Here is a 72,089-nt window from a genome sequence, read left to right as displayed (position 1 = left end):
TACACAATCACAGTTGCACGGTGGACTTGGGTCAAAGGTTAAAGAACCCCATTTCCTGTCCAGACAGACGAGGGCTAAACCCCTCCTCTCACTTCCATTCCATTTCTTTCTTCCTCACCCCCCCACCCCCCTTTCTTGATATTCATTGTGCTGCAGAAAAATTAGATTTTTTTGTTTTGAATGTGATTGATGCTGTGTTTGTGATGGCAGCCTCGGCTTAGTTGCCTTAGCTCATCTTAGTGATTATTAACCAAGCAGCCTTTTTCTCACAGGAGCTCTTAACTGCAGACCAAAGGCTGATTTAATAATGTGATGCAGTAAGCTAATCTCTGAAAAGTGACCATGTTTTTTTTCAGACTACTCTCTAGAGCTTCATTAAGAGGGTATGATCTTATGTTACACAGATTTGAAAAGGATTTGGCGAAAGGTTGTTGTTAGTCACTATTGAAACCAGCTCTTCAAAAATAATTTTGTGCTCTGTATTAAATCAGCAGTCTACACAGAAGAAAAAAAAACACTTAAAGGAGGCTTTTTGAGGGCTTTTCAGAGCACATGTGGCCAAATATATCTAGATATGCTTTTATGCATTTGCACTACTTGAGGTATACGTAATTTATCCTCTGCTGTTTAACCAGCCTCACAACTGGACAAATCCCTTGCAAAATGAGACAAACCCAGCACGCCTTATATGTTTTTCAAGTATCCAGAATATATTTGACTACTATTTTGCCCGTGTCTGCTTCGGGGTGAGCCTCTGTGGTGCAGGGCTGGTCTGGTAATAGCCTGTGTGCTCTGCTGTGCTGAGATTAATGTGAAGACTTATTGATGTAATGATGGAGCCATGAAAGAGCACTCTGGGCCGTGGTTTGGGCCCAACACATGAGCCTAATGGACTGTGTGTATGTTTGTGTGCATGCGTTGTGCCTGCATGTGGTGTTACATCTGTGTGTGTGTGTGTGTGTGTGTGTGTGTGTGAGAGAGAGAGAGAGAGAATGTGGTTTTGGACAGAAACAGATGAAATTAATTGAGAAGCTTTACGTTCATAAGAAGGAACCTCGACAATTGAGTCTGTGTGTTTCTATGAGATTGGGTTGCTCATAGAAAATACCTGACTTTAGGTGTGTGTTGAAATGTTAGTGGGTCTGTACATGTGTGTTTGACAAACTGTATGACCTCAGACTTCCCTTTATTCGTTGTACATGCGTTCTCCTGTGTGTCTGTGTGTAATTTCTGTATGCATGTTTTGTGACATGGTTCTCAGTTGCCCAATGCTCTCCTTGGTTAAAGGGCAGAGCGGCTCATACTGACACTGCGGGGCAGCAAGGTTGGAGGCAACATAGAGGGAGGCTGAGTAAATATGATGAAAATTAAAGTGGTACCTTCACAACTAGTGCCCTGCGGTGTGTCTGTGTGTGGGGGTGTATCTGTGTCTCCACAGATTCTCCGGTGAGGCCCAGCAGGTGCTGACAGGACCCCCTTCATCTTTCCACTCCCTCTACAAACCCTGTTTTTGTGTGTGTGTGTGTGTGTGTGTGTGTGTGTGTGCGTGTATGCCAACAGGCTTGATCTGCTCAGTGTGGGTCTGATGTTGAAGTGATTGACAGCCGAGCAGTCACAGGGGCGATTGAGAGCAGTTGTGGGAAGAGAGGGACCTTACAGCCTCGCAGCTTTCAGCCCTGAGGGGGAGAGGGAGACAAATACAGAGAGGGAAGAGAGAGTCTAAACAGATGAACAGGATACACAGAGACAAGGTTTAAATGAGTAAATGAGCATAAAACAGTTGCAAAATAAATGACGTACTGCACGTTTGATTCTCAAAGGGGCCTGTTTGATGGTCAAAGAAAAATGGACAAGATAAAAATGAACTTACTACTGATAAAAAAGTAGTCTTGTTTCTTCATAATCACCCTGTCTATTCCCTGATCTTATGGGTGGGAAACCTTAGGGACCATAGAGGTTTATGGGAAATGGCTCATGCACTGGTAATGATGTCATACATAGGAGACGGACCAAGCTCTCCCTGGCTGATACGGTGAAGGGAGGGCAAATATGAGTTGCAGGGATCTAAAACACCAAAGACTCATTAAGCCGAACTGTGACTTCTTTCAGGCCCCTTTGTATTCTTTGAGTTGTCATTAGCTCGAAGAAGAGAGAAGGCACTGCCATATTTCAAAAAACATGTCATAGAAGAAAAAAATCATTTGGCTTCATTCTTGTGGTTCATTGAACTGAGCTGTTTGCCATTAATTTTGTGTTATGGGCTAAAATTTGGCCTGTGGTGTTTATCAACACTCCCACCACCCTGGACTCTATTTCTCCATAATTCTTATTATACGGTGTCTAATAAAACAGAAAAGCCCCACCAATTATCATTTAAAAATTGAATGAATATTTATTTATTTGAATTTCTTCTGTATGACCGCCACACAACCTCTTTTTGCGCTATAGGCTGCCAAAGTTGAAGCTTCAAGGAGTCTGACATAAACCAGGCATGAACTACCAGGCAGTTACGCATCACTACAGTCCTCGGAGGAGACAGAGGTGTATTCATCCAGGTAAGTGATTTTAAAAAATCCTTTTCTGAGGCATTTCTGCTGCTTTTATGTGAACATGTGTGCAGAGAGAGACGACCACAGTGTCTGTTCCAGGGCAGCACAGGAGAGAGTGGGCCAGTGGCCATCTGGGTTTAGAGGTGTCTTTAAATGGCGGAGGTGTAAATCTACTGCCCATGTGCCGAAGGGGACGTCCGTTTCTCTCTGGCCCGCAGACCCACTCACAGATCAATAAAGTTAACTCAAAACATTCACACTCTGCCATCTGAAATCAACCATTTAATGAGTTGCTGTTCCTGTAAAAGTGGAAAAGGCCCCTTCAGATTTATTAGAATAGAGAGAGAGTAGAATTCCAGAGAGGAGGAGGAGGAGGAGGAAAGAACAAGGCAGAACTATAGGGTTTCTGTTTGGATTAATTTCAGGGCAAACATTTAAGAGCCATAGACTGCATCTCTATGAAACACACAAATAAACAATGGAAATAGCTTCTTGATCCACTTTTTATGAGCCAGCATATTTAAATAGAGGTGATTGGATGCTTTTTACAGTGGTAAGCATGGAAAATCTCCAGACTATAAAAGCAATGTTAAGTAATGTAATTTCACTTAGGATACTGAATGTAATCCAAAAGCGGGTCTGCTTTCAGAAATCATTTCGCCAGCAGCAAAATGGCTCTTCAGCATGTTTCTGCAAACGACTATAAACTTTTTTACAAACAAGACCAAATGCTGAGTTGTATGAGTTACCTCTATTTCCAACCGGCCTCCAAAATAACTCATACTCCTGATGATGTGTGAAAGAAGTTCTGGCAAACGGGCAATACATTTAAAAAAGACACAGAGACATGGCCCCGCTTGCTTCTATCAGTTTAATAAGAGGGAAGTGTGGAAGACATATTCATGATGTGCTTTCTATTATGTTTGATTGAGGGAATCATTTCATGTCGGTGTAATTTAGCTGAAGTATATGGCTGAGAGGCGCATGCAGTTTGTGTGAAATGTGCAGAGGGAGAATCAAGTGCATTGTTCAGTGATGTGTAGACTTTCTTTACTAGAGCTGATGCAGGATTGTGTCTGCCCCTCCTCTGTTCTGTGTAATATGTCCTGAGTTTGGGTCTTGGCTGCCACTACTGTGACGCTCCTGGGTTTCCCTCCTTTATCCTTTTCCTCGGACACGGCCCATAAACGCACCTCGTCATGTTCATCCAAACACCGCTGTCTACCTGAAAATCACCTGATGATTGGTTTATGCTGATGGAGTGCATATTAAGTGTTCCATTTAGTCTCCACTTCCCAGAATCTCTCACCCTCCACTACCGGCCAGGCGTCCCCCCGGGGGCCACACGGGAAGAGGAAGGAAGACAGATGAAATTGTCCTTTTTACGGCGATGTCTTTCTTTTAGGGTTTACATTACTACATTTTGAGGTAAATCCCTCTAGCAGCTGCCGGGCAGAGCGAAGTTCCATGAGGCTGTGTTACCTGCGCACACTGTTTTATGGTGGCTGCAAAGAAAATCCTACATGTTAACAAGCGCGCATGGAAAGAATTAGACTGCGGGCTCCATGCTGGGTGCCGTGTCTCATTGGCTGTGATGTTATGGGGCTAAATCTGCGCATCTGCATCCGGACAAGTACGGTGACAGGCGCTGACAGTTGACGGCATAGGTCAGGAGCACACGCTGTATAGGGGCTGGTTCATGACACACAGACCCGATCACCTGTGTGTGCGGAGAGACGTGTCTGGTTTTGTGTGAAGGCTTATCTGAAGAGCCTGTGACACACTCTGAGCAGGAAGGGTAGCTAAACATGTGCGAGTCGCTAGCATATTTGTGCTGGTAATAGGTTGTTTGTGCGAGTGTGTGAGACTGTGTGTTTACGCTGCTAATGGGGGTTTAATTTGATAAGCGGTTGGCGGATTTGTCGGCACTCAGCTGGGACGGAGGGAACTGGGCTCTGTATATTTTGAGTAAACATTAAGAAATTCACTCCAGGTTTCTTCTCTTTCTCTTCATGCCTCTATGTATATCATATTAGTTTGTTATTGCACGTTGAAAAAGCCTTTTTTTTGCTTTATGAAAATAGCTCCAACACTTTAAGAAATGCACTTATTTACTTTATTTCTAGAAGTTAGATGAGAAGATTGATACAGCTCATGTTTGTTGAGTCCAGCGCTATAGTTGATTAGCTCATTGTAGCATAAAGACTGGTGGCAGGGGGAAACCAACCAGTATTTCTAAACCTCACTAATTATCTATTAACACACACATACACTCACACACTCCAGCTTCCCTAACATTACAGCACAGTAGTGCAGTTTAGTGTACATTAGCATAGTGACCTGATCTATCCGACTGGTAAAATGATAGCAAAGCAACACTGTATTTACCATGTGTTTTCCGAAACCTTAACAGGTTTAATTAAAAGCTAGAGAGGTGATTGAAGAGCCTTGGATTTAAGCCTGTTCATATGGACTCTGGTGTTGGGCCTATACATACTGAACCTTCTCGGTTTAGTTTGGGAGACATATGTATCTGGGAGTGGAAATGGAGGGGCTGTAATATAGTCACAACAGAGCGTTCAGAGCCAAAGGAAACAGGGGTCCCTCTCCTTCCTGAACAGGATGAGAAGCCGAGACCACACGCATTGGCACACTGTATACTGTATATGTATCTACATATAGATCAAATACGCTTCTGTTTTTTTGATGTATTTGATTCTTGTACCTATTCTGTGATTTGCGGGTGATTGTGAAGTTCTTTTCACTCCCTCTCCTTCTCAAACACACACACACACACACACACACACACACACACACTGTTCCTTTCTGTACAAAGCACCACATTCCCCGAGGAACACGCTCTATGAATGGCTCTACTGTTTTTCCCTTATCTTTTTATTCCTCCAGCTCCTCATCCTCCTCCTCCTCCTCCTGACCAGGAAGTGAACTGAGATAGACTGTATCATCACAGATTGGCGTCTTTACTCACTCTCCTGCTCACACGTGCACAGACACAGAGAGAAAACGTTTAGATATATATGTGCTTTCTCTACATCGTGCCAGAGACACCCTTCTGCACAATTTGAAACACCCACACTGTTTATTTCTCCATGTCTCTCGCCGTCTCTTTTTCTTTTGCTGGTCTGGTTCAGGCCATTTGTTCCACTGTGTCCTCCAGCTCAGTCGCCCTCTGAAGCATTGTGTCTGCCATTTGGCAGAGAGAACAGTCATGTCAAGGAGCAAGTTAAACTAAGGTCAAATGAATAATGTAAGCTCGTAAATACAATTAAGATAGAATTTTCCGTGTCAGTAAAGTTGCTGACGTGGTATGCCGGTCAAAAATCTACAAAAGCCACAGCTGCAGTGTGACGGGAGTTTATTTGATGATTGCCTGATGAGGACGGCTTTGTTTGAAATGTCATACAGTAAATGGAGTGCCACACTCGAGTGCAGGTATCTTGTTACATTCATTAGCATAGTGATACCACAGTCATGTCTAACACAACAGTTCGGTTGTGTGATTTTTTTCCTCTTGGTTATCTTGGCACTGCGGCAGTGCAGTGACTCTGGCCCGTGTGTGTGTGTGTGTGTGTGTGTGCGTGTGCGCGTGCGTGCGCGCGCGCGCCCTGTGCCAGTGTGTGTATGTGTTTGTGGTGTTATTCCAGGTGTTTTGTCGGGAATGGTGTATGTACATCAGCTGGAGACCGGAGAGAGGAGAGGTAACATCCTTCATCACCACACATGGTGTTTGCCTCTGTGTGTGTGTGTTTGAGAGAGAGAGAAAGAGGGAGAGAGCATGAGAGACATAAAGAGAGTATGTCGGCTGAGGAAGTGAGGGCGGATTTTCTGAGATCCATAGACACCCAAAGATGCTTTGATATATTATATGGAGAAGCAGAGGGGGACAGGAGCCAGGGGTGGATGGGTGGGTGGTGGTGGTGGTACAAGTGTGTAAACACTCGCCTGTACCCTGCCGGGCTGTCCAGCTAAGGCACTGTACCAGGAGGTACCCTCACATGGCCACAACCACACTATGCGACAGGAAATCCTCTGATCTTTGTGTGTGTGTGTGTGTGTGTGTGTGTGTGTGTGTGTGCGCGTGCGTGCGTGCGTGCGTGCGTGCGTGCGTGCGTGCGTGCGTGCGTGTATCATTCTAGGACTTGGTGGCAGTAGTACAATAATAGAAAGGTGTAGTGAAACTGGGAATTTTGTTGTACATATAAAAACGCGTAATTCAAAATCTCATTGCCCTATAATGACACAAATTACTAAGCGCCGGTTTATGGTCTCTCAGGTAGTTCTGAGACACGTGGTCTGAACATGTCAGTAATCAAATGTGTTTATAGTTGTTCTGAACGGCCACACTCGACAGTGGGGTGAAAGCTGGCTGTGATAGAGGGGGGAGAGTTTCAGACACTCTCCAGGAAGACAGTCATAGTGTTACACTTGTTCACATTTAAAGTGCCACAAAAATGAAAAAAGGGAGCTAGAAGGAGAATAACAGTGCCTGGCTCCCCTCTCACCTCAGCACAGCTGGCCGATCACAGCGTGGTTCAGATGCTGTCTGACCATCCGACATTCACTTTAGAAGGAGTATTAATCCTGTTTAACAATCCAGCTCTGGAACAAAAAAAAATGCTGCATAACAGTTTGACACAAGTGGTTCAATCTACTTGTCTGAACAGGGATGTTACTAAAAAATGTAATGTTATTCAATGTTTTAGTGGCCTTTAATGAACACCACTTCCCACAACTCTAAGACGGCAGTAGGTTAAATGTCAAACTGGGGCCAGACATGAACTGGTGGTTTATGTGACTGGACAGAGAGACTGCAGATAAAAAGTTTGTACGGTGACATTAGAGGAAAGTGTTGGTGGTTGTCCCAGATAAAGGAGTCACAATAATGTATTACACAATCTGCACTGGAAAGATTTAGTGGGAGCTGTAATTTTTGGATGCTTTAAATGCTGAAAATGAATGTTCCGAAGGGGAACAAGTTCTAATTGCAAGTGCCATAATCTATACTCTTAAAATATACTACTTAAAATATAGATGATAAACAATAAGAATATGTTTCACTTTTTCAGAAAGGGCAATGAAAGAAACTCACAAAGAGAAATTGCATTGTGTTACAGAAACTAGTCAACGAGTATTGGCTAGAAGAGGGGATGTTGGGGCTGAGCATGTGTTATTCTGTACCAATACAATAATTTGCAACATCTCTGCAAGATGAGTTCTGATGCTACCAAAAACACAATTAATAAGTCACATTTCTAAACTGTTCATAATAAAAAAAAAGAAAACATTCTCCCTCCTGCACATTGTTAAGTTACACATGTTAAGCAGTAGAGCCACCATGGCCGCATGTTACAGCCAATGCACAGGTGTCTTAATGCAAACGACCACCAAAAAATCCTCAGAATATCAAAAATTCAACCACACTAGTCAAAGTACAGCATTAAAAACTTTGCAGCTTGCGATTTTCATGGAGGACAAAGACTACAGTTAGCATGAATTGTTTTGCAACCACATTATAACACCCTAAATCAAACTGAAGTCAAATTGTGTGATAATGAGTCATTCGCAGATCTAATGCCCCATGCATCTGCATCTGCCCTCCATATTCACTGTGCAAACTCACGCTTCTCATGTCCAGTTTTGTTTTTGTGGGACGGATGGGCACAGTTTGAAGATCCCAGATGGTTAAATTGTGAGTGAAGCTTTATGTAATGTGTGACCTTGTTTGTACCACATCATAACTGAAGGACCTCCACTAAACAACGGCAATAAAAAGCTGTTAAAATCTGAACAGTGAAGGGATCAGTCGCGTAGCGTGCCCCCAGCTTTAGAGGCACACCCATATGTTAAGCGTGTATAGCATACGTGGCTAAGGGTGTGTCATGGTCCGCTGCACACACAAAATCACCACAGTCAACAAGTCAAGCTTCAGAGTGGGTTTGAGGGATAAAAGAAAGCCTTTGGTAAGGGTGAGGCAAGGAAAGTTTCTTTTTAAAACTTCGCCAGCCAAAAGAGTAAATAAAAAAAAAAAAAAAAAAAAAAAAAAGGTAAATATAATACCACATACTTAAGGTGACTGACCAGTATGGACAATAAGATGAGAGTAAATGACTGTGGGGGGCTTTGAGGAAATGCTGTGGCAGAAATTTATCATCTGATCTTAATGAGCATCAGTTGATATTTAGTCCTAAGTTACGACAATAAATTGGAGACCTGCCATCAGTCGAGCTTCAAAAGTCAAATGCTAAAGGCTTATTTCATCTGCTTTTGCCCACTGTTACTCGTGTTCACAGAAGTATGTCAGCCTTATTATATGATTATCAGTCGAAGAAGAAATGTTAGTGTCTTGATTGAACGTGACTGCAATTAGATGTGAAACTTACTTCTTCTTATGATCTATTTTACATCAAATGATTAGATGATGATTAAATAAATAACAGCAGATGTTTTACAATCTATAAATGTAGCACACGTAGTTCCTTATAAAATGCTGGTGAGAAAATAAAACCATCTGCTCTTTTATAAATGAGCATAAAAGGAAATGAGCGTGACAAACTACCATGGCTTTTAAGTACCAGTGCAGTGTGCTGTAGGTATGCCGTAGCACCAGTCCAGTGTGGCTCCCCTTTGACCTCTAACCTGGCATTCAGGGAAGTGACGCTATTTGCTGCTCGTTCCTTAGCGTCTGGTGACCTTCCAGGACCTCAGCAGCCGCCACCACCACCACCACCACCACACATGGTGGCCCAACGATGTCATCTTAAAAGACCCTGCATTTGTTGTCTTTTACTTCAGAGGAACAACAATATCCAGAATAACTAAAATCTTGACTTAAAATCAGAAACGCATGTACAATACAGCAGTGTAAATCTTAAAACCACCGCCTGTTCTCTACCCTCACATCTGCAGAGCCACCTTAATAAAGGTGCTATATGGGCTAATGCAATAATTCAAACTGTGATGTGTTATACATATAGCCTCAGAGATCACACACTGATTTCTGACCTCAACACTGTTCACTCTGAGCCTTTGAACCACGTGAAGACACACACACACACACACACACACACACACACACACACACACACACACACACACACACACACACCACACAACACACGCTATACACACACACACACACACACTGGCAGCAGGCAGAAGTTTTGCAGAGGATATAGAGAGTGCTGAATCTCGCTGTGACTCCAGGAAACCCTGCACTCACTTCCACCTTCAGTAGGATGAAAGGAGTTCAGGGAGCTAGAGTTCCACTCCCTACAGCGTGTGTGTGTGTGTCTGTGTGTGTGTGTTTGTGTGTAACACAGCTTTGGAGCCCCTATCTCCTGTCTTTGCGGTTCCAGCATAAGCACATTACAAATTCACACATCCCCCTACCAACACCCCCATACTTCTAACCTCTATCACTCCACATCTGATACAATCACAACATGGCTACAAAGAAGCTGCCAGGCAGGGGGTACTGGTGTCTGAGTGTGTGTGTGTGTGTGTGTGTGTGTGTGTGTGTGTGTGTCTTCAGCTCTATTCATGGGGCAGGATGCGGGTTTTTGGCGCTTGCAGTAAAATGGTGAGAAATTCCCTCAACCTCAAAGACTCTTGTAGACATCAGTGGCCCCCATTTTCCTTCATCTTTCTATTTTAGGCTATTTTAAAACTCAGAAACCCTAAACCCTTAAACAGGGGAAAAGGGCATTTGATTATTGCAATCTGCTTTTATTTTCCTTCTCCCCCTCTTCCTCTTTTCCAAGCAAAGGCCTGTCAAAGGGCATCCTGCCATATCATAAGAATTTGTTCATAGTTTTATTAACTTAACGTAAAAGAAACAAAGATTTCGACTTGTTTCCTTCATGCATATGTAGGGATACATGTGACGTACTGTGGAAAGCATTTTAAATTTAAAGGGAACATCAAATAACAGACACTATGATGGTATTTCATTTTGATTAGATGCAAATAAACCCATGTAGTTTAAGTTAAACGTTGCACACAGTCTAAAGGCAAACCAAGAACCGGAGGACTGAGACCATCTTATGCGTTGGATTGGAGCTATATGGGTATCGGTGTATATGTCGGCCAATAAGGGACAAGACTTTGCACTAAAGTGTAGAAATGTCAAACTAGCTCTGAGGTAATTTAGAAACAGTGCCACTCTTTGTGTACGTGAAAATAAATTCTGATTCTGAATTTTTTTTTCTATTCGTTTGTTTTTCTGATATCGGTAATGACCTCAAAAATCCAGTCAGGCTATGCACTGTAAAACAACGACCCCACAAATGATAAAACAAGCTCTGTATAATTGTTGTGTGTGTATTTGATGCAGAGAGAAATATGCATCAGTTTAACAATGCCAGCATGCTAAATCTGCATGATGCTACATCTGTAACTCCAAGTGTCGGTAACAAACGTGGCATCGGTGCCACCGTTAATTAAGAGACAAACTAACCTGTTTGCTTACCCCACTGTTCCACATCCTGCACTAAATTGTTTACCATTTTAGGCCAAAAGTGCACCGCACAAAAATACTCCTTTCGTTTGTCATTTGGAGCGTACTGGAATGTTTATGGTGAAAAAAAAATCCACTAATTGTGTGGAAAGAAGTTTCTCTCAGCACCCGTCTGAGAGAAGTTTTCCGTCTTTGGAACTTTTTCTTGGTGCGACAACACATTGCCCACATAATGTAAAATTTAAGTAAAAAAAAAAAAAACCAACATGGGAGCAGTGAACAGCAACTGATAACATTTCTAGGAACTGGTGGGCAAAACCACAAACACAATTAACGCCTGTTTCTTCATTTTGAGTTTCCTGTACCTTTTTAAAATAAATAGCCTTTGCCTTTTGATTTGCCAGTCATACTGTTACACATAAAATACTCACATGCCCACAGAGGCCTGATTGACACACAGTTCACATATTAACACAGAAATATGCACACCCACCAGTTCACACCCACCCACAAACCCACCCACACACACACACCTATATGCAGTGTCTGTCATTGTGTGAGATTGACACACACTAAAGTTTTACAGGTGCGCTGAAGCGGATAATTAGCCTGTTAGCTGTGACTAATGAAATCTCCACTGCTGTGCCCTCAACTGCTGCCGGGGCAGAGGCCACTTTCCTGTTTGGATAGGCAACACTTTAAAGCAGAGCGGAGGGGAGCCGGGAGCCTATATGAGGGTGTGTTCTTTGTGTATGTGTGAGAGAGAGCTAGACGTGTGTGTGTGTGTGTGTGTGTGTGTGTGTGTGCGTGCGTGTGTGTGTAGCCAAATACTGGATGAAAGGAGGAAAAGTGAGCAAAAGTCAATTGAATGAGAGAGCAGAGAGAGTGCAAAAAGATGCAGGTGGACATTTCTCTCCAGGGCATCTACATAGAAATACTTTTTTTTTACTGAAAGCACACACTTACACACACTCTCAGTTAAATAGAGAAGTAAAGGCATGAACTTTAGACGTTAGACTTCTTGGTGATTTCAATTTTTTTTTTATTTTTCTATTTTTTTAAATGGAAATAGAAAGACACAGAGAACAACTGGTTGAAGTTATCTTGTAAGAATGACATCTACTTTTGACACACAGGTCCATGTTACACTAGATGTTTAGTTTGCTAATTCATTACCAAGTATTTGACTGTTTAACCTTTTATAGTTTAGTATCCAAGTGTTTTGTCTAACTAGGTAAAATGTCCAATACAAAACATATAGTATGGCTGTAATTTCAAAGGAGCCATAATCATATGAGGCACATTTTTTAAAATTTCATGTAAACTGTATTTTATTACATATGTGCTGTAATTAGAATGTTTTTTTTCATATATTTTTGCAAGATCTTGGCATTTTGGGAATAACTTCAATTATTTTTTGAAAAAAGCCATTTTTTGTTGATAGTGCACAACTGAAATTATGGAATAAGAATAACAACAGTTTTTGTAACAACTTTGTTCTCATGCTTGTTGTTAGTTGTAGTTATTTCTTCTACACTCTGTAAGATTCATAATTATTTTAGTGAGGCTGTGTCCTCAGAGCTCGTGATGGCTAAATGTCAGAGGCTATAAAATGATGTAAAAACAGATTTACATTGTACATTTCACCAGGTCAGAGAGGTGGTTAGTGTGGTGAAGACAAAAACTGCATCTGAAAGTAAAACTGTTTGTTTTACTCCTGAACAAAAGGCTGACTCCGTCACCACAGGCTGCTCGGTCAGACTGCAGGGCAGGCGTTTGTTTCTGCATGTCGCTGTGTGGATTCTTTGCCTGTTACCGTCACTCTGTCCTTGCGCTCACTTGTGTCACTTAAATAGAGTAAGTGGTCAACGTGTGTGTATGTGTGTGTGTGTGAGTGAGTGAGAGAGAGAGAGAGACCAGCCCCCCAAGGAGAGCTGATGAGGGGCTACATACAGCTCACCTCTGACCCTCATGCCACTTCAGGAGTTGGAATGTGCAGACACACACACACACACACACACACACACACACACACACACACACTCACACACACACTCAGTGCTCCCTTTTGCCTTTCGACCAACTGCTGACAGAGATAATCGCTGCAGTTACAGGCATGACAATGACAACTGATTGATGATTGGCTGAAGGAGCAGTCGGCAGCATGTCAGTGGGGCCTAACCCTGACCTGTGAACTCTGACCTTTCACTCAGGACAGTGGCATGTTATAGGGATAAACCATGCTATACACGAGACCTTCAAATTCCAGTAGCTTCATCTTATTTTAGTTGAAGGCAATAAACAGTTAGACGAGTTTCAAAAGGAACAAAGCCATTAACAGCTCAACCTGTTGAGAGCCTGTCCTCACTTTTAACTGTATTTAGAGACACTGTAAATGCATGTAACCTGTGATATCAGCTGACTTGATACTTGCACATTAACTGTGGTATAATGTGCTTCTAGTTGTTTTTAACACGAAGCTTCAATTTGCTTTTGTCTTTTCTCACTTCACCCCTTCGGTTTGTTGGATTTGGAAAGTTACAGGAGGCTCTGCTGCTGGTCATCTGGTGTGTGTGTGAGGTGACACTGCAGTGTGGGGGGGCTGTACCACTCTCTAGGTGGCACTATGTGTTAAAGGCCAGCGTCCAAATGAATGTAATGAGCTGGCAAGATGTTGGCTCAGAGGTGGCTTATTTCGTGTGTGTGTGTGTGTGTGTGTGTGTGTGTGTGTGTGTGTGTGTGTGTGTGTGTGTGTGTGTGTGTGTGTGTGTGTGTCCTTGTGTCAGTTACTGATATGACTTCTGCTTTAGTCATCAGCACTGTCACCTCTGTGACAATCCTGAACAACCATGTGCAAAACGTTTACTTCTATGTATATATTCTCCATAAAATACACTCTCACACTTATACTGTTGCGTAGATTAGTTTCAGTCTTTTTAGTGAGCTTTCTGTGTTGAAGAATAAAAGTTTTACCATCTTTGTTCTTGTATGGAGCCCTGAGGGGACAAACTAGCTGATGGTTTCACTGCTGAGGCCTACACACACACACACACACACACACACACACACAGACACACACACACACACACACACACACACACACACACACACACAGACACACACATACACACACACAGACACGCACATACAGATCTGCTGAAAACTTTCTGTTGTCACGAACTTATATTTGCAGTGGAGAGTTGGCTCCACAGTTTTCATTTTAAAAATGAAAGTAAACACTATTTTGTTCTGTTTTATACATACTGTAAGAGAATAGTGTGTGACCTATGGATGAAGGAATGGGGAGAGAGACTGAAGAACAAAGGAGAAAACCAAAGAGAGGCAGCGATGATGATGATGATGGGGCTTTACGATGTAAAAGTTCTGATGGGAATTTCAGCTGCTGGACCAAAGGAACAAAGCAGATGTATGTGTGTGTGTGTGTGTGTGTGTGTGTGTGTGTGTATGTATGTGTCTTGGATGTGTGTATGCGAGAGAGCTTTCTGGTCTCTTTCTGCTGTTCTCCCTCTGAGGAACAGTAATTGTGATCCATGCTCTGTTAAAATCTACAGCCCACTGGGACCAGCATGAAGACATCACACCACACACACACACACACACACACACACACACACACACACACACACACACACACAACTGCCTGGTCTTTGCTGCAGTGGACCAATGAAGACATCACACACACGGACAAATGCTGTCACTTTACCTGCCCTTACACCGCGTCCATTCTGCTCTTACAAATCTGGATCGCTCCTTGCTTCCTTTCATTCTTCCATCCTTCCTTCCTTCCTTCATCACAGCAGAGGTTCTCTCTTTTATCTTTGGGGAAGTGAATTGCAGTACCGAGCCTGGCCTCAGGGGGGAGCTCTTTCTCATACTGAACTGATGGGAGGTGGAGCAGCTGCACAAGCTTGGCCTTATTTTTTGTATACTATGTGGTCTGTTATAATAGGACTGAGAATATAAATATGGAAAAATTAAAAAGTTATTTTTTTTCAGGTAGGATTCAGTGGTTGCTGTTATGGGTTAGAAAATTCTCAAGTTAAATAAAGCATTTAAAAACCCACTGGGTAATCTGAAAATGCATTGACACGAAGCTGAGAACTGTTTTTCGCTGCTCATAAAAGTTGACATTTTGCAGATATGTGATTTTCACGGGGTGAAAACAATGTGATAGTTTGTTTTTTGAAGAACATAAGTTCCAATAGTTTGTTTGTACATCAAACTGTCCATTTTATTTGCATGTGTGTACTTAAAAAGTGGCCCTGGTGGCCTTGGGGTTTAAGCCACTGAATTGCAATGTCCCCGATTGAAGTCCAGCCAGGGACCTTTGCTTCACGTCATCTCCATCTCTCTCCACTTCATTGTTTGTGTATCTAATGTGGACTAAAATGGCCAAAAACACTTGCTAAAGATGCTTATGTTGTGCACACGAGAGCATTACATTAGAGAAGCGTTATACGGTGTAATTTCCATATTTATCTTTCCAATGTAAGCTGTTAAAAACTACAGGCAGCGTCTTAGGTGTGAACCAACAGTCAAGTCAAGCTTGTCCCAGAAACGTCCTGCTATGTTTATAAAGATTTCTCCCATTTTTGCTTAATTTTGTACTTAAATAAACCAGGGTGGTGATTCGTAGACTTGATGACCGCTAAATGTGGTTTTATGTTTTAGTTATGAAAAGAGCAGTAAAAAGCCAAGCTATTTAAGGCCAATCTCAATTCTGTCTGTTAATTAAATTCAACAGAGAGTCAACTTCCTTTGAAGAAAGGCCGTTAAAATGTTTGGGATATTTCCTCCGCATTTGCTTTCAAAAATAACCAAACCCCGAGACCACAGTCGACATAAAGTTTCACCCTCGAGAAACATGAAAACTTTTTGAAGAGATGTGGAAGGAAACAATCAAGATAAATCTGAAACCCAACAGGGTAAAGGCGTATACACACACACACACACACACACACACACACACACACACACACACACACACACACACAGACAGAGTCATTGCTTGGCAAGGTACTTAGGCCAGTGCCATGAGTTGCATTTCATGTTTTATGCTCATGTATGCAGGGTAACCATGAGGAGAGAAAATAAACCAAAAGCTATTTTGATTGTCAGCACATTTCAGCACGTTCCTACCCAGTGAGGAAACGATTAACAGACTCAACATATTATGGATTTTAAGAGGGCAGGAGAATGACTTAATAATTATTGTTTCATGTGGTTCAGCCAATGTGATGATTTCCACTTTGTAGTTGTGTCGACTTCAAATCTGTTTATTTTGTGGACTTTGTTTCCCAAGAATTAAAGAAAATCTCTGTGGGCATTCCTCTGCATGCATCACCACCTTAAGCAAAGACGGACACATTCGTCAGTCACACAGAAAAGTTAAAGGAATAGTTCAACATTTTGGCAAACACATTTATTTACTTTTTTTCTGAGAATTACATCAGGAGATCGATGCCATTTTTATGTCTGTGTATTGAGTATGGAAGCAGAGTCCAGAGCCCAAAAAATAAGACAACCAACACCTCTGAAGCTCAGAAACTAACACACCTCTACAGACACAGAAATGCAACAATGGCAATTTGTGGTATAAGGTGTAGTTACGTGATATTAGTTTTTAGACATGGTCGAGGAGTAAAGGTTTTGGTCTAATTTTCTGTACAGACACAGCAGGGCCAAACATGGTAACGTTGAGAAAACGGTTCCAGCATGTTTCTTTACCTAAAAACCTCTAATTTAATTTTCTTTCCGTACCAGTTAAACAAACAAGATATAATGTGTGAATGAATGAGATTGAGAGGTGTTAACAGGTGTTTATTTCACCTTGTCTGTGCAGCACCGGCTAGCGTGGTATCACACAAGATTACTGTCGATATTCTCGTCTCACTCTTGGAAAAAGCACAAACAAGCATATTTTGTTGAACAGTTGCTTTGAGCCAATTTATAAATCTTTTCACAAACGGTTTCGCATCGTGTCTCATAGTCGCAGTCAACATAACAACGATGTAGTCATCTCGAAAAAGACAATTAACCTGTATTAGCAAAAACTATCAGCGGTAACCTACTTTCTGCTTTTGAATGGGCTGTGTTCCCTGTGAAAGCTGGGAAATGCTGAGGGAATGAGGCGGAGCTTGCAGGATGTCACGTTAGTGGGTGTTATTATGGTCGATATGCAATAATGTATGATTACAGAAAAACTATTTGGCAGCCTTAAAATCCTTTTTGGGCCTTCTCTCCAGCCTTGTGTCACCTTTTGGAAATGAGCTGCCCGATATGTCGTTTCCCCACCCTCTGCCCATCCCGGGGGCCTGTGTGTGTGTTTTAATGCTTAAGGACAGGCACTTATAGGTTTATTGAGGGCTTGTGGTTTGCGTGTGTGTGTGTGCGTGCGTGCGTGTGTGTGTGTGAGGGAACAAGAGAAAGTGAGTGTCGTATTTGCGTGTGCCACTTGTGATCAGCTTTGTAATGGAAAAACCGGGACTCAAAACTTAGGAGGTCGGAAAAAACGAATATTCACCTTCAGTTTTATTTGCATTTAATGTGCCGTGATTCTGGTCAAAATACTAATCTGTACATTCTACTTCAACACAAGGACACACAGTGACACACACACACACACACACACACACCTGGCAGATGTACTTGTTACAGTTTAATAGCCATGCAAGAGCACTTAACCCTTACATAGTTTGTAGGTTCATGACATCCCTTAACAGCCTCTAATGGAAAGAATGTAGAAGAGTTCTCCATATATTATTACGTTTTGATACATCTCAGCAGATATAACAGTGGACAGTGTGGCTGATGATGATTCCTGTTCCTCATTCCTTCCTTCCTTTCTTCCTATTTCCTCGCTTGAATTCTTTATCAGTACTTCTGACTGACCATTCCTTTTTCTTACATAATTTAGCGCAAGATCTTATCAGCAGTGACTCGGGGAGTGAACAGGCGTGTATTGGTTCGCTGTCTTACTCGCGGACACTTGATGGATGCAGTCTGCCTGTTATAGAGGTCTACCTATCAGTTTGATAGGACAGGCTCAGGACCATGCTACCCAAGTCGTGACGTGGCTTTCAAAGGTATTTAATGATAATGTTCAGTTATCTAGTTACTAAACAGCCCTGCTGTGTTTCAACTGACTGACATCCTGACCTCAACAACACTGGACTTTAAAAACACTCTTATTCCCATAGGAACAGTTGAAAATATTTCAGCACCAGAGGCAGCAGTTTACCGTCATTCATCCTTCCTAATGTGACCTGAAACTCAAAGCTGCAGCCCCTCAATGAATGCAGAGTCCAGGGTGACACTGATTATGATGGTGGCGGTGGAAGCTGGAGATAAGTTGTGATTGGCTAAATGTAGACGGATTGGTTAGGGGTTAGGCATCGGTGACATCACAGTACGAGAGGAGCATTATAAGAAATCTGATGATAAAACCAGTCATACATTCATCCACACACTCTGTCTCGCATACAGACAAATGAAGAGAGAGAAAAAACCCCCAGATACCTCCCACAGTCGCACAGGGTCTTGGCCTTGTGGAGCTAATCTGATTGGTTCCCAGAGAAATGCAGCAAAAACCCCTGAATATTTATCTGTCACCCATACAGTATTTTCCATGGTCTTTCACTGCATTTTTTGACATTTCCTCTGCATTGCCTTATCTCTGTCACACAAGAACATTTTCAGCAACAGCTGCAGCTGCGATTTGTGGCGACATAAAAGTGCATGATACAAAAGAAGGTCCCGTTAGTGAGGGTGTTTGCATCTTCTTTTACACTGAAATGACATGTGTCAAAGATAGATAAAGACAAGCAGCCTGTACAATAGCTTAGAACAGTTTATAATGCTTCATACCACTCATCCATTTTCGCTTTCTTGGTGCAGCCATTTTTACTGAAATAGTAACAAAACCCTTTGAATTTATAATTTATGTCGACAGAAGTAGCACATTAAAGAGTTTGACCCTCCTCATCAAAAGTTCTGCACTCTAAAACGGTTGGATGCAACTTCAACCTATGACTATTTTCCTGGCTTTAACCCCACAATGTGTTTGCAATGGGGCAGTGAAAATTGAGCCACTAAAACAGTTGGAAATAGACCTATTGAATGCTGTCAATGACAGTGGTTACTTAAGCTATGGCTCAGCACCCAAAATAAGTCACAGGCCTTTTTTTTTTTTTTTTTTTTTTTTTTTTTTTTTTGCTGGTTGGTCTCCATGCGACAGTTGCAGCCAAGGTCTCATTTGGGTCCTGAGCAGAGCAAAACCTTGAAATGGAATCTTTATATCATCTGAATGTCATTAAATAGAGCCAGTAAGTCCTGAAAATGTGTGAGTGGTAGGATATTTGAGCAGAAGTGAGAGGAATGTCACATCATGAGTGTCAGGGAGGCCAGATGAACACCATGTGCTCACTGTTGGTAGAAGTATCAGCCAGCGCTGAAACACCACAGGTCCTCTCTGTGCATGTGTGTTTGAGTAAGCCTGTATTTAAATCAGGCCTGCAGGATATGAGGAAAATTTTGCAATGTGCGATGACACTGTTCAATTTTGCAATGACGATATTACTTGCTAAAGTTGAAAATGTAGCTTTTCTTCGTGTTTAAATCTTGGTGGAGTGATGGAGGACGCTAATTGCTTTTTTAGTCACAAAAAAATGTGATGACACTCACAGAGCTACGACCGTAGTTGTTGTCAGCTCCAGTAAAAAAAAGTTCACTCCTCGCTGTTCTACACGGCTGCTGTGTATGAGAGATGCTGCAGCGCGACACCAACACGCGGTAGAGAGGTTTTTCCCGGTTCATTTGGCTCGGGCGCTGCGCCTTGAAAACCCTGCGTGCATGGCGTGTGTAAATAAAGTCATTTTTTCGAACTCGTCGCGTTTCATTCAGTCGTTTGCGATGTGTTTATTGCACATGTTCATGTCGCGGTGACGATGAAAATAAGATTAATCGGTCAACACAAGTGTTAACATGCGTCTTCAGTGACCCGATCACAAGTGGACGGCTCTCAGTACGTCAGTTCACACCAGACTTAAAAAATGGCCGATCTCACACATGCCTCTTGATTGACCACTTGTGATCGGATCTCACCTTCCGTGCTCACTCTCTCTCTCTCCTCTCTCTCTCTCTCTCTCTCACTAGACTGTAAAATAAAGATGGATATAGCCTCCGTGACGTCACCCATAGGTTTCTGAAGAGCGGTTTTGAAGCTCAGAGTGGGTCGTTCCAACATCGCCATCTTACCAGGACCTGACTCTGCCACACTCCCGGCTAATGCAAAAACGGGCAAAGAGCAGGGGCGCTTGACAAGCCGAGACTTCGCTCACCCGTCTGTCACTCAAAGCGGCATGACCTCAATGATGCAGAACTTTAAGCCTTCATAAAATTTAAACAAGTTAGTTATATAAAAAGTCACCCCCCTGTACAGTAGTCACGAAGGAGGAAATTAGTTATAGAGACCAAAGCTGTTTTTTGTACCAGGCTGTAAACATGTTTACTTCTGCTGTAAAGTTGGGCGTTTTAACGTGGGAGTCTATGGGGATGGACTCACTTTTAGAGGCAGCCTCAAGCGGCCATTTGAAGAACTGCGGTTTTTTGGTACTTCCGTGTTGGCTTCATTTTTCAGCCTCGGAGGTTGCCGCTTGAGAGAGAAGTGCACACACACAAACACACACACACACACACACACACACACACACACACACACACACACACACACACACACACACACACACACACACACACACACACACACACACACACATTAACAACAGACCTGTCTGTCGATTGGCCAAAAACAAACCTGTTTATTTGCATATAAAGGAGGGAAGTGAGCTCCGGTCACAAGTGGTCAATCGAGACGCGTGTGGAGATGCAGTTTAAAGGCAGGTGGGAACTGACGAACTGAACTGCTGTCCACATGTGATCGGATCACCCGAGAGAGATGTTAAAACCAGGTCGGAACAGGGCCTATGAAACTGCGGCAGGACTAATCAGACTGTGTCAGAGGACGTCAGTACAGTAGGCGGTCCTTCAGTGTGTCCCAGGACATAGCCTGTTTGCGTTCACACTGCTAAAAGAATGTGGACAAATGCTGTCTCAGGCTGTAGTTAGAAGTTTACTAAACTGCGAAGCTGCAGTCTGCACACAGAAAGTTTTCCTTTTTAGCTCATTCACTATTAGCTTAATGTTAGCGCACCACGCTCGTGTAAAACAAACCTCAGTGGACGGAGAAGTTGAGAATGTGTCTTTTCTACATGTTTAAATCTTGTTGAACAGGTGAAGTGATGAAGGATGCTAATTGCTTTTTTTTTGACTCGCAATGGTTGTGATGACACTCAGAGCTACGACTGCCGTTGTTGTGGGACGGGAATAAAAGAGTGAGCTTAGCATACTGTAGATCTTTAATGACGTTGCTTAGTTACAGCATACTTCTTGCCTTTCGAAAAGGCAGTAAGGAAGATTTTTATCTCTCTAGAACACCACTTCATTATGATGATTCTGATTAATCATTTGATCAGTACCAACGATTCATTGACCTTCATATATTGCTCTTGATTTTAGTCTTTAAAATACTTTCTGGCAAATTTGACAATTACTGGAGTCATTCCCAGTGTTTTACAGTAGCATAATGTAGAATGGTGCATGTTACTAAACATATCATGTCATTAATTGTGTGATTTATTTGCTGTGTTGTGAGGGAGCATGAGGGAGAGATTTGATGGAGGTAATATTTTGTCAAGTCTAGTCAATTTTATTTAGGTTGCCCAAAATCTCGACTCACAAATTTGCTGTGAACGGCTTTATAATCTGTACATCATACGACACCCTCCATCTGTAGATCCTCAACAGGAAAAACTCAACAAAAAAAAACTTTAGCAAGGGAAAAAAAACTAAGAGCAACCAAAGAGGGATCTCTACATATAGAATAATGTAGTCACTCACCATGTAGTTTGTTCACCGCAATCAACGGTCAAATACATTCAGTACGTACAACCATCTCTATTCAACAGGCCTGACGTTCTGCCTTCAGTTCACTGGTACTTTCCGTCTGTTGACAGCTCGAGCTTCCACGTTCAGTTCAGTCAAGAACTGCCTCATGCAAGGAGTGGACACGAGGTCAATAATTCAGAAGCCTATTATTCAAAACGAAGTTATCGTGTTATGACTGTTTCTGTGGCTTTCACAGTCTTTTAATGAGCTTGGAGCTTGAGGAAGTAACATACTGTATGTCACCACCACCAGTCACCAGTGGGGATTCGTTCAGTGACCATGGTGATTCATTAAAGTCAGCTCAGTTTGTTAATACATGAACTGAACACCTCTAAGTTCTACACCCATATTTTTGATGAAGATCTCACTAATTATATGTAGAAAGGATGAAAATGTTGTTTTGGGGTAAATTCTACACATAATGAGTGAAAACTTCATATTTTTACTTAAACTGTAGGATACTGTAGTGCTGCTCTGTGGTGTGAGAAAATTGCTCCAGACTTGGGTTTTCAGATCCCACAGAAATCTTCAAACATACATGACCATCATAAAGAAATACATGAGGCAGTTCAGTGTACCTCAGTTAACAATGATAATCCCCTCAATAACAATATTGTACAGGGAGCGACACTTGCCCAGGCCCACCCCCTAACCAGCCTTTAGCCTGCAAACTAAAAGAATATGAATCAGAGAGGTTTTGTTTCAAGATTATGCCATAGAGAGGAAATTAGAGGGCGTCGAGCATATTGTACATGATAATATCATCGATCATGCGGTGCTTTTATTTAAAGCGACATCTAGTGGGTTTAAACCAACAATCCAAGACAGTGCAAGTGTTAGTTCACCACATGAGACTGCTCCGGGAAACAGTGCACAGTCCCGTTAAATGAGATTTAAAAGCTTTTGAAATTGTCTCTCTATCACTGCAGCTGATGACTGTGAGCTCTTAACCTCCTTAGCTTATAAGATTCAGCACATGACACAAACAAGCAGTGCGTTACAACACTCATCAGTTTATGTTGATGAATGTGGGCATGTGTGAGAGGGACACTTAATGTATCGTACTGGACTGAATGAGCGCGCTGACACTCTGTGGTGGCACCTCGGAGTCTCCTCAGTCATCCAAATACTTGATGTCAAACCTCCCTTGCTCAATCTAAAATATTTTTTTTTCACCCTGCTTTTCAGTAAGTACGTAAATAGTGATGTTAATGTGTCGTAATGTACAGTATCTTTCCCCTGTGGATGTAATTAACACACACAATCGCACACATACACACAGCCGTGCCATGTAAAAGACACGTCTCCTCCCGGTGTTGCTGAGAATAACCAGATTATTTTATCTGCAGATACCGGCTCCTTTAGACATGGTAGCGATGGAGCGAGCGCCCCACTTCTCTGTCTCCATCTGTCTGTCTCCCTCTGACTCTATCTCACACTCTCTCTCTCTCTCTCTCTCTCTCTCTCTCTCTCTCTCTCTCTCTCTCTGCTCTCCTCTCACTTTCAATAAAAAATATTACGAGACATTTTAAACTTACTAAAACCTGGGCGCACATGTTGTGTGTAGTTGTACAAGAGTGTGTCTTTGTGTCTGTTATAGACAAAAGTAAGAAGAACGTGATCTTATGGTAACAGCATCTCAGGGCTCACACGCTGCTTGTCAAAAGTTTTACTGACAATCTTTTTGGATGACGTGAAAGTCACGGGGTGAAAGGTGAGGGGTGGGATGGACAGTTGAATGTTTGGTGAGAGGCCTGATTGTAACTAGAACCTACAGTAGTGTAACAGAGATATTAAACTATTTCAGTCAGTCTGGTGGAACTGAAAATACGTCAGAGGCATATTACAGGTTCAAAGAAAAGGAAAAGGCTGGGTTCACACTTAGAAAGCATGTCAAACCATAGTAGGTTTTAGCTTCACTTGGTAAATATATGACTAAAAACAGATGGTAGTCTGTCACATTTTCAGAAGATGAGAACGCAGTTGAAAATATAGAATGTATAAAATACACCAAATAATTAAGTGACCAGTGCCAACTTCTGAGTTCCCATTTTCTTTTCTCTCATTTGGTTCGTTTATTTCAGCTCATACTAACTTTTTCATTGTTCCTTTTTTTTGGACCAGCAAAGACCATCAAGGTTCTGTCATTTGGTCATGTGTGTAAATGAGAACACATATGAGCTAAGAAAACAAAACTCAGTCTTCAGCCATGCTGGCAGATCTGTGAGATCATCATCATCATCATCATGTTTCAGATGTTTTAACAATGATGATTGAAATATCACAGCAATGACGGTTTACAGATACAGTACGTGTGATAAATAAATGGTACAGGAACTATAAAAAGCCACAGCTGTGCGTAGCGGCCATGCGTAATGACCGCTGATGTTCCTGCTGTTGGAGAAGTGCGCGGATGCAGCACATTCGGAAATAACACTTCCTCTTTGAGCTCACACAAATATAGATGTGCCAATGGATGATTAAGAGCGTGTCTACATCTATGTATGGCTAACTGTGGAACTAGGAATGGGGCTCGCGCATGTGCGCCCGGTTCCACAATGATTGAGATTTATAAAACAGAACCGAGGGGAAAGTGTGGCTTTATAAGTCTGACAAGAAGAATGTGTTTGTATATTTCTGTCAGCTTTTTCCTGATACTCTCGTTTCTCTCTACAGCACATACATGTGTTTAATCTTCCTCTCATTTATCTTCTGCTCTTTTTCCCCTCCGACTGTTTTCTGTATATGTAATCTTTTCCCTTTCTGAGAGGCCTTGCTCTTTTCATCTCTGTAGGAGATAAGAGTGAGGACAGTGGAAACACACACACATGCACATGCACAAGGAGAGGGGAGGAGTCAGTATCACATTAATGAAGAGAGACTTATTATCAAATTTATGAGGGCTGGAGTCACCAAGCCCCATCATTCTGCTGCTATGAGACAAGTAGTAAAAGAAATGCTGACAGAGAGATTGAGAAGGGCAGAAGAAGGATGAGGGGGAGGATGAGATGGAGATGAGGGCAAAGAGGGATCTCTGATAAAGACGGTATTAATGGTTTCATCTCGTCCTCTTTCTCCTGCTCTGCTCTCTCTCACACCAGCAAACACATGCAGTCAACTGTTCTTTTCCTCGCTGTGTTTTCTTAAGACACGGATACTCCCCACTTCAAAGAGCAGAAATGAACTTCTGCCATGTAAATTCAGGCCGCTTGTTTTCTCACACACACACACACGTGCGAACACACACTCGCTCTTCCTATGTGGTTTTCTCTCTGTGGTCTTTCATCCTGCCTCTCTGTCTCTTTGACAGCCTCAGAGGAGCAGAGGAACTGAATCTAAAATAACCTCATCATAGTTATCATATTCACACACACACACACACACACCGCACAAACGAAAATACAAAGACACACTGATTCACATAAAAACACTTTTGTTGTACCCGTAGCAGAGGCCAAGAAAACAACTTAAGAAATCAATCCAATCTCTCTGGCTTCTGAGGAAGAGTGTTCACCAGGAGCGTCCAGCCAACAGCCGCCGCTGTCTGGGAGGAAGGAAGAAGCTTCTGCATATGGATGATAGTGAAAGTGCTCCACAAGAACTGTTTGGTGGGCTCATACATATAACATCAGAGCTAAAGACTTGAATGGATGTCAAAACTTGAGGTTAAGGGCTTTGTGCCTCGCCTGTCTGTCGGTCTGATGCCAGTGAAACCACTGAGCCTGCTGCAGAGTTATTGCAGCAATATGTCAATCAAACTCATTTTGCCAAGTAATTATATTTTGCCAGAGAGATCGCAAGACTTTCGTATCATATTCATGAACATTTTGCTTTGTTTCTTAGTCCATATCTTCCAGCACTGTAGTGGTCGTGACTATAAGATGCAGTTTCAAGATTTAAACAAGTGAGGTCTTTCGAGGTCTTGGAGCCACTGTGATTTGGAGGATGTGGCAGTGATGTGTGTGTGTGTGTGTGTGTGTGGGTAAACTGTGAACACTAGTGCATAAATGTGTGGCTGTATCTAGTATCTGCGTCAAACAACACTTACAACCGCACTAAGTGCAGAAGTGATACTGTTGGCTGCTATCAGACCAAGTCCTGAAGCCTGAGGCCGTGACAAAGACACACGACAGAGATCCTGTTCATCTTTTCTCACCCACTCCAGCACTTAGAGCTCAATAAGAGCGTGCAGGTCTACCACCTAGCCGCATGCTATATGACAACTTTAACACTCACACTGTGTAAGGTTGGTTAGAGGTGTGACGGTGTCAAATGTGCTAACCCTGGCACATTAGTGTGGGTTTGTAAGGGCTATTTGTGTGTCTGGATATGAGGGTAGATGCAGGTTTGTGACAGCAAGTGCCCAAAGTCGGAATAAAACAAGGAAACCTTCACATTAGGCCATGGATAACACAGAAATAATCTCTTGATATAATTCTTGCTTATTTTAAAATACATATTGGAAATAAAGTTTGCCATTCTGATAAGTCAGTTCTGAATGTGTGTAATGCTCAGGAGATTTTCCTCTAAGTGAATTGTTTTGCTTAGTTTTACAACAGTTTCTTCTGTAATGGGTGCATATAGCAAAAAGCCCAGTCATGTTACCTGAAGTTCCAAATATTGCCACTACACCAAAAAGCCCCGTACAGCCCAGCACTGTCGTTAACGCCTATCCGACCTCCCTCTGCACATCACACTTCGCTAATGCAGCAGCAACAAGAACGTGACTAATCCTTCATCAGCTTCCAACCATCAGTTGTGTTTGACATTAATGGTACCAGTGTGGGCGGACATGCCAGTGACTGAAGCCTGGGCTCTGTTGCACAGCGCAGGGGTTTTTGTGCAGGCCTTCAATCAGTCTTATATCTTCTACCGTGTTCGAGTGACTTGATTCTAATGGGGAGTCAGAAAGTCAGGGTTTTAGCTGATAGACACCATTAATAGTCTGTAAATCTTGTGTAATGAAACTGAAATTGAACAAAACTCTACAATAAGATATTTGCACTGTAGATTTTATTATTTCAGTTTTATGGGAAGATTCATGGGAGGAAAAGGGGGAGAAAAAAAAAAAATCAAAATCAAACTTTCAACAAATACCACTACAGACAATGGAGGGTCACTCGGGTGCATGTTTTGAAGCCAATGGGAAATTGGCATGTTTCTGCCCTGCCTTTAAGTTCTCATGTATTGACCATGCACTGGTCCAGCCATGTGGGTGTTATCTGATGAACAGCTGATGGTGCTTATAGCAGAGTTTCCCCCTTGAGAACCTTTCCTGCACACTGTAAATCTCACTAATAAGGCCCGGGCGCCTGGCAAGCCCCCTCCGTTTTACCATCGGGTGATAAATAACCGCGGTCTTGCCGACCGGACAGCAACCGGACAGAGCCAACTGACTACAAAGAGAGAGAGCAATCCCAGAAGTTAAGGCCAATAACTGCGGATAGCAAAGACTCAGGATACACTTTGTGGTATCAGTAGAGAGGAAAGCCATGAGGAAGATAAATGTGTGTATTTGTGTGTAATTAAAAGGTCAGAGATAGGATAAACGTTGGAACAAGGAGGGTGGCAGCTTGTCTTTCTCTGTCCAAGTTTGTGTGTGTGTTGTTTTAGTGAAAACCTGGTTAGTTTCTGCGCGTTTCTAAGGTAACGCCTGATTGCTCATGGAGACAGCCGTCTGATGGAATGTCCTCACCCCCGCAAGCTCATTAATTACACACACAAACACACAGAGGGCACACTTATCACTTATCTACCATGTGTATGAAGGTTGAAGCGATACACTCAAGTCTTGTAGAATCGGTAGGAGCAGAGAGGGGTGATAGGGAGGTGGAGGGGAAGACATAGATAGAAAGAGGGAGGCACGGAAGAGGGGATTCTGGGAGATGAGGGGGAGGAGAGGCTTTAGAGTGAGGGAACTGTTGAGTTGCTGTTATGAATGACTTTCAGAGGAAGTGGCAGGTGGTCAGTATCATAACCTGTGATCCTAACTTGCAGACTGTTTTTAGACTATCACTGCCATAATTAATGAAATCATGAATTTGGTGTCACTTCAAAGTATTTTTTCAAGTTTCTTTTGTTTTGAAATCTCCACAGTATTTTCTTTTAGGTTTTCATAGCTCTCCAAAGTTATTTCTTTGGTTTTAGGCCTTTTTAGGTGATTATAGCATTTAAAGTTTTGTGAGTAGAAAATTAGACAATTCATTAAATTCATAGTAGCTGTAATATTTATCAGAATAGACTCTCGTTGCTAGCCAGCTAACACTGCACACAACACTGGGAAAGGTGTGTGTGTGTGTGTGTGTGTGACGATGAGGTCTACTCACAGAGGATGTTTTCGAGTAGACCGTGAGCCTAGTTTCCCCGGTCTGGTCAGTAACCATGCAGAGTCGCTGTGCCCCATAAAGAATGCATTAGCCCCTCTCGTGTGACCCCGCATGCCATGAAGGAAAGGTTTTTATTAAATTACATGTGATTCCTGTGTTTTTGTATATCATGCATCATAAACCTGGCTGTAAATGGTCAAACATCATGTGGAATGTTATGCATGTTTAAAACGGATGATATGAAGCAAACAAAGCGTTGAATACAGTTGAACCCTGCTCATGTGTTGTTTGGAACACAAAACATTGAAATATTAAGCCAAAAAGAAAAACACCCATTACCTAACACCCGTCCATCATAAGATATTGATAATTATAAATCTTGAAAGAAGCTCAGTCAGTTTTAGCTGGGAAGATCCACCTTTTATTGATTATGCAAAATGAAGAACAATATGATTTTACCAAAATAATCACAACATGATATAGTACACAAAGGTGAGAGCATGTCTGCTGTGAGTTCTTTAAGTCTTAATACAGTGCAAGTCTGGTAATGCTGTCATAGTTACTGTGAAAATCATTGCTTTTATTTTTTTCAGCATGCAGAACAAATTTCAGTAAATGAACTTGTTTTATTTCATCGAAGGTGGTACGTACGTAGGTTGTTGAGTTTGCACAGCAGATGCAGCTAGCAGGAGTGTGTTCCGCTGCAGGCAGGGTCTCATGACTGTTACACCAGCTGACCATCCAGAAAGAGCTGACTGTTGAAAGATGCCTCATTCATACTGCAGACATTTAGTGCTGCATTCACTACCGCTGGCTGGCCTGTTAAGTTTTTGATGACTAGTGGCCCTATAAAGTAGTGATCTGATGAGTGGGACCCCGTTATGTTTCTATCTTAAGCGCTTCTATTATGTGCATGCGGGCGCACTTGCACGTGCACAAATAAGACAGTATTTCCACAGATTGCAAAGCGCAAATAAAAATGTGCGGTTTTGGGGAGAAACTACATGTAAACACAACCGTGTTTACCAGAAAAATCTGCAGTGTACCTTTTTAATTCAGCGAGCTACTCCTACAATATTTCTGCTTTTAAAATAGCCCACGTACTGTGCTGTAAAAACCAGTCTTTAAATCAGTTGATGATGTCTCATTGATAAATCCTGTGGCCTTACTTACTTTTTTTTTTTATGATGAATACTTTTCATATTCAGATGAGAAAACTGTACAAAAGCTGTGATGCATGTTCTCAGATTTGTTTAATGAATAATGACCCATGGTTTACCCAGAATGCCTGAGATACATGGTCACTCCCTACTCCGTCTGTCTCATAAGCCTGCCTCTAAAGCAGACTCATGCACACGCACACACGCACACACACACACACACACACACACACACACACACACACACACACACACAATGATGTATGTGTGAATAATAAGGTGTTAATTCTGGAGGTGTTGCCAACATGCTGTCACCCCCCCAACACACTCACAGACCGACACACAGCTCTTGTTAGACTCTTCCACTCATTTCCTTTTTTCTTTTCTTTCCCTCGTTGTCTTTAAAATATGTAAGTGATTTGGCCTTTCCTGCCACAACCTCTGATGGCTTTATACAAAACAGTTGCAGCCTTGCCTGACAGACACACACACACACACACACACAAACACACACACACACACGTTCCCTAATAGCGAGGCTGTGTAATATTTGATTGGCCGGAGAGTGCAGGATAGTGTGCTTATGTGTTTGCGCATTTAGATCAGTGCTACGGATGATACAGCGTCACCTCTGTGCTTCTGCTGCTGCAACACACACACACACACACACACACACACACACTGCATCTGCCCCAACTTGTGATTACCTGGAGAGTTTTTCTTGCGCTCTAATATGCTTGATGGTGGTGTGTAGGTTACGGGGTGTTGGTTTTCACTTGTGTCAATGGGAGTTTCCTGCCGTTTCAGATGCAGATGTCTAGGATTTGGGGCTTTTTCCTTTCAACACCTTCTCTCTCTCCAGCTGATGAACACAGATAACAGTCCTCACTGGCTCACTCTGTCTTTTCCCTCTCTTTCATCCCCCTCCTCCCTCACTCTCTGTCTTTGCGATAATGCTGTGTGTGTGGATGTTTACCTCTAGATAACTTTATTTTGACTGCATATGTGCTGTTGTTGTGCGTGTGCGTGTGTGCATGCGTGTGTGTGTGTGTGTATGTGTGTGTGGGAGGTTGCTGACAGACATGGACAACAGGGAAATAGGAGCAAAAAAAAGGGCTGACCCGGGGTTGAGAGGGTACTTGAATACTTGGGCGTGTGTGAGTGTGTGTGTGTTTGTGGTTGTTTATGGCGGTAATGGGCTCCTCGGACTAGTCCTCTTTTGATCCCTCCACGCCACCTCAGTTAGGAGGTGTTGTGCACAAAGACATCTGCTCTCTGAACTTGATAATGAGACACCTTAGACCTCTGGTCAAAATGGATTTTTAGCCCGCGCTGTTACGCAGACACAAATAGACACGTGCATATTTTCTGCACATGCTTGCATTTCGAGGAACTTCTTTGTGTTTATGATGTTAATCTTTTAAGAAGTTTCTTTTCAAGGAAAAAGTTTACAGGCATCATATATAGCACAGCTACGTTATCCACATCTGCTTTGTGTGTGTGTGTGTGTGTTTGTGTGTGTGTGTGCGCCTTGTGGGTGGATATGTATGTGCGCCAAAGCAATGTATGTTTATGTGCTAACTTGGCGAAGAAGCCTTTGCATTTTTATTAGTTTCTGTCTTTGCATCTATTGGATGCTAGCAACGTTATATTTAGCATTTACATCCCTGTGTCTGAAATTAGCCCTGCCATGGTGGAGCTAATTCTGGGAAATATATGCTAAAATAAGCTCCACATAAAACACATTGCCTGGTTTCCGCTCGCCTGGCTCTCTCTGATCGCTCTGCTGTAACCAGCTAATCACAAGCAGCATGGCAGCACGCTGGTCACAGCCCACTATGTTTAGTGTTTACAAGGCTTAAACACGGCCCTGTTTAGACATGCTGTGCTCATATAGGCAGAGAGACAGATGCAAACACATATGCACTTTTTGTAGTGTATGTATCCACGCATGCAGCCCACATGCACGCAACACACACTAACTGCCCGTCTCTGTTGTTGTAATTGGGTTTGAGGTAAAACAGTAAATGTCTTCAGACTGCATTATGAGAAGGTTAACACAGACATGAGCGTATCTGCGTCTGGACACTTGCATTTCTGACCATAAAGCTTAAACACCATCATTCTCCACAACATCAGATAATGTGTGTTGCCACAGTGCAAAGAGCATAATTGAATCTTTACAAGTAGCGTTATCATCAGTTTGCAAAGCAGTCTGTCCAGTTTGTTCCCTCTCCTCCCTCAGTTCACGTAAAGAGATGACTCTCTGCAACGCTGTGTCAGTGCTGGAGAGTGGTCTGGCTGCACCTATAATTATTCTGCTGTTAGGAAAAAATGCTCTGACTTGTTTGCATTTCGTTGAACCAATCGCAATCATCTTGGGCGATGCTGAGCCCAGGATGCAGCGACGGTGCTGCTGCAAAATAGCGCTGGTTGGGAACTTTTGCACGTGGGGAGGTGAGCACCGTCATTAGAACAGCTCATTTCCTGCAAAGCAAACGGCACAAAAAACAGCAAAGACGTATGTCGACTTTGTGATTGCATGATCCAAATCAGTGACAGGCAGGGGAAGCAGAGAGAGGGAGGAGATCGCCGCCTGCATAGGTGCCCACTGACAGGTTTATACCTTAGTCTAGCCGGTGAGTCAGACTAGATGACAAAAGAGATTAAAGTGGAATCTCAATAATCCACTATTGAATCCTTTCAACTCCTTTATTGACTCAACTTATCTTAACTTTAACTTTCAATATTTGTAAGTAACCCCACTCAAGGCTGCCGCTACACTCGCATGGCATAGTCCACACAAATCACCTAAAAGCCATGCTGCCACCGCTGCTGCTGTTTTTCCTGTAGCATTTCAGAAGTTGCAACAGCGGCTTCCTCTCGGTCTCCTTTCCTCTCCTAGCTCTCTGGGCCCCTGCAGCGTTACAGAGCGTGACGCCTATGGCAGTCAAGGGAGTCGTAGCTATGCTCCTAAATTAAATACAACTCTCAGAGTGGAGAACAGTCACGGCCACACACGCACACCAATGGCATGCTAACAATGTGTCTACCATCATAAGACACACACATATACTGTACATATGATATTCTGTAGGTAAACACACACACTTGTATTCAGATGGGGATGGATAGTCGAGCAGAGAGACATAAATGCCAGTGTTTCCTCTACATTCATTTAGCAGTGGCGGCCCCCCCACACAAACAGTTTGTGTTTGTGTTGGTGAAAACCCACTGGATTTATCTGTTAGCGCTCAGAGGCCAGAGTGTGTGGGATCCAAACATGGTGGAATTATGGCGGATTAGGTCAAAGGTCAAGGCCAGGAACACAATACAGTGTGTATTGCGGTTGAGTGTATCGGTGTATCGGAGGAGTGATGAAACGGTCTCGTCAGGGAGGGCGCTCTACACGGATCATCAGGCGGGTGATGGAAGGTGTTCACGAGGAATTTAGATTAGCACTGAGAGAAAACAAATGAGAGGAGGGAGGGGGGAAGGAGGGAGGAGGTGTAAGGTGATCTGAGAAACATCAGTTATTTAGGAGCCCCTCAACAAGGCTCAGTTTCTGGTCTTGAGCAGCGGACAGTTTGTGTTTATTGAGATATTATTTCAGGATCTGACTGCTGAAGGTGAACAGTAGATTCTACTTTGTTAGGACTGTCCCTGCTCTACAGCCAGGTAGCATCTGAGACCCGATCGGACAGGGACCTGTTGTATTGCCTTGGGTCTGTCTGTGAAAAACGTGTTGAGGTTAGATGGAGAGTTTGAACTGTTTGAACTTACTGCTTGTTAATTGGTGGTGCATCATGGGTTCTGCCTGTGTAGAAGTGCCCTTTGTTTGGGTCTGTTTGGGTTTGTTTCGGTCTGACTGTAGATCTAGTCTTCTATTTCTTTTTTTAATTTAATTTATGCATGCCACGTTTGAGTAGGTTTTCCAGATGTCTGTTTGGACCGTGCTGAAGCTGCTGTATATGCTGAATTTAGTTGTAATAACAGCCTTGCAAGTGGTGCAGTTCTTTTATTTTTTCTGCTTTTGTTTGCCTCAAAAACATAGATGTCTGTTTGCTTTTGCGAAGGAAAAAAAAAAAAAAAGCTTAAAATGAAGTTATCAACTAAAATCATAGCAATGACGTCACCTCTGTGCAGCAGCCAGAGTGATGAAAGCCTCTCTATTAGTTTGACCTGCACATGCTGTTGTCTCACTGCACACACAAATGCTGCAAGTGAGATGGTGAATTTTAGGGTTCATAAGAAATCCAGCAACAATACAAACACAGAAAGAGACATATTTTCATTAGATGTTAAATATACATCGAAGACAAGCCAGGGATGTGAATTCATGTATGAAAAGATGGTGGGAATGTGTGAGAGAGACAGAGTCAGAGAGACCGTAACTCTTTTGGGTGAGTAGGGTTAATAACGCATCAACAGAACCACCAGGTCATAACCTCTGCTCACACCGTTTTATTTCAATTACAGACACAAGGCCCTATATCTCTACATGTGTGTGTGTGTGTGTGTGTGTATGTGTGGACTGAGATGGAGTGTGAATGGTGTTTATTTGGTCATGGGTCTAAACCGGATGGAAAGGTGTGGGTAACAACAGCACAGGGAGATGATATCAGGAACATACACACACATGCATGTGCGACCATCAGTAGTATGGTCTTTACTGGGAGAGGAGCTCATGCTACATTAGCGTCCGAATGCCGTGTCCTTCCCAGCAGCGTCTCCTGTAGTGGGTCGGTCGTGGGAACAGAGCACGATCATACGAGGCAGCTGACAGGCAGGCGCTGACAGGAGACTTAATTCAGTGATGCCTGTCGAGGCGCTCTTGACTCTTTATTTCTTTTTTCTCTTTTTGTTCCCTCTTGTCTTGTTCTTTGCCCCTTGAAAGAGAAAGAAATATCACAACTGGAATATCTGCCAGAGTAATCGCAACATAATTCTTATTGTTCAGCCATAGATGATAACGCACATTTTAAAGGGGCTATTTGTAAGTTAATACATAATGTAATACAACCTCTGATCAGGGTAGATTGGCGGCTACAGTGAGTCGCTATCGGAAAGTGACAGGACAGGCTGATACGAGCCAGGGCTAGCTGGTTAGCTTGCTAATTTCAGTAGAAAGAAATACATCATAGAAACAAGAGCTAACATTAGCGTTGCTTTCCACCACGGGAGACAGCTCTTGGCGAGTAAACGAATGAACTTTAACGCTGCTAAGGAAACAGCTGTTAATGCTAATGTTGGCTATGTAGCAATAGCAAAACTTACATTAAGCTTCTTTAAAGGCATATATCTAAACAACCGCCTCATCACCAGACATGAACAATATTGGTGGCAAAACCCTGGATTTAAATCAATTTATCAACTTTGAAATACAAAATCAAACCAAACGGCTCTAAATTAAGGATTCAGTCTGTAAAAGTGTTACTGTTTTATCAACGGAAGGGTGTAATTCTAAATACCTAAATACTAAAAAACTTTTACTCACCTTTCACTCCATACCCAGCTATCCTCATTAAAATACATATTTCAGTTTACGTTTTAGCATGATAAATATTGGCTTCACGCAGTATAATTGAACAAAGCTGTTAATCCTGACCTGACAGTTACCTCTGCTGCCCAGATGACACATACAACCCCCATTACATCAGAGAGGTAAGTTGTTGTCAGCAGCAGTTTAATATGCCCTGATCATAACACAACAGCCACAACTGTAAACAAACACACACACACACACAAACACAGGCCACGTACGTGTCTAAACAGAGCACAAGCAGAAACCAACAGTGACCAGTGGTTACAGATGAAACAGATGAAGCTTCCTCTCCCAGCCGCTCTCATCTAGCCCCCTGCCTCCGTGAAGATCCCGACCGGGATAGTCTCGCCTCACTGCAGGTGTAAGTGTAAGCTCGGGTGTGACCGACGAGAATCCAGAGAGAGGCTGAGAGAGAGACCTAGAGAGCTGAGCCGACCGAAGTGGAGAAAGAGAGAGAGATATGTGAGCAGATTAGACCTGCCCTTGGCGCCTGTCTGTGGTTCCAGGGAACTGATGTGTCACCCGGATCCTGAGGGTGCTGACAGCAGAGCTGGGGAAAAGAGGTTGTTGATGCTACTTGGAGTTATTTTGCTCTTTTTATGATCCGGGAAGCTTTGTCTGTGTTTTGTCCTCACAGGAAAAGACAGAGAAAGTGTAGCTGTGGTCTTCACTCTAGTTTTAAACTTAGAGTGGACATTTTTTTCACTTTATATCACCTTAGACGGGGTTCGACTCCATGTCTTTGGTGCTAGAAATCATAACAAACACACATTATATGGACATATCATATATCATTCAATCTTTCGTACCATGATTTCCAAAGACACCAAATGTAGTTATCATGCTGAATTATGGGGGAAAGTGTATGAAATAGTGAACAGCACAAACAGAATCTTCATCTGCCATTAAACAAACCTTACATGTGAAGATTACCCACTCAAGTCTGATATAACTTAATTGAGGAACTTGAAAAAGCAGCTTCAAAGCTTAGAGGGAACATTTGATGGAAGACCATGGTTTATTACAACATGAGCTGGATTTCATTTTTGTAACTATTGCCATTGTTTCTGTTGGTCATCATAGCGCCGTAGTCACATCACATGTTGTACGTCTTGAAACAGACGAGTGGAGGCAATGCGATCATACCGGCTGTAAACAAGCTGACAGTTTTTGATTTGGAGGTAAAACTGAAAGTGAGCGTTTCTGCGAAGCTGCTAATAATCCCTGATTGCTCAGAAAAACCATGAGTGCACACAGCTGTGGTGTTATTGATGCTCCAACTATATGGATGCTTGGAATAGTCAGATGAGAAGCTCCTGAGTGGAATCTCATTTTGTCAATAGAATCACTGCAGTTTCCTTTAGGTGCGTCATTTTACATAGAGCAACGCAGGAGGACAGCATGGCCTTGTCTACTCTCCAAATGACTCTTGCTGTGATGGCGACCGCGAGTGGTGATGGAAATAAAGGGCAGAGCGACTGTCTCTGTTCCCTGCTCTGACGCTTTCAGCTCTGGTGCTGAATGTTAACAAAACGAGGAGACACTGGTACAACCACATTATAGCGTCCAGTGTGATTGACTCTTCAGAGAGGCTCTGTGCTGTGTTAGGGTTTTGTGTGTGTGTGTGGAAATGTGATGTTTTCACATCACAGATGAAAAGTGATTTACAGGTTTGACTGACATATGTCACAGTATCTGGACTAGTCCTGTGTCAACATTCCCAAACTGCCCCCCCCCCCCCCCCCCCCCCCCCCCCGTGTTTCAAACCCTTTCCTCTCAACAGGCATGGCATATGTGCACATGACTGCGTAAGTGTGAAGGTGTATGTGTGCATCTGTGTGCGCTCCTAAGTGACACACATGGTTTTCCCATATCTGTTTTACAGCCTTTTGCTGTATAACCCTGACCAGTGTCTAACCATCTGTCCTGCTCTCTGGATGCTTGTAATAACTAGTTACCCCCCTCTGCCCTCCCCCATGTCAGACCCTCTCCCCTGTCCTCACATGAGTGATCCCTGAAGAAAAGTAGTTCACCAACAGAAACTCAAACTTCATCAGCAGAAATGTGTAAGAAAAGATTTTTTGATTTCGATTGAGAGGTTGAATATCAGACAGTCACTCACATGTAGAATATATACAGTTTCACACACACACACACACACACACACACACTTTTACAGGTACACAAGGTCAGACACACTTAAGCGTTTGGAGGCAGTTTATTTCATTTACTTCACACCTTCACACACCTGCGTGGCAGACACTGGCCTCAGTAGATGGTTCACACAAACACACAGATACACACACACACATATGTGTATATATATGTATATATATATATATATATATATATATATATATATATACACACTACACTACATATGCTCTCCATACAGTAACAAGACAAAGACAGGCATTCGCAACCACGCAGTTATCAAAATGACACAGCCGGGAAAAGTTGCAGCTGTAGGGAGGTACCATAATCTCTGAAGGGAACGTACACACACACATACACTCGCACACATTGCAATATTTCAAAAGGGAGCAAGCCTCCACAGCAGCACACAGGAAGCCAACCTTGTCCTTCGAACATCAGATTTGTGTGTGCGCGCGCGTGCGTGCGCATGCTCGCTCTTTGATGGTTAACTGGTCTTTAGCTTGCATTATATTTTACACTAATACCTAATACTACCTAATTCAGCTGCACCTAAAACCTGACTAACACAGACTCTAAAAAATCCTGCAAATTCTGCAAACACCAACTCTAAAAGACGTAAACAAGCACACACACACACACACACGCACACACGCAGGAGCAGAAGAGGTGTGAACAGGATGGGAGTTAGCATATGTCATGTAAATCTATAGATAAACGCAGTAACTTTAGTTGAATAAATAAAAAGTCTGAATATTGGTGCTATTTACTACAGCCTATTAAAAATCATAGCATGGAGAGGTGTTGCGTGGTGACCTCCTAAATAGAGTATCTGGTTCCGTGCAACTGTTTGGTAGTTGGGTGTCGTGTTGCGTCGTCTGAACCCAGCCCAGGATACTTAACATACTGTACTGTATGTGTGTGCGTGCGGCTGTGTTTATTAACAGCTGTGTGTATCTTTACATATGTATGTGTGTTATTCTGAGGTGAAGCGTCACCAAGTGTGAAAGAGCAATTCGAAATGAGGACACCTGAAACTTTAGTCATGGTGTTAGTGGGCTACATGGATCTTTCTCACCCAAACCTGATGACAAAGTTAACAGCGTGCGCCAACAAACACACGCAGCCAAGTTGTTGTGACTTCAAAAGTGGGTTTGTGTCAGCATTTCAGCAACATTTGACAGGTGCACCCCGACTCTGATTTAATAGCCTGGATGCTGTGAACTGTTTAGTTAAGTGACTCCTGGGTTTAATTTGCAGGTGTATAAAGACACCCTGTAATTTATGTTGTAAACCCCAAGTTAAGTATAAGAGAGGTAAAGTGTAGAATTATATTTTGGGGAAGTATATTTTAATGGATTATTATCAGATGGGACTTCCCCATTATGAAACTTTAAATGACTCATTAAATATTAATTCACATCTTATTTTTATTAATTTTTTATTAATGGGTATATAGTGGAAGCTGATTGGTCACATCTTTTTTTTTTTTTTTGTCTGTCTGCATGTGCATGTGGCTCATTTCCGCAGATTTCAGTGTTGATGTTTTCATCGGTTTCAAAATCCTGTGGAAATCCAACCTCTGCTTCCTTTCTGCAAACCCCGTCAAAATACACTTGTTTGGGCTTCAAGGGATTACACAGGGGTTAGCTGGGTCCAGAGGATTATAAGAGGATGGGTCAAGGTGGAGGGGTGTCTGCAAAACTTTTTGGAGAGGGGGGTTAAGAAGCAAGATTTGGAAGGTGAGGTGGTTTTGGATATGAAGATGGATTTTGCAGGTTTGTGACAAAAAACCTTGTAGCTCTGAAAATTCTCAGTGTTTGCCATTTTCTATTTGAGAAGGAAAATGAAAAACCGAACGGGGCTTCCTCTGAACCCCAACCAAATGAAGGAAGGGTGGAAAGAAAGTATAAATATAGCAGGGACCGGGTGTTGTAGTGTGGGTGAGTAGCTGCTGCTCCAGGCTGAGCAGTGTGCTGTGGGGTTAATTAGGCGTATCAGGGACTAATCCCTCTCCAGGGTCATCTGCTGGGGTCAGGCCTAAAAAGAGAAAGGTCACAGCAACATCCGGCTCAACGCATTAATGATGGGTTCATACTGTAGACCTGTGTGTGTGTGTGGGTTGGAGGGAGGGGATCGTGTCTGTTATGTGTTAGTAAAGGTTCTCCTTCATTCTGTAGTTAGTCTGCTTATATCTTGAAATCAGTCATTTCGTGCTGTTAAAACACTGCACAGAGCAGCTCTAGGTGCCTGCTGTCAAGCCTCAGTGTGTGTTATTTGCTCGGGTCAAATGGTAGCAGATGGAGCGGTATTGATGACTGGCCTCTGATCACTATTATTGATCAGTGATTACAGTGCGAAGGCTTTACTGTATTAAACTGCAAACACTCTGAAGGAGCTACTGTAGCCCACAGGGGACAAACTGTTGTGTGTGAGTACAGCAGTGTGTGTGACTGTTGAGCAAGGACAGGGATTAACGACACACACAGAAAAGCAAACACATCCACAAAGATGCATGAAATCTCCAGCGATCGCGTGATGAGGGTTCAGAGACTGAGGCTATATTTGAGAATGCTGTATATATATGTGTGAAAGATTTTGATGTGTATCCACAGTGGTGTATTCATTCAGTAGGAACGGGAGGAAAATCTCCTTTGGTCAACAATATAGCAGTAACAATACATTACAGCAAACGTCAGGTCATGGTACTGTGTTTTAATACGGCAGAATTCACAATATATTTATTCTCATTTTCATGGTGAAGGCAGCACCACTCCTTCGATAGCTCAGTTGGTAGAGCGGAGGACTGTAGAGTGGCTATACATAGAAATCCTTAGGTCGCTGGTTCGAATCCGGCTCGAAGGAAGTGACATTTTCAACAGCAGAGAAGATAATCACAGGGTTTGCGCAAAGAGGATATTGGCCGTTCTTCTTTATGGGGGCCCGGGGAAGAAAGGAGGGAAGGGGGGCTTCACTCCTGTGTTTTCACTGCAGAGCGGGAGGTCAGCGGTTCGATCCCTGGTCGTAACAAAACTGGAGAAAAGCTTTAGTGGTTGTAACCTGAGGTTCTTGTAAACAATGTGGCAGCCTAATAAATGTAGAACAATAAAACCTCAGAGATGTATATTGTAAGTTGTTGTTAAACTGTACTGAGATCATGTGCCTGTCAAGGTCACATGATCAAACACCAGCGGTTAACCCTTTATCTACACACAGTATGTAATGTAGTGTATGTAAAACACACTGTGTGTATATGTGTGTACAGTGTGTAAACCATGAGAACTCCATGGTTCATTGATGGTTCTGAGCTGTGTGTATGAAGCACAAGTGATCAGCTGATGCAGTTGTCATTATCTTGTCAGACTGAGGCTGCAGTGTGTGGATTATATGTTGTCACTGATCCCTACCAGCATAGGCTAATACAACATATGTCAAACATCTGATAAATCAAACATCCACTGCTTTATAGGAGCTTCGGTGTGTGCATCATGCAGAGACTTCCGTTAACAGGAGGACTGAAAGATGTAATTCACACCAGCTGATTGTCAACTGAGTTCTGTCACATATTTGTGTTGACTCTCTATTGTATTGACCTAAAGCTGAGGCTTCGCAGTCCTCGTTCCACCTCATCAGTCCATCAACCAGGAACGTCATGAGGACCTGCCCGTACTCGTTATCGACGATGGTAACCCAGGCAGCCGTGTCCCAGGCGTCACCAGCAAGCTTCTTCGTCACCTGAACAGAGAGAGAAAGAGGTTTCAAACGTTAATGTGTGACCTAACAGCAGCTGTAAGAACTTAATAAACTCTGATAACCTTTTACTCGCCATCTTCAAGATGGATCCGAAGTTGGACGTGATCCTGGCCTTGTACTCGTCCAGCCGCATCAGGACGACATAGCCGTACACCGTCAGCAGCCAGACGCGTGGCGGCACAGGGGGCATCTGGGGTGGTGGTGAGAAGTGACCCCTCAAGGCCAGGAACTGCTTTCACACGCCGAGGAACTGGATCGCTCTCTGCATTCAGGAATCAGAGTGTGCCCTCCCGTAGGGTTTTGTACAGCTGAGTAGCACTGTTGCCCAGAGTGCGAGACTTCAGCTGCTCAACCACCCTAAGGTCACAGGACAACATGCGGAAACACAGCACCAACATTATATTCAGCTGTGTCACCACGTTAACACTTCAGACACTATGTTCAAAGCAAACAACAGAGATATGCAAATACATAGAGCTGAATGTTCTCTTACTTGTACGTAAGTACAGCTGGAAACTGGCAGCTGCAGGTGGGGGACAGCTGCTGTATGATGCCTTGTGACCACCCTCCAACATTCTTCTTGCATCGACGGCACTCGAAGCACTCAGTGGCCATGAGATACCAGCCGTCAATGTCTAGGACCTTCCGGACGGTCCGGTACAGCCCAGCCTTCACCACGGACCTCGTGCACGAAGGCTGGGGGCATGTCAGCTGCAGACACCGGATGCGGTGTGGCATCCATAAAAAAAAACAGACATGCGAAGAAGGGGTTGGGGGACACGGAAGGCTGATTGAAGGCTGATTGTAAATCAGCCTAGGTTTGGGGTGGGTGCCACCAGAGGTTCAGCTCACTGATGAGCAGAGGCCTCACTGAGCTGTCCCTGGTAAACGGCACCCGACCGATCCACTGCTGCTGCTCTACTGTGAGAGCTGCCCGCCAGGACTCTGGAAGCAGCTGGAGAGAGAACAAGAGGAACGTACACAACATTTAATGTCAGAGGTGAGGGCGGCAGAGTTTGCAGGGCCCTTTGATAAGCAATGTTTACTGTTTGACAGACAGCCTCACCTCAGCGCAGCCAGCAGGTGGTGAGGGAGGGAGGGAGGAAGGCTGGTGCAGGCAACTCCTACATATCCTGCTCCTCCAGCACGGGGGCCTGTAGGGTTGCAGCAGCTGAAGGAGTCCAGGTCGCAGGGGCAGGTGACATGATGGTGGCAGGCTGCAGGTGCTGGGACACATTTTTAACGATATTTCACATAAATATTACTTTATATTTTATTCTCTGTGCCTGGAGCTGGCGCCTTCCTCTGTAGGTAGTTGACAAATCTATGAGAATCAGACAACTTGTCACATGACTCTTACCATTGATAGTTATCACAGCAGTTGTATTGCAAATGCAAGATAAAAAAAAAACATACCAGGTTTTTTTGGGGTCCTCAGGCCTTTGGTTCATTTTAAAACATATTCTTCTATTTCTGTAATCAGGGAACTTTGCAAGCAATTTAATCTCAGTTCATTACTACCACACTGCTTACACACAAACCAACACTATACACCTGTACATATGAATAAGACAAAAACAAACACCCGTCCTGAGACCCGGAAAGGTTTTTGTAATAGTGACATTTGTCTGACTGGCTGTTGCTCTGCTTCCTTCTCTGGATGTCTTGAGTATGCTTGTCTATTTTTATGAACATGTGACAGTCCTGGTTCACACTGCGGTGCAAGACCCTGACTTCTATATTGTGTTACATCTACCTTTCATCGCCTATGGATACGGCTCAACTCCAAAATAGAAAAGGCTCTATTTTTAGTTTTTATGACTCTTCTCATTATTTGTGTCACCAGCAGGATTGGCTTTGTTTGATATCTGCCCACTGTGAAGGGGTCTAACAGAAAAAACTAAAGGCTAAATACAGAGATTATGCTGTAAGAGAAACACTCTTAAATTGTCACTTGTTAAAATGAAGACATAAATGGTTTTATTTAAAAACAATTAATTTGGTGAAGTCAGAAGTCATTATTAAAAACAGGATTCATCTGATAACCATTTTACAGGCACACACTCACGAGCACAGATCACAGTTTTCTGATTTCAATGAACACATTTGTTGTGCCAAAATGGGTCATTGGCCTTTGTCACTATGACAACTGTGACTTGTCATGGCAGAGACAGCACCGGTGTAATTATACCAACAATACCAGAGTCCTGGCGCTGTCATACCCCAGTGAGCGCAACCATAACTAATCTGCACACAGGATTGAAGGCATATGTTGTTGTTGTTGTTGTTGTTGTTGCTGTGGCTTCCTATTAACAAGCTGTTGAGTCTCATAGAAACACACGGTAACAGAGTGTCGTATGTTCTTCACTGTCACATAGTCGTGTTTTGAAGAGGGGAGCCTGTTGATAGAACATGTGATCTAAGTGGCTGAAGACTGACACACTGCACACTGTATGTGTTAAATATAAATGTAAAAACAGTGCCAAGTGTACAGTGATAAATTATTACACATTAGACTAAAGTGAGGTGAGGTCAGCTTTTGAAGATGGATTATAATTGTTTGGAAACACACCCTCTGGTGCATTTATGGCCTAAATAATGGGGGGAATAAGGAAGTGATGATGTGATTTAATGTATGACGAAATGCAGAATGAACGGCAACAAACTGAAGGTTGTGATTAAAGAACTGGATATGGCAAATTTTCTTTAGACCAAGGCCAAGTTCTGATTTAACAATGGCTGTTTTGAATTCAAGCACTAAAATATATCATCTTTCAAAATGATCCTTTATTCTTTTTCCCCTAAATCCAGTCCGTATCCAGTGTCGTCTCCAGTGTAAAGCAGAAGCTCTATAAATGTTTTCTTTTATTTTCCCCTTATTTAACTTTGTCCTTGATCATTTATTATTAAGAGTATTATTACTGGTTGATATGTAATTAATTAAATACAGGGTCTGTGTTGTGATTGGCTGCAGCGAGGCCTTGCGTGTGGTTGGCTGGAATCCAGTGTGATTGACAGCTCTACCTGGGTGGTAGGAGGCAGTGACAGCTCTGTCGCTGTGGAAACAAACACAGCAAGTTGACCAGCCAATCGGAGTTGAGTGAGAGCCCCGGGGATTCATCTAACACATGCTGAAGATTTCCTCAAGACCAAAACACACATAAACACACACACATATATTCTTCTATGTGCCATACTGCTTTGTTGGACATACGAATGTATATGTGTCAAAGTTTATTTGTGCGTGTATGCGTGTGTGTGTGTGTGTGTGTGTTAATGTGTGTTGAGTTAATGTGTGTGTTCTCCTCGTGCGGTGTGGTCTTCTTTCGACACCGACTCTGGGTCGTTGACGTGGTTGTCATGGGAGAGTGCTCACTAGAACTACACGCACACACACACACACATGAAACACACGCACATTCACACACAGACACACACCAGGGGACAAGGGGTCAGCTTGTATTAAAAAATCCAAATAAACGAAGATTTCCGCACCCCCAGCCCACCGCAGACAAGACAAGCAGACACAGAAGGAGAACGCGACAGGAGGAAATGTGTGCATGTGCGGAGGTGGGGGGGATTGGGGAGCTGTAGGAGGATATATCTTTCATTTGTCGGGGCGGCAGGTTGGTTTAGTAGTTAGGGTGACTTTTCCTCGCCTGGAGGACATGAGGTCAACCCCACCTGTGCCAGAGAACAGACACTGAATCCTAACCAACTCACGGAGCATCATCCTGTAGTTTACCTGACCTTTGACCCTGCCATCAGACAGTAGTAGTCAAAGCATATTGAAAGACACTGATATATAGAGGATCTAAGCCTGTCATTAGGCTGCCCGCCTGGGCCTTTTGGCTGCAGCACAGTGCTGCTCTTCCCTCAGCTGTCCGGCTCGTCTCACCACTCTCTGTAAAAGGCATGACCTTGGATTTGATGTGTGTTTTAGAGTGTCACTTTGTGTGCCTTTACCCTTCATGTACAGTATGTGACCCTGTCGATTGCGTGGTCTCTCCCTCAGTGTGTTTAGTACACCAGCATGGGTAATTGTACATTATGTATTATTCTTTTATTTTTTATTTTCCAAATCTCTGAAATTGTAGTCCTGCTTTCTAGCTCCTATCACCTCTCTTTATTTCTCTTGCCTGATCAGTCATCTTGTCATCTCCCTGTCTCTTGTTCCATCACTCCTTCTCCTTCTGTCTATTTATCTTTCTTTCCTGTCCTTTTCCTTGCTTATCGCATCTCCTTTCAACTTCTCTGTCCTTATTCCTTTCACTGTTTATTTCATTCTTTCTCCCTCTTTCTCTCTGTTTATGTCTCCTTCTCCCCCGCCCCGCCTTTTTTTCTCTGTCTTTCTTTCTCTCCGTCTCTTTCTCTCCCTCTCTGGCCGTCATAAATCGCTCTCTTGTTGGCTGTTGAAGTGTGAGGAATGGCAGATCTGATGGTTTCTCACAGCTGTTGCAGGCTTTCCCAGGTTCACCTCACCACACTGCCCTCTGTGGTCCTGGCTTTCAGACCTGCAGGCAAAATATACAAAACATGAATAAGCTTTTAAATATTTGAACTGCTTTGATGTGTGCTTGATTTATCTTGCCGATTAGTCCAACAAGTGAGCACATCTCATGCAAAAATAAGCTAAATCAGGTGAGGCGTCTACTGGGTTTAAGGAACATTTAAATTACAGCTAATCCTCATCTCTCTTCAACGCAGTATTGTTGTGTACACGTGCACAGTAATGCAATACATGTCAGTGCAGTGAGACAGGCTAAAGTCAGGGTAAGTTATTTATGTAGACACACTGCCAATGCTGCTTGCACATGTATAATACTTTAAATTCATTAGTTTAGACCAGTGGTTCTCAAAGTGGGATCCAGGGACCCCCAGGGGTCCTTGAAGGAATAATTTCTTTTCACTATAATTCGATCCATAGGTAACACAATGACAGAATGTGTGACTTTTTTGGTCATGGGTTTCAAACACTTTCTGTAATAAAACATCTAAAAGCAAAAACCTTATTAGATGGGGGTCCACGGTCTCATTTGTGTTCATCAGTTCAGGGGCCCTTGATGTGAAAAAGTTTGAGAACCACTGGTCCAGACTGAATTGATGTTTAAACCAGAGAGCTGCCTTCTTACAGTTTCATAAAGGTATTAGGACCTCTCGACTCAAATGTTTCTGATTTTAATCAACATCTTATGGTTTTCTTGGGCCCCCGTCTTAAATCAGTGGTTTAATTATTTTCACATTTGAAGGAATAGCTCCACATTTGCTTAGAGTTAGATGAGTGGATTAATATACTCATGTCTGTACGGATAATATGAAGCTACAGCCAGCAGCCCATTAGTTTAGCACCAAGAGTGGAAATAGGTTGAAACAGCTAGCCTGGCTCTGTCCCAAAGTAATAGAATTTGCCTACGAGCACCTCTAAAGCTCAATAATTAACACCTTATATCTCGTGTGTTTAATCTGTGTAAAGAAATTGCAGTGTTAGAAAGTCACTGCTAGCAGTCATGAAATATTTCCACACAAAACCTCCTCTGAGGTCTCCACTTGTTGCGTGTCAACCCTCGTTGTGAAGACGAGACTAACTTATTTTTAAGTTGTATTTTATTTTACGCTTTAAAACTTGTGCATATGTGTCTTTTTATACGGACTGTGTGTTTCTTTTATATCTTGTCTTTAGGCCTTTTCTGTTGAATTGTCTTATTGTTGAAAGTTGCTATATAAACTTGCCTTGCCAAAACTGTCTGCCTGCCAATATTACACTGTTTGAACTGCTTCAACATGTGTGAAACAGGCTGCAGGTGTCAAGTTTGGAGTCTGTTAATGGAGATGATATTCAAGCATACACATACGTAGCTTCATCTTTGACTCTGCATAATGCCATGGCTATAATGAGCATTGTAATTGAATTTATGAGCTCTGCCTCACTCGTATTATTTCCCTCGATGTGTTATAATATTAGCAGGAAAACATGGCCGCTGTCAGTCTGTTAATGTTGACTCACTGAATCCCTCTTGCACCTCGTGCCCGGGAGTGTGACAGCTCTGTTGTCGTATGAAGACGCAGTGTCCTGTGTCAGCGCAGTCTCGCAGTGCATTGCCAAATATCCTCTCGCCATTCCCCACCTCTCAGCAGACCTCCTACCCCCACTGACGCACACACACACACACACACACACACACACACACACACACACACACACACACACACACACACACACCAGCCTATTCCAGACCAGGTCTCACCATGGCCAACCCACGTACACAGAGCACAGTATTATCTAACACCTGGCATGTGACCTGTCCAGCAACATTATACAGTATTAGCTGGTCAAACACGCTGTCCGCCAAAATGTTCCACACCTTTAGGACCTTAGTTAGAAGAAAAATCACAAAAAATGAAGCGACATTATGTTGTGATGTGCCCCTCAACTCGGCCTGTTGAGCAGTTTTCACGTGGCTCTGCCAGACATCACTCAAACAGCGAGACAGCGACAGAAGAGAGAGAGGATCAGATCATTATTATCACCTACAGGGATAAACAACTTGCTACCTCACTCTGTCTCACCCCATCCTTCTTCCCCACTCCCTCCCTCCTCACTTTCACTCCCTCGGTGCTCCCTCACCCTGCCTCCTCCGTCTCCCCTCCCTCTCATCTTTCCCTGCGACTCCCTCCTCTCGCTCCGCCCTCTCCGCTCGCCCCCATTGAGTGAATAGTGATCATGTCTGGCGTTTCATCGGCTCTTTGCACTTCTCTCCTCTATTAAGATTGATGGGCTGCTTGGCTATAAATGAGCATGCTAAGACTTGGACAGGGCCACGGTCAGGCAAGGGCTACATCCACACAAACACATATGGACACGCACACACACACCTCTCTTATTAGCAGCAGAATGTGGGAGATGGGGCCCAGGAAGGGGCACTATTTTTGTTACATGGAAGCATACACACACACGGAGAAGATATACACATACAAACACACGCAGGCATGACCCTGTCAGTCACCTCCAGCAGTGTCTGCTGTGGATCAGGAACCAGCACTCTGCTGACCAGTGCCTCTAATGTTTTAAATCTCCTACTGAAATCAAAGACATTTTAGCAATACAAGCTTGAATTGCTGATATTGCAAAAACACTCATACTGGATTTATAACTTCATGCTTCAATTGTATACTTTGTTGTAGAGAGAGTATCTGCTGTGTCAAAAAACACAAGCAAAAACAGTGTTTTAACTGTGTCCAATTATGCTGAAGTGTGCATTAGATTTGTAATGGGCTTTAAAGAGAAAATCCATAAAAAATCAAGACTTGAATTGATGACCGTCATGTGACACCTCTACACACATGCAGATGGTCCACTAAATTGGTGACAGCCTCTGCGGGCTCATAGATTTTTGTTGTTTGTTTGAAATATTACACTCAAATGTCCCTAAATTCGCCTCCTGTCTAGCCTGTCCAAAGTGAAATATTTTTGTGGAACTCTTCATGATTTTAACAAAGTATTCATTTGTTAACATAAAAAAAAAAGAAGGAATTATCCCATTAAATTTTAATGCGCCATGGCTCTCGGAGCAACCCTGTCACTAGACAAGAACGTTGACACAGGATATTTCTGCAAAACCCCTGGATGACACTCAATAACAACGTTTTTTTTATGTTTAATGTACATTTTTAAAATTCTCGCTTTCTAAAAGTAAAAAGGGAAAGATTGTGGTTTTAGTAAATTTAAAAGATGATCTCCTGCATGAAGATCAGATGCTATTAACACCCATCCACCACCCACGACCTTTACACACCTTACATTTTTCCTTTATTTAATGTCCCTGTGTAGATGAATTGATTGAACTGCATGGCATAGTGTTGAACAAGCTGATCTTCCAAGACTGAATTTTTTGTCATTTTCATTATTCCCACTTACATCCTGAACAGAACCAGTTTGGCTTGACTTTGGCTCTCCGTATAAAAATTTACTCTTTCCAGTAAAGCCACCGTGCCTGCTGCAATAATGCTTTGTCTGAGACGTTCAGTAGCAGCAGGATTTCTCTTCATGACTGTATGTCCCTCTGTTGTACAGTTTAAGGTCACAGTGGTTAGATTTCACAAATTAAAGTTGAGCTTTACACTATTATAAAAGTACTAAATTATATGTGCATTCCAGTTTGTTCTTTTTCTGTCTTTTCTTTGGTAATGCTGCTTAGCAGGTGCTTAGGTCAAGTGTTAATTTAAGTTTCTAAAAAGTCTCTCAGCCCTTAAAACTGTCCGCCTAAGGCAGCTGTGAATAACTGTCCTGCAGTTGGCTATGTGTTGGCCAGAGGGCTCTTGAAGGCCAAAGCCTCAGATCACATGGTTAAAGACCTGATAGACATTTACAAGACACCGCAGAGCCTCTCCTTTCTTTTTGGCTCGACACTAAGTCTATCGGATCTTCTCGGTGTCTGACAGAAGCGCACTGTGTTACATACTCACTATGAAGTATACGTGTGTATTCACATTAGTGTGTGTGCTTGTGTTTTGTGTATCTGTATAAATGTGCAGAAGTGAAGAGAGAGTCATTGGAGGTGCGTGTGTCCTCTTTGTTGACATGGAAAGATTACAGGAAAATATTGTGTCATAATTATTTCTCAACACCCCCCTCATAGATCAGAGTTCACGGGGGGTCTAATAGGGGGTACTGAGAAACATGCCCTGCGGAGCGGACCATAAATCAGCCTAGTGTGGGCAGATTTGATGACAAAGATTTAAGGGCTGTAAAGGACACCCTGAGCCTCAGATTCTTGCAACTGTCATCAAATACCCACTGGGCCATTAACAGGTCACGCAGGCGTAGCTGAGCTGAGCCTGCAACATCATCAGCAAAACCCACCAGCTGAAGCCCCCCTGGAGCACAGGTGCACTTCCTGGAACAGCAGCAGAGACAGAAGAGCCTCTTTGTCCCAGTATTTAGTATATAGTCCTCTCCTCTCTCCCAGTAAAATTTGATCCTTAACATGAGAAACAATCCTCAAGTTTTTTTACACAAAGTTTGTTCTAAAATTCCAGTTTGGGAAGCCATTGAATGTTCTTTTCTGTTCTTCAGGCTTTCCCTTTATTTCATGATAGGTTCTTCTAAACCGCCATTTGTAATTCTAATATGCTGCTCATCAGATACAAACAGACCTTTTTTTTTTTTTTTTTTTTGCCTCTGACGGTTGCAGGTTTCTTTGCCAAACCTTATTCTGTGCTCCAGGGAACTTTCTCGTCACTGCCCAACATGACCTCACCTGTGGACTCCCCCGTTTTTATGCCTGGTCACGTACAGCGGGCCATAAGTGCCCTCTGAGCGCACTCAACCACGTGGTATCGTCGTCGGCCCGTATGCTAATGCTCACTTCAATCACACAGGACGCTAAAACCGCATAACTGGCCTCTATGCAAATGTTAACTTCTGTGATGAGTGCTCAGGGTTGCCAGTTCCCCGAGGGAAGGAAGGGGGCGAGTGAAGAGGAAAGATATGGTAAATAGGTTTATTCCACTTTTGCCAAGACTCACAGGACTCAGTTTGAGAATGCCACAGACCATCATACTGTACATGGGAAACATTTTAAGGCAATGCAAATTTGCAGTTTCCCTAGCATTATTCCTTCTGCTTTCATTCCTTAGAGCTCATATTTAATGCAATACTCACTTATTTATTTATTAAAAGACGTTTCTGATGAACATGAAGAATCTCCTCTGTACAGTATTATCATGTTAAAGAGCAGTGCACTGGAGTTGATGTTGTTTAGTTGAGTTCATGTGCCAAACTGCAACTGTTTGTGTAAACACTGAGGTTGGGAAAGGTCAACAGCGCTTCTGCTTGTAATATTCGGCACCGAGCAACAAGTGGAAATTGGGAAGACTTCATGTTTTAACAATGAAAGAGGGCAATGCACTTGTGTGTATGTGCATGTGTGTGCAGTTGTGAGAGTGTTGTCATGCAATCATAATGTGGAAGCTGAAAACAAGGCAGGAGACACAGAATAGTCTCTTTTACTTGCTCTCTCTCATTCATGTTCCGCTTTTATAGAGTATGACTGCTAGTGTGTCTGAGCTGGCATGAATACACACATGCAAACACACTCTAGAGTGAAGACTGATACCTCTCAGCTTTGATTTGATGCCTCAGAGCTTTGGGAATATTCAGTGTCATGATGAGATGCCTTAGCAGCAATGCTAAGTGTGTATTTATGTGCGGCTAATGTTAACTATAAATCAAAGCAGTCTACTTTAGGTAATAATAGATATAACATGTAAAGATGATACATTTAATACAGTGATTTGTATTACTGTGACATTCACTGTAATGGCACATTAAAATACCATCCAAAAAGCACAAAGGCGTCTGGGGTTACAGGCCAAACCCAGCTTTCTTCTCTGAAAGCTTTCCTCTGTACCGCACAGTGTAGGTAAGGTATTGTCATCAAGAATTTTGTCTTGTGTATTATTTTCATATTGTGCATTCAATAAAAAATGCACCTAAAAAAAAAAAAAAAAAACATGTTAAACAATCTATTTGTTTTAAAAATAGCTCATTTGTTCCAGCAGTTTCCATCCACTGACAACTTTTATAGCATTTCTCCACCGCATGGTACCAACTTGCTTTAGGTACTGCTTTTTCCACTGCGGATAGTCCTTCAGTGCGGCATTGTCACTATGGCGATGACGCACAAAGCTATCGTGACGTCATCGTCAATGCGACATACACATGAACGATGGAGGATATCTAAGGGATACCAAACAGAGATACCAGACAGGAAGAGAGGAATCGACAAGCTTCATGTTTTTCTATAAACTGATGTCGCTAGGCAACATAGACGGAGTTTATGCCCTATGTTGACAGAATTAATGTAATGCATGTGTAAATAAGATGCGGTTGCTAGCAGACTTATTGAATCTTTATGTTGCTACACTGATATAGATACCCATGTTGTGTGCTACGTAGACAGTATAGCCAAAATCAACATAAATGCTACATTTAAGAAATCAATGGTTTTCATGTTATAATGTTGATGAATTCAATAGCCTATAAATCAACAGCAAAAGCGCTTTTATTTTGAAGTTTCTTGCGTGCACTTCCCGTCCTGACACTGGAGCCGGCCTGAGATCGGAGCCTGCACCGGATGCGACTCCACACTGGAGCTCTGCAGGCAGACTGTCTTGCCTCAGTCGACCATGACGTGGTTTTGCGGGTTGCCGAGCTAAAAATGTATTACAGTAACTAACAGCGATGTTAACAGGCTACAGTGAGCAGTGTAAAGTGCTTGGCTGTCTAAAAACAGTGGGTTTGTTCAGAGCATCCCATCTCGCACAATGATGACACAGTGGTGACTTTCCTCTGACCGATCATATCACCTTTTGGTATCGCCTCAGCTCGCTTGGAACGTCAGCCGAGATCATACCAAAAAGAAAGTACCAGGTGTCAGGTACTAACCACAACTTTTGCCCAATGGAAAACTAACAAGGCAAGTAGAGTTGAGTCGAGTTTGGCTGGTACCGTGCAGTTAAAAAGGGCTTGTCCTAGTTCCAATGCAGGAAAGGAAGAAACATGGTGGAGGTCAGGGAGGCGAATGGGCGTATAAAGAGTTACATTTCAATAGTGAAAATACATGTTTGCACCTCATCTCTTACTTAAAGTTAGTGTTGACCGTTGACTGTCAGTAACCATGATCAACATGTTTAGCTCAACCAAGTCACTTAAACATACCATAAAACATACTGTTATTTCCAGATCCCTAGTTTCTCTAAACTTAACTATGATATTTTAAAAAGTAAACGTAATCTCATTGTCACTACCTATATCTCACACACATTTATTTTTTCCAATGCGAGAAAGTTGTAAATGAGAACCGTTTGGCCCGATGGCACTTATTGTGTGTCAGATATAATATCTTTTTTGGTCTATAGAGTGGAGCCTTAAGGTGGCGATATTGGTGGTTGGTCTTGTTGTCTATTCACCACTTTGGTCCAGAGCTGGACCACATACTTTTGGATATTCATGTTTTCCCTCGTGTATCACACTTGGTCAAAGTTGACAACTTTGTTCACAGGATATAGTGACGTCATGACAGGGTTGGCATTAAATGTGTTGTTCCCAGAGGATGAACCCCACTGACTGTGGTGACCTGCCGACCTTTTCTCTATCGCTACCTTCACACCAAAGTTTCCATCTGGACATAAATTTAAAAATCAGCTGGGCAGAATGCCGTGAAATTCACACAAATGTTACCTACAGCACTGACATCACACGGTAATGCCAGTTTGGATTAGTAGTTAATCTTAAGAATGACTGATTAGATAGTCTCATTTTAGTGCGCCTTTTATTTCTAATTAAAGTGTGAACACCTTGATATTAGAATTTCTTAGAAATGGTCTGAGCCACTGATAAGGAGAGCAACAACACACTGCTGCCTCCCCTTCCCTCCTCCTCCTCCTCCTGTCCTCCCCCTCCAGGCGGATAGCGTGACGGTTCTGTCACGTCGGCACCTGGTCGTACACAAGTGTTAATGTCTCCACCTCAGCCGAGAATCACCGGACCACTGACACCATGCGGGAGTGTGTCTGTGTGAATGTACGAACGTGTGCAGGAGATGTTTTGTCTATCCTCCCCGAGACAGAATGTCTTGCAAAGTTTTTAAAAGGAAGTAACAGCGAGAAAGAGCCTGAGTTAGCACTGTGTATAAATGCATATGTTTCTGTCTGCATTTGCCGTATGTGTGTGTTTCTGTGTGTGTGGTACGGATGCACCAGGCAGGGGTCCCGTCCCCTGTCAGTCAGAAACAACAAGCCAATCATTCCTTGGTTCTAAAATAAGCTCTCCTCCCCCCTTTCCGTCCCCGTCCCCCCCGCCCCCCCCCCCCCTCACATGTGTTCCTCTCCTTAGCACCTCTCACCTTCAGAGTGACAGGAGACAACTGAGGTGGGGTGGGGGGGGGGCACAGAGGAGCTGCGGAGGAAGTGGGTGAGAGCATGAGAGAGTCAGCAAACTCTGGCATGAATATTTGGGGAAGGTGAAAAATCAGGTTGTGAGTAATTGGTTAGGAGCAGCAAAACTAGATAAGCAGATCTGCTTTCCAGTCGAGGGGAATTTGAGAACAAGTACCGCAGGTCAAAATTCATGTCATGCAACTGTGAGAATTTTAATTACAGATTGCACACAGAAAAAAAATGACTTGCATCTCAAAGTCGCAGAGGATTGAGTTTTATACTGCCTTTGTATATTTGGATCATGGTAGCTAGGTGTCAGAATCAGGTCTATTCCTGTAACTTTAGCACTAAACTAACTAAGGAAACTAGCTACTGTGTTTGTTGGTCCCAGGACTGTTATTGTGATTTGTTCTGAGCTCATTGTAAGTTCATACAACCAGTACATGCTCCTCCTTTTTTCCCCGACCCAGAGTGTATAGTGTAAATTTAAAATGGCCTCCATAAAAGTGAGGTTAGAAGTGTTTTCCCCTTTGTACTTTCCTAACTGTGTTTGGAGTCTATTCTTAGACCCAGCCGACACTCCAGTTGTAATTTCGAAAAGCTTTTTATTGCATAGTTATGATATAAAGACGTGTGGAGCAGGATCCAAGTTTTGTATTTTTGTGCAGCTGCTGGAGTTCTTCTGTTATATTTCATTCTTGTTTTTGTAGCTTTACCACTGACAAAGCCCCTTTAACTACCAGGTATTACAAGAGCTGTAGTGTGTAGTGCTTGTGTTATCATTTTCAAAATTGATTTTGGGTACGAGGTGCAGAAGAAATAGTTCTGGGTAATCCAGAGGTTTCTCTCTGTTTTGTCTTGGTTTCTTGGAGACTTTGTGCTTGTTCAGGTGTTAAAACAGGTTAAAATTACAAAGTGTGTGACAGCAAACGGCTCTCTGAAATATCTTGGCTTATGCTTTCAGCAGCAGAGCAGTATGACTGTGGTGAAAGGAAGGCGGGGGTCAATTCTCAGGGATCTGCATGAACTTTGAAACTGTGAGGTCACACACTCGCTGACAACTCAACCACCTGTTGCCACACACACACACACACACACACACACACACACACACACATCTGCACCCTCACCACACAACCACATCCACATTGACTTTCTAGACTATACTTGTAGTTATTAGATTAATTTGCATGGCCACTACACAATAAAGATGATGGAATGTGTTATTTGTTTGTTTGTGTGTGTGTGTGTGTGTGCGTGGGTGTGTGTGTGTGTGTGTGCGTGGGTGTGTGTGTGTGTGTGTGCGTGGGTGTGTGTGTGTGTGTGTGTGTGTGTGTGTGTACCTGGGAATTGTTCCTTCGTCCTGTCTCCTGTGGTATTTTTCATTTCTCTGGCATCTAAAGCCTCTAGAAAAACCCCAGTCTCTGGGTGCTTTATCACACACACACACACACACACACACACTTTCACAGTATGAATGCATTGTTTTTGTTTTCACAGGGAAACATAGTTTTGCGGTTGCTTTAGTAAAAAAAAAAAAAAGAAATATGTGTAAAGAAAACTCACACACATACACTCATAACTGCATCACTCCACCATCTGAACTCAGTTAAATTAGTAAGATATTTATTAGGCTACATATAAACATTGTGTCATGAATAGATATATTTCATTTGGCTCAAAAAGGTCGAAGAACACGTTCATGTCCTCGGCCAAAGGGCGTGCCGATATAGCGCTTGTTTTTGCAAAGAAAAGCTTTTCAGTCAAGTTCAGGGTTGGCTGTTGCCGTACCTGACCCAGTCTAAAGAGCAGAAGCAGGTGCGTTGGGGTTTTTAAGTGCGAAGGGTCACACAGCCCTTTATATACACGTCTCTCCTCCCGCCTGCCCCCCCCCCCCTCCCTCCCCCCCACGCTATATACAGAGCCATCATGTGCAGTTACATCTGTGTCACACAAGGAAAGACGTTCTTTCGTCTGACGTTCAAACAGCATCGAGTAAACATCTGTCAAACCAGACATAGAGGATGTAGATCAGTCCATCATCCGTCACTCTCCCACAGCTTTGACCTCGTCAGTCCACAGCTGTCACCAGGATATCTCCCTTCATTTCTTGTGGCCATGATGTCATCGTGTTAATATGTTACAGGCTCCTGTTGTTGTGTACAAAAGCTTTTGTTTTGTTTTCAGTCTTGACGGTGAAAAGGCCCTGCCTGTAGTGCATAGTACTAAGTGGACATTAGCTGCATATTTCTTAATCCAAAGACTTGATCGAGACTTGAACACCACCAGGCATGTAATGAGAGAATTTAATTGACAAAAGGAATTTAGTCAATATATCCCTTTTTAAAAAGAAAGTTTAAAAGTAGTGTTCGGTAACTCCATTCAAAGTAGGCAAGATCATAGAGGCCATGCTGAATGCTGTGTGAGTATAATAGTTACTGCTTCATGGCCTCCTGCCAGGGGTTGAAGTGCTTGCTTTGAGTGCCTGGGCCAGCCCTGTGTCTGCCCAATCCATATTCAGTTCCAGTTCAGTCACTGGGCTGCGTCGCTTGGACTCCTTAATCAAAGCCGCAGGACATTTCTCCCTTTATTGACCACTGCAGCTGCACGTGCATGTTGTAGACAACATGCTTAAAAGACAAGAAGTATTCCCTTCAGGTAAAGGAGCTTTGACAAGTTCATGTGCTCACAGAAGCAATGGCTTGATCTGTCACTCTTCTGTTTGTCCACAGTTCAGCTGATGATTAATTTGAAGAACTCTCTGAACCAAAAGCAACTTACACCCATTCCAGGGTGTCATTTTGTGTTCGTGACAACCCTAGACGTCCAGAATCAAATTCAGCCCATGTGGGCAGTGACCTGTGAGGCCCCACCTCCCGGCTGGGTACCTGCCAGTCCCAAAGTCCGAGAGTCAAACAAGAAGCCCTGCTGTCCTCCACTGAGCACACCCAGACTGTCCGTTAGAGTCCCACTAGGAGACGAGCCAAGGAAGGCACTCTGATGATTGGCAGTGGCAGCGGCGGCCATTTTATCAGGGCTGGCAGCGAGGCGTGGTGAGGGGGGGAATGTGTAACCGTACAGGCTGTAGGGCGGGGTGTGGAGGCGCAGACCGGCGTAACCCTGCGGGGTGGGGTTGGATAGATAGCCAAGCTGAGAAGCAGGGAGAGGCAGGGAACAGAATCCTTCACCGTCATACGCCGATGGACCTCTGGGAGGGGGGAATGGCTCTGGGGGGTTGCTGTAACGATGGAGGGGGTGTGTCGGTCGACTGCATGCGTAGTCAGGCGGGCTGAGAGGGCAAACCTGGAAAGGTGAGGAGCATGGGGATGTGGAGAGCAGGTGAGATGATGCTCCGACCCCTCCATGAGCTCCTGGGACTCCTACAGAAACAGCCACAAAAACATTAAAAATTTAAATCCACTTAACATCATCCACTTACATGCCAGTATTTACTACTAACCTTGCTTAATAACCTTATTGAGTGGTTCAGGTATCAGTAGTAAGATTTTAAATTTGGGAAAAAGAGAGCACTGGTATGGAATCAGTAATCAATTAGTATCAGCCTTTATCAGGAGAGGAAAAGTTGGATTGGTGTATCCCTAAAAACATTTTTGGAGAAGGTGTGGACAGTTTGGGTACAAAGTCTGACTTTGACAAGGGAAACCACCTTTTCTCACCTCTACCAACACTCATCCTTGATTAGTAACCATGACCACAATCTCTCCCTAACCGTTACCAAGCACCTTTGGAAACCTGACCATACCTGAACCATATCGGTGGCAGATCAGAAAACAGTAACAACAACATCTTTTGGAAACACTCCTGTTAGTTAAATGTTGATTAACTCTACCTTGCTTGGCCATGCCAGGGATGTCCTCAAATGTAAGTGTGCGCAGAGATGGACGCCAGAATGCATAAGACTCAACCAAAGCCTCCAGACCCATCCTGTAAAACACACACACACAAAAACACACGTTAACACACGTAGAGCAGCGTTACAGACGAACCATCATAAGATCACATGGAACAAAACTTCATAGCCAAGCACTTTCTGTAGTCACTGACGCAGCTGCAGCTGCTCTCTCCCAGCATGCCTCACTGGCTCATACATTACGCCAACCACCTGGCGGCCATCTTAGTCGCCCGTGGGGCCTCACTCGCCATCTCCATGGAGACCGCAGGTAATGAGGGGCATAAACGCCGCGTTGCGATTGGCTGCTGCCAGCCGGGTGCTCTGAGGTAATTGCTTTCACACGGCTTTTACGGGCGAATCAGGACGAAGGAGCAGGAAGCCGCAGCAAGGATTTATGAGGTGGGACTCCCCCCACCCTCCCCCACCCCCACCCCCAAAATCTGCTTCTCCCTCCTCCTCTAGGTGGGGCAGAGGGTTGCTGTGGCAGGGTAATGCAAGTGCTCTGTTACCCCTCGTTAGCGTGAGGATAAAAGTCCTCCCCCCCGCGGGGTTGTAGCCACGGTGATAATTTAGACAAGCTGCCCGGAGCGGCTCTGTGTGCACCAAAGCAGCCTATCAGAGCAGGAGTTTATTTAGCAAACTGCTTAACTCTTCCTGTAATATTTAAGGGGAGGCTTTTTTTCGGCCTTCCTGAGTTTAACTTTTATAGGGTCAGCTGTCAGGGTCCCTCGGTTATCCAGTTTGCCGTTCTCTACCTTCCTCCCTCTCAAATTTTCTGTCTCACACGTTCCCTCTCCTCCCCTTTCGCCTGCTCTCCCCGTCGCTCTCCCCTCCTCTCTAACGATTTCTATGAGGCCTCAGGGGAGTGGCTGTTTGGAGACTGTTGGAGTTTTACTGCTGTGTTGTTTTAATGCTGTGTTTATATATGTTTAGAAATGTGTTTATACAGATTTTCTTCAGGACACTCTTGACTTTTATTATTTTGCTGTTGATGTTTATGTTACGAGGCTGGCTGGAATCTGACGCTCCATTTAGGTTTGCAGCTGAGGTTAGATTTTTCCCTCTCAAAGCATGTGCCCGTAACTATGCAATTGTTGGAATTAATGTGCCTTTAAAGTTAGCACATTTAAATGAAAATGCATCACGGATTAATATGATGAAACCATAATAATATGTGCCACGTCTGTTCAGTTTAGTCGATTTCTTTTCTGCCATTCAGGACAGATTTAATGGGAGGCTGCTGCACATTTTCCATTAGAAAAAAATAAATAAATACATAGCTTTGCTCCCCATAAAATCAGACTGAAATAGCCGTGACAAAAACCACAACCAAGCCAGAATATAATGCAGTCATGCATCCCACATTACCCCTAATGCACTAGATAATGTGAAAATCTCTGTGGTTGAAATGAACTCACCGGTTTCTGCCAGAATCTCTGAAGCCTTTGGCAAATGGGTTTCTGTCAATTTTCAGCCTTGTAATCTGAAAGGCAAAATAAGACTCTAATTATTTCCAAAATTTTTGTTAGTACAAAGCCCATGATAACATATGTATAATGGAAGATCCTCTTCCAGCCAAAATAATTTTCCTTGTCTGTAATCTTTCAATCAGGTCTATAAATAAATAAATTCATGTGCATCGTTAGCCGTCGATTGTGCCAGTTGTTTGGATCTGTGCTTGTGTGTTTCCTTGCACATAGCCTATATGTGAATTTGCGTGTGTGTGCGTGTGCGTGTACGCATGTTGGTTAATGTCCCCGGGGCTGCCATGGGGCTGCCCAGGCTGTGGGTGGTGTTTAAGACCCAGCTCTGTGACCCACATCCAAAGGGACTTTTATAGGCATCGCCACCGTGTTCTGACTTCAGCCATCGTGCACTGTGGGCCAGCCAATCCCAGCTAACATCCTACTTCAAAGCTCACACTGACTGGTCCAGTGCAAAAGTCCATAAAAACCGTCAGCTTCGCCTAGCTGAAGACATTGATGTTGAAATTTGGTGGTGCAAAATCCAGAAAATATGAAACAGTCAAGTGATGCAGCTTAAACGAGCAGCACCATCATAAAAATCTGTCCAATAAGCCTGGTAGAACTGGTTTAACACTCTCTAGGAAAACTGCTGGACCTCTCTCTCTCTCTCTCTCTCTCTCTCTCTCTCTCTCTCTCTCTCTCTCTCTCTCTCTCTGTGTTTGGCACACACACATAGACATGCATGTGGACCCAGACTCAAATAGGAATCTGTCCTTAAAATGCAAACCAGACCAAGATGAGAATCATAAAACTCTTATCATGCAGAAATTGAAAAAGGTTATTTTCCTCTTTAAAATCTCATAGTCCTGTTCTGTATGAAACTCATAGCTGAAGAAAAGACACCAGTGTGACCTGAAGAAATGTGTGTTTTAAACATTTATCAGTCATCGCTAACTAGTAACTACAAACAGTACAAAAGTACAAAACAAACAACAGTATCTATCAGCAACAGGGCCGTCAGTGCAGCACCACATTGTGGGATTCTTGGCCACAATGGCTATTTCAGTGTATGCGGTTCATCCAGTGGTGTTGGTTTTAAGTGTTGTTGTGTTTGTGTGGAGGTCAGCTGTGTTACCTGTTGATTCTGGTACGCTGTGACAGTGGTGAACACAGTCTCAGGGAAGGAGAAGGTACGAGTGCCTTCCCCAGCAGGGATGGCTCTCACTGGGGATAGCTCCTCTCCACACTCCTTCCGGATCACATGGACGCGAGGCTGGTACTTGTGCATGGAGTGCAGAATGATCTGAACAGGGAGGGAAAAATTATTCTTTCAGTCTTAAAGTACAGGAACAACAATTTCATATGATTCCATGCTGTAAAACATGATTGTTGGATAATGAATGTGGGCACAGATGCACAGATGCATGCACCTGCACACACAAACACAAACACAATATGTTACATCAGAGACTTTTACTTTTTTTTTTTTTTTAAATATTGTAGGCTACTTCTTGTGATTATTAAGAAAATGCAGTACATTTACTGTCTTGTTAAATTAGATTTTTAATGAAAAGGTTTACAATGATTTTAACAAAATTATCACACCAAAAAATATAAAATCTAAATATCATAATGTCGATCAAATGACATTAAATAGGCGATAGTACGGTAAATATGTGTAGGCCTGTCGCAAACATATAATAATATAGAAATATTTGTACAGTTTTCGTTGTGGCACTTACATGTCCCTGGTCGTCGAGCTCGTTGTTGGTCAGTTTCAGTTTGTCGAAGCTGACCACCTGACGCATCCACGTCTCTCCTGACGCCGGCGAGTCCGGATGAATGTACACTCTGGGCGGCACAGGGGAGTCCGCGTTCCCCGCTACCATCCACTTGGAGCTGTGGTACACGTACCTTCACAATTCACACAAAGACACGGGGGGAGGCAAATGAGCACAATATCCCAAGTTTGCATAAGTTTTCGTCCTTAGCTACTATTCACTTCACACAACGGCGTGATTTGGCGAGGAAAAAATGGCTTTCGCGATTTTATCACCAAAGATCAGCATTAATCCCAAATAATCTCCATGAGATGTTTTTTTTTTTTTTAAAGCTGGAGAAAGACAACAGTGGACATCAGTCACTGAAATCTACTTTAAATAATTCCATCAAAGTTGTAAATATAATTCAACTCAGATGTGTAATATAACTGTCCTGCTCTCACTAAAGATGACCTACCTGATTAAAGGAAAGCCTATAGGTTGTTTTAATAAACACCACAGATGAAACACATTGTTCCTCTGTGCTACATTTTTTTTTATTCAGATGTTCAACAAAGGGCCTGCCAACTCCTTTGACTTGTAATTAGTCCAAATCATTTACCTACAGCTAAAGGGATTAGCCATTAAATATGCCATTACCTAAAATGATGTATATATACGTTTAATGGCCTTCAGCTACAAACACAGCATCTAATTAGTTCCTCATATGGCTGAAGGTGTGTTCATCACCTGCTGTTCAGCAGTTTGGTTGGAATAAAAACCTGCAGACTCCGCTTCCTCCCGCGCTGTCGCCCGCAGCTCTGAACTGCGACTGCACTAAACATTGGTATCTATTGTATTATGTGCAATATCTTGTGAGTGATTGAATAACATGTTGTCTACTTTATCACTCATCACTCCGCCACGCCGGTGAGAACGTGTTCACATCGCCTGTAACCGGGTCTTGAAAGTTTGAAATGGCAGAGCCACAGTGTGTAGCATGCAAAGACTTGGCTGCATTGACGCCGCAGCAATAACACACTGTTTTCTTATGCATCATAACGACATTTGTTGGTTTGACCTTCCAGGGTGGAGAGGTTAGGCATCCAAAAGGCCTTTTCCAAAAGGGACGGTAAAACCGCCGTGACAAAACACCGGTGCCAGGAGCCATTTGTGGACAGAGAGCTGGGGTTTGCACAATTGAAAAATCTCGGGTTGTCCCAGGAGCAGTGAATATGGAGGCTAAATTAAGACAAAAATGACTGTAACCTTCCCGTGTCTATAGGATGTGCGTGCGAGGTGATATAATTATGCCCGAAGATATTTACATGCAGCTCCGGTATCTCTTTGATATTCATATCACGAATTTGTTACTTTATTTTGACTTTTGTCGAATTTCAAAATAAGGATCACAATTTGTCTGTCGCCTCTTTTAGCACTGGCATAGGCCTGCATTGCGCACGTGTGTGCGCGCGTGCTTTGCGCGTCTTACCTGTATCGTTTGTTGTCCACGGGGATTATATCCATAGCAATGTAATACTGCTGGTGTGGGTCCAAGCCCGTGATCTTCACTCGCATAGCGGGGAACATCCGCCTGAGAGGGAAACCAAATAACATGTGAGATCCCAACACTAGCCTACAGTCTGCATGGATTTACAACACAGTCATTTTACTTACAGACTAATAATCATAATCATAGTCATATTAAGAATGGATAATAATAGCTCAAGAAAAATAATAACAGTATACAGATAATAATATATAATATATAATATAATACAGAAAATGCTGTTTAGGCTGTCGTCTTGGTTAGGGATGTTAGATCTTTGAGTAATTATTTTTTATGATCAATTCAGCAAAAAAAGTTGATTTCCCTTAACGTATACCATTATTTAATATTTAATATTTCGTGTTTTATGTATGTTTTTATTATAGGCCCAGACATAGGCTATTTTCGTTTTTATGATGTACAGTATAGACTAATTCTTTCTTCAGCAAAGTTTATGTCTGGGCGTTTTTAACATTAGGCTACCCATCTGAATATGCACTCGCTCTTACCGTCCAGCCTTGGTGATAATCATTTCCGTGCCAATCTCGTGGAAGCGTTTCCACAGGTCTGATCCCTGTAGGTCCACGCGGGCCTCCTCTCCGGTACCGTTTACCGGAGCCGGGCAGAGAGCTGCGGGCTGCGGGCTCTCCAGCAGCGCGTCCTCGCTCTCCGCTGCACCGGAAAGAGCCGAGATTGACACGTTTTAATAGTAACACACTCATCCAATCCGAGCATGGTTCACCTACAAGGTGTCACTCTTCAAGACATTAAGTCCTGTGACTTAGAACATTTTAAAAACACACAAACATTACAGCAGGACTAATGTCCGCTGATATAATGTATAAAACAAGATTTAAACACCATCATTTCACATATAGCCTTTATGAATATGACTTATTATGGATATTATTGCAACCGTCCAATTGCAATGACTATTTTCAGCAGCCTACGAAAATGTCACAAATTTTACTGCACAAGTTATTTTATAGCTGTTATTTCAAGAAGGTAAAAATGCTTTTAAGTAGTCTAATGTTTATGTTCATGTTGAATAGTGCTGCATTACAAGCTCGGAATCTGTAAGATTATTATAGTAATATATGTCTGTTTAAACTAAGGTCACTCTGCACTTATTACTGAATATATCCACCCTCGTATATTGTGATCCAGTGGAAAAATGGTACGTTTACATTACACTCATTACTGATCACCAATTTAATTTAAGTCGCAATATGGACTCTATAATGATTTTCATGATGGAGTACTTGAGTTTAAATCAGTTTTAATACAGAGAGGACACCCCCAGTAGTATTTATGTGTCTCACCTCTGTTGTTATTTGCGCTGTTCAGCACAGGCCTCGCCAAGTGGTGGAAATTTATGCACATTAGACATGGGCCTAACAAGCCAAACTAACACAAAGACAAATCCTCGGCCAAGGGCATTTTAAACTTGCAGCAGATTTAAATCCTAATTTGTCAGGGCCGGACGGTTTATGCTTTCTGCAGACCTCTTTGCATCCTTACCGTGGCAGTTTCCCTGTCTTTATACGCTGCTAATTGGCGTGTTTATGATTGCAACACAACTCATAAAGCGTCTCACATTAGTCACACTCACACCACTCATATTTACAAGGCCAGGGCCGTGATATGATATCACATTTCCAGTGTCTGGCTCTGACCCCGCTCTATCATTGTTTTACTTTGTAACCCACATCTTTTGCGTCTGATTACTGAAGTTTCCTGGACAAGAAGCAGAGGAGAGCGTGAATAATCCTGAAGCAAAGATCTGTGCTGCTTCTTATTATGAAAGAAATATCAGCGAGTAGCGAGGAGCTAGTTTATTTTTTCCATTAAAATATAGCAACAGGATAACACATGTGCAAGACCTGTGGCTGAAACATTAGATAATGTGCAGTATACCAGTACAAAGCTTTTAAAACAAATACAATCTACACTGAGAGAGTAAGGTTTAATGTGACATGGGCATTATTTAAAATTAATTTCACCTTTTTTCGTGGGTAGCCTACTACTAATTTGGCAATGCTGCCATTTCGAGGGCCTATAGGCAGGTAGCCTAACTATGTCACGAATAATTTTATTATTGTTATTAATATTATTGTTATTGTTAGGCTATTGTCTTTATCTGTTGTTGTTATTTACTTACGGGATCCGTCACTTGCACATTCAGCCTCGCTGCCCCGGTCGCTGGTGCACGCTCTGTCGGCCCGCGGCCCCGGGCTCCCGGGTAGATCAGATACATCAGTTCCGTCCTCGTACCCGGGGGACACAGCATCTCCTCCGGCCGTCTTGCGTCTCTTCTCCGCTCCTATCAACGCCTCTACCGAGAAGGCATGAGCCTTGACGCTCATCGCGCACGGGGACCGCCGCTTCTCTGCCATTTCTCTCGGTCTCGGGACAGAGGAAGGAGAGGAAGGAGACGGCGTCACGAGCTTGCAAGGAGCAAAAAAAAGTTCAAAACACAGGCAGTCTCAAAAAACAAGAGAATCCACGATGACAGTCTAGTGCTCTCGGGGGGACGGGTTCTCCGTCCTCCGGCCGGACAGCAGAGGAAGCGGAGGGAGCCGGGAGGAGCTGTACTAATGTCTCCGTTATCCGTGAGAGCCGTGCGGACTTTTGGAGAGTGTCAACAGCCGGAGCTTAGAGGAGAGCCGGAGAAGGGGACCTGTCAATCACAACATAGAGCAACCAATCACGAGCAGTCACAACCCCCCGGAACTTTTCCCTGGTCCCGCCTGCTGAGGGGGCCGCTCGTGCCGCCTTATGTGGTAAAAGTAGAACTGGAGAATGAATCATGTCTTCAGGCGAAGGGGCGCGAGGAGCATCTCTCTGTGGCATTGCGCGCATTTTCACACACCGATCCGACATGCTCTGCATATCTGGCCATCAGTAGCCTCTGCACGGTGGACACTTGTGGCCCTCAACCTGACAATAAGCATTTCTTACAGCATGTTCGTGTTTCACACAAGAATTAGACTAAACCTCCAAATGTGTTTGTGCATGTGATAATCATTAGGCCCATAGGCTACACTGACGACAAAATAAATGTGGGTAGGCTGCTGGTACCCTATGTTCACTGGTACATGTAGAAAGAAAATATATTTAAGTTTTTGTGTATGTTTTTTCTTATGTGCACTCAACAGACATCCTAAAATATCTATATTAATATATTTAGGCTATTATTAGTCATCTGTCATCTCCTATTCCTGTTGAACAACCCACTGTTGCAAACAGCAGAAACATTCACACACAGCAAAACCTCTACTTCATGCAATTATAACAAGCTGTGCTTAATAAACAAAATAATAAAAAAGATTATGCAGTTTGATATTAGCATAACATCATCCTTGACTTGAATGCTCAAACAAATTCCAGTCCTTGTTTCACTGCAGCAACACAAACGTTCTGCTGAAATCAGACAAAGTACCACAACATGAGAAGCTGCAATTTCACTAATTTCACTAAAATAAATGTGTAGGTTAATATAGCCTAATTTATTAATGAAAACCGTAATGCAAGGTTTAAAAGCCTAATGAATATAGACTCAGCCTATAAATACATTAGATGTCACTTGTATGATAATAAATTATTATCATAGGGCTGCAGTACAGTGTTATTTTGGTGTGAAAATGTGAGCAGCAGCCTACATAAAGTAACCTGTAACAACCATATTCAATGTCCAGTTAAGTCAATGAATGGAAAATGGGACATAGTCATGATTAATAGACTACATGATAGTCAGAGGATCATGAAAGTGATTTAAAATGCAACCAGCTGAAGTGAATTGAGAGATGACTTGGATTCTCTCTTCACGCGCGTTTCCTCCGCACTTTCAAGGCCGAATACGTGGGGAATGTGTCGGTGTGGGTGCGTGTGGAGGCTCTAACATATGGAGAGGGAGAACCTGGCTATAAATAAACAGGGCAGTGTGGTCGTGTGTGCGTGTGTGTTTTTGCGCGCGCGCGCGCGTTTCAGTTTAGAGTTTAATATGCTACATGACGATGCACCACTAACCGGTAGCTTGATTAACCCGCTAATTTGTTACTTAGCAACCTCTTTTATCCACATCAGTATTGAATTATTTCTTGAAGTTTCCTTGTTGCTTCAGTGACGTTTCCTCCGCTAAAATCACTGTGTAAAGCTCGAGGCCTCTCGTGGTTTGCTGGTTAAATAAACAACACGTCGCCATCGGTTATTGGCATAAATGCAGTGTATATGGTTGGACGTCAAGCGGAAGGCCCGTGTCCATATCCGTGTGGGTTATCAGATCAAAAGCCTTGTGTTTCACTTCCCGTGGGTGTTTAAAAATGTCATATTTCTTTATAACTCCATGAGAATAAAATAGGTCAAGCTTCGTTTGAAATACAGTTTGGTTTCGATTCAATATGAGCATAAAGTCGCATGACTAATATTTGCATTGGCATAAATATCCTCTAACCTTTAGAACTAAAAGGTTTTCTCTTATATAGATAATCAAAAGACAGATTTAGTGATAGCAGGATGTTAACGATTTATGTCTCCACTTTGTGAAATTTGAACTATTTCTGTTTTACAATCAGTTTATACATAAAGAAAAACTTACCACTTTAAATTATATCCCATAGCTTATATTTATTTTAATATATAAAGAAATGTGACAAAAGTTGAGGCATAAGCAGAATTTTTAACTGGTGTTCCGTTACATTTTACAGTTTTAAAACGGGCGATAATGTATTATGTATGTAATTGTGCAAATGTATGTAATTAACAATATACAAAAATTTTTTAGAACAACCCTCATCTTCCTATATTTATCGGGGGGGAAAAATTCAACTTTTAGTGGGAAAAATACAAAATCCGTCCTGGTATCTAAATAAATAAATAAATAAATAATAATAAACTAATAATAATAATAAAAATACTAGTAGTAGTAGTAGTAGTAATGCTAGCCTACTTACATTTCACGGCTTATTATTTCTATTATATGACATACAATAATTATCTCATATTTGATAAATATCAAGCTACACCGTGGCCTTTTAATAATTTGGATAAATGGCTCCTGAACACCCGGGACTCTGGTTGTGATTAGGCTTCACTTCAATCTCATGGCTGTTAATAGTTAATAATCAATCAATCCTCACCTGGAAAAACATTTTAGTTGCAACGATGTTTGGTGTCGCTTTACAGATAGGCCTACATGTGCATTTGTAATAAAATCACATTGTGTAAATATAGGCCGATATATTTTAAGTTTTTAATTTTTCAGTTTTTCGTTAGCAGGTGCACTGGTCCTTGCACCTTAGAGATCACTGTGCCATCTGCCGTTTGTGTGCGACTCTTTAATATCTCATAACTTAATAGTAATTTACATCGATTTTATAAGAATTAAACATTAATACAGAACATCATAACTACCCGGGAATATCGCTGCAGAATACAGTGACTGAAGAAAATAAAACCCACTCGCTCAAACACTGGAAGCTTCTTTTCTCCACATTTAGACTAATTTTCGACTCCCTATAGGTTGTCTAACATCTTGAAACAAAGTCACTTTTATGGGCTTATGGCCAAAATGACCGCAGAGCGTTTAGAGGCAACGGGATTGTGGAAGAAGTTTATCTGTAAAATATACAGGCCAGTTTTCTTTCTTTGTGGCCAGGCCATGATTCACAGTCTTCCTGCCTCTAAAAATAGTGGGAAGCTCTCTGTCGCCGAGTCTGTCTATTCTGTCTAATAAGGATTTGCTTGTCTGGCAGCTCTATACATCCTAAACTGTATTTTGCACACGAATAATTCTTTGGCATTGAATGTGTTTTTATTCTTTATTTTTTCTCTTATTTCTTTCAGACTGTGAGAGTAAGACCCTCTTACACAGACTGTGTCGCTTCTGTTTAGTGCCTCAATTTGTCAGCACCTGAATTTGACTGGATAAAGCTAAGCTGAGCGTTAGTCTGCAGCATTTATCCGTGTATGGAAAATTTAAGAGAGGCCATTTTTGTTAAACTGGAGTAAATAGGTTTCCCGCGTTAGCTTCCTCTTCAATTCATGAAACTGAGTGCTGCTGCACCACTATACCCGTCTCGAGCTGCTTTGATTTATTATTTTGTGCGCGTGGACAATTAACGAATTAGCTGAATTTAACTGAAAACTAAAAATTATTATTATTTTTTTTAATAAGGCTTATTATCATAATAATAATAGACAACATTTTATGGATATTATATAACAGCACAATTTAAAAAAAAAAAAAAAAAAAAAAAAAAAAAAAAAAAAGGCCAGCATTAGTTTTAGACGAGCAATTAGCCTCAGTCACGTGCATGTGCGCGTTCACCTGGTGGTTTTTCTGTGGGCGTAATTCAGCCAATCAGAACCCAGCCCATTCATACAAGTGTCGTTTCAAAAATCCATTTTGTAACTCCGAAGGTAGGCGTAACCCACTGCGCACTGAATAGGCTGTTTATTAAAAACCTTTGACATAATTACCTGTGAGCTTTGAAGGGACGCGGGGTAGGGTAGAAGTGGCGGGGCAGGGGAGTCTGGGTAATACATTGTTAACAGTTATTTAGCGCGTGCTAATGGGCACGTGGATCACTGCCAGGGCTTTTATGGCGGAAGTGGCATGAAGGAGTGTGGGTTTTTGTGTGTGTGTGTGTGTGTGTGTGTGTGTGTGTGTGTGTGTGTGAGAGAGAGAGAGAGAGAGAGAGAGAGAGAGAGAGAGAGAACGTGAGAATGAATGACAGAGAGAAAGAGACTGAGAAAGAAAAGAGAGACCTACATACAACGCATTGGTTATATAGTGGTTTCAGGAGTGATGTCTGTCCACAGTCTTGTAATGTGTCATTCTGATCTTTCCTGAGGACAGGATGGTTTAGTGCTACAGCTGACCTGGGAAAAGAGTGTAGTCAAACTGAAGACAGATATATATGATATATACAGAGAGAAACGCAGCATCCAGCTTCAGACATCTGCCTCCCTCCAGGTTCAGGGGTCCCTCATCACCCCTGCAGCTCGTCCTGGGAGGCCGAATCCCAGCCGTGGACTGCCGGATCCCCTGTATGGCTCCGCTGGGAGAGTCATAACTTGAACTCCATGCCTATTTTGCAGTTGTGCCAGCACTGCAAAGCAAACGACTGGGGCCCCCGCAAGCATATCCTGCTTATGCTGGCCGAGAGTCACTCATCATCCAAGTGAAGTGACCCCTGCTCCCTTTCATAAAGTTAACCTTCCATTGAAAACGTGGTATTTACTGACGCGCTTGATAGAAATTGATGGATCTATGACATTTATTGAATTTTTTTACGAGCTGGTTCTGGTCTTGACGCCGTTTATTCAGGCCTCTGTGCGTCTCGGATGTTATTCAAGTTGAACTCCTGCTCTGGCTGCCATAGCTTGTCTCGTACACACAAGCAGATGCACACAGTCACACACACACACACACAGACAGAAAGAGAGAGACACAGATGACTCAAGCACTGTGCAACTCTGAGTTACAGCCTGAAACTGCTGCACTGGCGGATTCATCCTCTTATTCACAGATGAAAAGTGCATCGCTGAGCTAAGCCAGGTTGTGGCCTGTCACTACACAGCCTGTCACATCATTATTTTAATGAGATCAAACTGAAATACATTTATGATTCCTGAATAAGTCTTATCAATGCCAAAGGTATGGGTTCAACAAAATTTCTTCTTTCCATTAAGCAAAATCAAAACTGGAACAATGGTTGGATGTTAAGGAAGGGAGAGATAAAGAGAGAAATTGTAATTCGTCTTCATGCAGCCCACATCTAATACTTTTTAATCCATCAGATTTAATGTTATTCATGCCAAAGTGTGCTTTGTTAACCCTTTAAAATCAAATATGTATGTGATATAATGTGATTTCTTTATACAGCAGCTATATTAGACACAAACTCACTGATGGTTTAAAACATCCCAGTTATTTCAAAAGACACTAAACAGGTACATACAGACTATTCAGCATTAAGTATTGTTTTTCATTGTGGGGCAAAAGGAACATTTAAATAGAATGAAATTCTTTTTCCTCTCGCTACTTTATAAATTTGATGATTCTCATATTTATTGTCGTTAACTCTTAATAAGAGTAATTTGTTTATAGGAGACATGAGAGTTAAGGGGGTACAATAGTTCTTCAGCTTCACAGGTAATGGAAAGGCTTTTAAACTGTGGTGTATGTTGGGGTGTGTGGTTAGTGACACAGTATGTGTGAGGGGTTTTCTGAATGGCAGATACAGCATGTAGGGTCATAGTGTGTGTATGAGACAGCGAAAGATACAGAGAGGCAATGAGACTCGTGAAAAGGAGGAGGTGAGTCAAAACCATCACATGGAATCAAACTTGGGGTGAGAAAAGACCATCCAGGGGTACTGCATGATTTGTGAATGGAAAACAAATACATTATATTAGTCCTTCCTGATAATCTGTATAATGCTTTATCTAGCAAATAAATAACTGACTTTGACCTTGAACCAGGTCAGCAGAAGCCAAATGCTCTGCAGGACCGGCTCCAGTCATATTTACCCGAGTCAGCAGGGGACACACTTACGTGTATTGCTCAGGCTGATCTAAGCTCTATTAATTACAAAGCTGAGTCATAATTTGCGGATGTAAACTATTCATTTGCTGGCACTGTATGCACAGTACAACAGGTCCAGTGTTTTCAAAGAGACAATCTGCTCACATTGCTGCCACGATGACTTGCTCATGTCATCACCTCATAGACTACACCTGGACGGCCTAGTGGTTGCTTGAACTGGGCAGGATTGACCCCAGCCTGCGCCCTTGAACAAGGCACCAAACACCTACCTGTCCCATCATTTTAAAAAACATTGGATGAGAACTAGCCAAAATGCAAGTGCAATGTGTTTTATGCTGTTAGAAAAAAAATAAAACCTCATCTCATTACCTCACTGCTTCAAAATCAGACGGAGAGGCGGGGCAGTCGCAGTAGGGAAAGAACAAGCAAGCAGGTGCTGTTTTTATGGCTTTCTCCATCTAGCGAAGAAGAGGTGAAAACATTTTCTCCTCTCATAACCCTGGAAACCACATGAAGAGTCGGTGTGAGCGGTGTGTGTGTTTGTATGAGTGTGCATGAGGTCATTAGGAGGGAGGATTGTGTATGCAGAGGTTTTGATTACGCCCTATTGTTCACTCCCAGGGAATTATTTGATTCATAGGTGTTTGTGTGTGTGAGTGTGCATGTCTGGGTAGTCCATCATTGTGTGTAATGACCTCTATAGTTTCCTGTGATTAGACTGCATGATGAGCTGCTAAAAAGCGCACAGATTAGAACTATGGTTAATTAAGCTCAAAGTGCTCCAGACTTTTTCTTTGGATGTTTCGCTCTCATTCACTCACGTATACATGCAAACGCACACACACACACACATGCACACACACACACTCTCCTAACGAGTGCAAAGCTCATCACGGAAACGCCACAATTTGAAAATAACAACA

The 72,089-nt window shown here is 42.7% G+C and overlaps 1 protein-coding gene and 1 non-coding gene across 2 annotated transcripts; one reads left to right on the top strand and one right to left on the bottom strand.

The window, feature by feature from the left end:
* The first annotated feature begins 40,010 nt into the window (after nucleotides 1–40,010).
* Nucleotides 40,011–40,100, top strand: trnay-gua. The gene is given in 2 exon segments: nucleotides 40,011–40,047; nucleotides 40,065–40,100. It is a non-coding gene; the product is annotated as a tRNA-Tyr (tRNA).
* Nucleotides 40,101–55,850: 15,750 nt separating this feature from the next.
* LOC111240325 (T-box transcription factor TBX18-like) lies at nucleotides 55,851–65,238 on the bottom strand. The gene is made up of 8 exons (XM_022770292.1): nucleotides 64,777–65,238; nucleotides 63,125–63,287; nucleotides 62,559–62,660; nucleotides 61,049–61,220; nucleotides 60,442–60,609; nucleotides 59,259–59,323; nucleotides 57,778–57,872; nucleotides 55,851–57,307 (listed from the first exon to the last, which is right to left on the bottom strand). Exons 1-8 carry the CDS (start codon nucleotides 65,009–65,011, stop codon nucleotides 56,766–56,768), a joined length of 1,542 nt encoding a protein of 513 aa, XP_022626013.1. The 5' UTR covers nucleotides 65,012–65,238; the 3' UTR covers nucleotides 55,851–56,765.
* Nucleotides 65,239–72,089: the final 6,851 nt, after the last annotated feature.

This window comes from Seriola dumerili, unplaced genomic scaffold (genome assembly GCF_002260705.1).
Source record: "Seriola dumerili isolate Sdu_G_001 unplaced genomic scaffold, Sdu_1.0 BDQW01000025.1, whole genome shotgun sequence".
Taxonomy (NCBI): domain Eukaryota; kingdom Metazoa; phylum Chordata; class Actinopteri; order Carangiformes; family Carangidae; genus Seriola; species Seriola dumerili.
Note: the sequence above shows the minus strand (reverse complement) of the source record. Positions and strands in the feature narration are given on the sequence as shown.

Coding starts and splice junctions, on each gene's coding strand:
- LOC111240325 (XM_022770292.1), bottom strand. CDS start 65,011: ATGGCAGAGAAGCGGCGGTCCCCGTGCGCGATGAGCGTCAAGGCTCAT. Junction 62,661..63,124: donor ATTATCACCAAGGCTGGACG/GTAAGAGCGAGT, acceptor TTTCCCTCTCAG/GCGGATGTTCCCCGCTATGC. Junction 57,873..59,258: donor AGAGATTCTGGCAGAAACCG/GTGAGTTCATTT, acceptor TGTGTTTTACAG/GATGGGTCTGGAGGCTTTGG.